Genomic DNA, 72089 nt, shown 5'->3' with positions numbered 1-72089 from the left:
ATATACCCAGAAGTGAAATTGTTGAATCACATGTAGTTCTATTTTTAACTTTTTGAGGACCCTCCATACTGTTTTCCATAGTGCCTGAACCAATTTACAATCCCACTAACAGTGAACAAGTGTTCCCTTTCTCCACATCCTCAACAATCTTCGTTATATCTTGTGTTTTTGATGACAGCCATTCTAACAGGTGTGAGGTGATATCTCATTGCGGTTTTGATTTGCATTTCCTTGGTGATTAGTGAAGTTGAGCACTTTTTCATGTACCTATTGGTCATTTGTATATCTTCTTTGGAAAAATGTCTACTCAAATTCTTTGCCCATTTCTTAATTGAATTATATTATTATATTTGATATTGAATTGTATGCGCTCCTTATATATTTTGGATATTAACCCCATAGGAGATACATACTTTGCAAATATTTTCTCCCATTCTGTAAGTTGACTTTTCATTTTGTTGATTATTTCTTTTGCTGTGCAGAACTTTTTAGTTTGATGTAGTTCCTATTTGTGGGTTTTCGCATTTGTTGCTTGTGCTTTGGGTGTCATATCCAAAAAATCATTGCCAAGACCAGCTTCAAGGGGATTTTCTCCTTAGGTTTTCTTCTGGGAGTTTTACAGTTTCAGGTCTTATATTTAAGTCTTTGATTCATTTTGAGTTAATTTTTGTGAGTGGTGTGAGATAGGGGTCCAGTTTTGTTTTTCTGCATCTGTTTATCCATTTGTTGAAGAGACTATCCTTTCCTCACTGGGTATTCTTTGCTCCCTTGTCAAACCTTAGTTGACTGTATATGTGGAAGTTTAATTTTGGGCTCTCTATTCTGTTCTATTGATCTATATTAGACAGAAGTTTAGAATCAAAGGTGAGTTCATCACTAATAACTTCATTAATATCATCATCACAATATCATCACTTCATAACTTCACTAATCATTAAGGAACGTTTTATAAAGAAAAGTTGGTGCCCTGGTAGCTATTGGCCAAAAAAATCAACGAATTACTTATGTTGCACCAGAAGACAAGTATAAAACAAGAAATTTCCCAGAGACTTCCTAGACTTCTTTTGGGGAAGGCAGAGGCCCATATGGAGAGAATAATGCCACCGACATGGGACACTAGCAAAGCAGGTGCAAAAGAAATGAGAAAATGTTTTTCTTGGGTGAAATAATTTGATACTTGATGTTTCAAAGAATTCTTTGAGGAAATTTTCATGGGAAACTCTGGAAGACTTCTGAATTTCCTTCAAACTGTTAATTTTATCATTGTTTTGTTTGGAATTATATACTGGTAGAGGTGGGCAACCATGACATTTTCAGTGCTTTGGGCACCTCAAGGTCTTAATCCAGCCTTGTGAGGACAGAGATGAATGACAGTAGAGAGGAGGTCATGAGCTTTCATGGACCTGTGGAAGAGAGGCTGGAGTTAGCAATCCCTGACCTGAGAAGTCCCAGATTTTTTCTGCTTCACTCTAAATTCACTCTTGCTGCATGACAACTACTGGTACCAGCCCCGCAAAGTCATTTCTTTTCAAAGAATTAACAGTTTGGGAATTCCTGGTAGGTGCTTGGATTGGTCTGTGTGGTTGAAAATCTGTCTTGGTTGGAATGCAGCAATAATCACCATTTTTACATGGCTTTTTCACCTGTTCACCAAATTTGCAGTCTTTCCTGCAATGTCCTTTTATAATCCAGCAAGATGTTCGGCCCCTGCAGACTGAAAAGAGAAAGAAAGGCAATTATCTCAAGATATTGATTCTCATTGTCATAATAATTAGAATGACCATATTTGTAATCTTCACAACAACCCCGTGGTCATTAAGGGAGATTACGTAAGCAAAGCAAGGTTTGATATATACCATATTTCTAAGCATCTTATCATCAATGCCAAAGGAACTTGCTAGCCAGCAGAAACTGAGGTTATTGGTAAGAAGTTGCATAATCGTGTGAGATCAGCTGAGCAGAATGGGCTAATTTAATTCTATCTCAGCTGAATTATCTGCATTTGTCATACCATGGGTTTAGAATCTCAACCTGAATTGGATTCACAAATGTCACAAAGATGATTGCTTTAAGAGGCAACAAGGAAAAATCATTGTTTCAGTTGGAGATCTCAGAAACACAGCTATAGTAGATTATCACTGGTTCTCACACTTGAGCATGCATCACAATCCCCTAGAGGAGCTGTTAAAACACAGATTGACGGGCCCCACCCCTGGGATTTCTGATTCAGTATACCTGCGACAGGGCTTGAAAATTTGCATTTCTAGAAAACTGTAAGACTTTGATGAAAGAAATTGAAGAAAAACAAATAAACGGAAAGATAGCTTGTGTTCAGAGACTAGAAGAGTTAATATTGTTAAAATGTCCATACTACCCAAAACCATCTATAGATTCAGTGCAATCCTTGTCAAAATGGTATTTCTCATAGAAATAGAAAAAAACCCCTTAAAATTCATATAGAACAACAAAAGACTCCGAATAGCCAAAGCAATCCTGAGAAAGAAGAACAAAGCTGGTGGCATCACACTTACTGATTTCAAACTATATTACAAAGCTATAGTAATCAAAACAGTATGATACCAGAATCAAAACAGAAACATAGACAAATGGAACAGAATTGAGAGTCCAGAAATAAATCCCTACATATATGGTCAACTACTATTTGACAAGGGAGCAAAGAATACTCAGTGGGGAAAGGCTGGGTCTCTTGAACAAATGGATAAACAGATGCAGAAAAACAAAATTTGACCTCTATCTTACACCACTCACAAAAATTAACTCAAAATGAATCAGAGACTTAAATATAAGACCTGAAACTGTAAAACTCCCAGAAGAAAACCTAAGGAAAAATCCCCTTGAAGTTGGTCTTGGCAATGGTTTTTTGGTTATGAAACCAAAAGCCAAGCAACAAAAGCAAAAACCCACAAATAGGACTACAGTAAACTAAAAAGCTTCTGCACAGCAAAAGAAACAATCAACAAAATGAAAAGTCAACCTACAGATTGGGAGAAAATATCATCAAATCATACATCTCATATGGGGTTAATATCCAAAATATATTAAGAACTCAATAAGAAAAATAGAAATAAACAACAAGAGACAAACAAAAAACAAAACAATAATCCAATTAAAAAATGGGCAAAGAAGCTGACTAGACATTTTCCCAAAGAAGACATACAAACGGTGAAGAGGTGTACAAGAAGGTGCTCAGCTTCCCCAATCATTACAGAAACGCAAATCGAAACAGCGAGGTATCACCTCACACCTGTTGGAATCGATACCATCAGAAAGGTAAGAGATAACAAGTGCTACAGAGGATGTGGAGAAAAGGGAATCCTTGTGCACTGCTGGAAGGAATGTAAATTGTCACAGCCACTAGGGAAGACAGTATACAAGGTCCCCCCAAAATTAAAAATAGAACTATCATTGGAACTTGGTCCAATACTTAACTAACAATGGCTGAAATTTGCTACTCTATATCACTTCAGTGATATTACATATCATTTTAAATGAAAAAAAGATGTCCATGAATGGGGCTGAATATTGAAAGCAAAGCATAGAAGAAGGACAAACTGAAGGAAATCTAGATAAAATTATGTAAAGAATAAATCTAGAAACTATAAGTAACAAACTTATGCTTGAGTTGTTAAAATACATTTTTAATTGAAGTGTAAGATGCTGCCAGAAATGTACACTAATTATAATGTGCAAATGGATGAATCATTGAGAAAACTGCACATATAACCAACACTAAAAGACCCCTTCAAGTCCTCTCACAGTCCTTAGTGTTCCTCTTCTCCTCCAAGGTAATCCCACATTGACTTCTAACACCATGTGGTAGGCTGACTGTAAAAAAGGCCCCAAATTTTCACGCCTTCTTGGATTCACACCTGTTGCTGTATAATTTATGATGCTCTCTCATTATGGTTGAGGGGGTGTACCCCACTATTCCACTTTGGGCATACCCATGTGATTTACTTGTGAGTAAATGTGATTTCTTATTTAGGTCAAAGTTTATTGAGCAATGTGTTTTTTAGTTTCCACATATATGAGGATTTTTTTTTTGCTGTTCTTTTATTATCAATTTCTAATTTTATTGATTATGTAGGAGAATATGATTTTTAGACATTATTTGGTTTAATGTAGCTTTCTTTGTGGTCTTGCATGTGCAGTATCTTTGTAAATTTTTGATACGTGCTCAAAAAAAATGCTTACTCTATGTTGGGCATAAAAATATTCTCATGTAAATATATATATCCAAATGTATATATCCTGCTTATTCAATACATTGTCAGATCTTCAGTGTGTTGTTGTTGTCAAGTGTTAAAATTGGGCTAAAAATCTCCAAATACTATTGTTGACTTAACCATTTTTCTCTGAAATATTGTCATTTGTTGTTTTTCAAATTTGGAAGCTGAAGTTGTAGGTTCTTGTATGTTCTTGTTGCTCAATTATTTCTTTTACCCATATATAGTCCATATTTTGGTCAATTATACATTTTGCCTTGAATTGTTCTTTGTCACATATTAAGATTGCTATTTCAACTTTCTTTCAGTTTATATTTGCCTAGTATGGCACTTCATTATTTTAACATTTCCATATCTTTTTACATCAAGCGTGTTTGTGTCTTTTAGACAACATGTCGTTTGATCTTTCTTTCTCATTTGATAGCCTAAGCCTTTACTTAGTGAGTTTAATCCTTTTACATTTATTGTAATTAAAATTACACTTGGAATTATTTCTGCTATATTATTTATATTTTCCATTTATTGTATATTTAATTTTTTAATTTACTATTTCCAATTAGATTAATCAAAGTCTTTTCAGCTGGTTTAAAATATATTCATTTTATTTTTATTCTTATGCTATTAGCAATGACATAAAGCTCATGTCCATGATAATGTACCTTTATTGATTTTTGAAGCTTTTCTATAATTATATCTTACTCTTTAACAAGGCAAGAATCTCAGCAGTGCTTCATATTCCTTGGCTTTCTCTCCATTGAGCTTTGACCATCTCCTCCATAATCATGTTATTTATCTAAAATTTATGAGAATTATGGGTTAAATTTTCTCTTTGTCTATCCCCCCTCTCTCTCTAGTCTAGTGTTTTTAAAACCAACTGAAAAATTGCAAATTAATTGATAATTCTTACCTCTTATATCACTTCCAACATTCTTCTGGATTTGTTTCTCTTTTTATCTGAGTTCTTCCTCCAACAGTGTTTTCAAAGTCTTTGTATGGCAAACATTCTCAGGCTTTCTATGCTTGAGTATTTAAATAGCAGTGTAAATGGATATAAGATTCTAAGTTCAGAGTTCTTTTCTTTCCCTATTTAAAGCATTTATTTTCCTTTCACATCAATGTTATAGTTAAGAAGTTGCCACAGCCGTGATTTCGCTTGGTTTATGTAAAGAATGTTCATTTGGTTTTCCTAAAGCTCTTTTGCCCTGCAAGGCAAGTGATTTCTTCTGGCTATGTCTGATCCAAAGGAGACATACAGAAAGTGCTCATGAAAAACAAAATCATAAACTTGTTCTACCTAGTAAGTAGACCACTAGGAACTTATTTTGAAATTTTTGTCCAAGTAAGTAAAAATATATGTGCAAAAAGTCAGTTGCAGTTTTATTTGTCTTATCAAAGACCTGTAAAGATCACCTTTTACCCTCAACAATGATTAAATTTACAAATTATGATCTATCCATATGATGGAATAGTATGTGACTTCTAGAAGCAATGAGGCCAACTTTTGTATGCTGACAAGGAAGATGTCTACCATATATTGTTGAATTAAAAAACACTTTAAGGAAATATAAGGGTACTTTCCTTTGGTTAATACATATTTATGAGCATTGTATGCATTTATATAGGCACATACATATTTATATGCACTTGTCTATCCATAGAAAAGAGGTTTCAAACATCAGACAGGTGAAGGGAGTGATACTTTGTCTAAAAATTATTCAGGCCTTCATAAACAGTAGTTTCAAAGCTCTGACCACTTGTCTGTGAAATTGTATTATAAGTCATTAACAAAATCACAGACTTTTGTAGTTGGAAAGGAATAGGAAAGACTGTGTTCTCTTTCACATGACTACTTTGCAGATATTTTCATCCCAGATGAGGAGAACAGGAACTTCATATGAAGGGATAATAGAACTTAATATTTAAGAAAGGTTTTAGGACTCATGACCTGATAGAGAACGGAAACATGGCTGAAGTCAGGCAGCTGCTCAGTTGGGTCCTGGGACATTGATTGGTACAAAGTATTAAAGGCAATTCTGAATGCTGAGGTTACACTTGAGTGTAAGAAGGACTTCTGGGAAGATACCCTGCCCTACTTCACGGCTCTAGGGTTCCTGGCCAGATACACATTCCCAATATGGGGCCTCAGATTTTTCTTGGGAGGAGCACATTCTGATAAGGTCAAGAAAGATTTCAGGCACCCCTGAAAATCCTGTCTGAATGGATAGAAAAATATGAAACCTTCCATGGGCAGTTCCCACCCTAGCTCTCTTTTCCTTCTTTCTTGGTTCTGGTTACCTGGCAACATCTGGAACAGGATCAAAAATACAGTAAGAGTCAGGAGCAAGAATTTCATGGTCTTTGAGAAGGATGTGGCAGATCCAGGAGTCCAGAACATTCTGTAATGGGGCTCTGGACTCAGCTTTTTATTTGCCTCCATGGGGCAGGGTTCAGGGGGTGGGTCATGGACAATGAAACAAAGAGAGGTATAAAGGCACATTGATCCTTTGGCCAGTGGCATTAATTGATTATTCACTACTCAGAGCCCTGTTCTACATACTTGGAGGGAATGCATAAGAATAGAAGAGAAGGTAGCAATATTGTGGAAGTATATAAAAAGAGGATCCACACACCAGGAAGTCTTTCTTGCCCCTTATCTCACCTCACTCATGGGAGTGTTGCAATCTCTCTGCTCATAGTCCCTCCTCCTCTATCCTAGCCCTCATCCCACTGCATTGGGACCAGTTGAAAACTCCTTGTGGTCAGAAACCATCTTTCTTTTTACTGTGTTTCCAGGGCCAGGGGCTTGAATTATGAGGGACTCAGAAAAGAACAGTTTAATGAAGTGAATAAACACATTTGTATACAATGCATAGCATTCTGGAGACTTACAATGAGGATCTTTGGAATCAAGTAGGTCAGATGTCCTTATTTATTTATTTATTATTTACATATTTATTTTTGGCAAGGAAGATTGGCCCTGAGCTAACATCTGTGCCAATCTTCCTCTATTTTTTATGTAGGACACCACCATAACATGGCTTGATGGGCAGTGCATAGGTCCACATCTGGGATCTGAACCCATGAACCCAGGCCACTGAAGTGGAGTGCTGTAACTTAACTACTATGCCACTGGGCTGGCCCCAGGAGAGTTGGGAACTCTTATAACAGGGCCTGATCTAATCAGAAATGCCCTATTCCCAGGGTAGGTGAAGTGTAATGGGGATACTGCTTCTGACATGAGCATCCTGGGAAAGAGCACAGTTAACTTCTGTGAAGATCTCAACACACAGAGCTGATTTTGAACCTAGCTGACACCGGATCCAGCTCAGTCTTGTCTCTCTTAGTCTTCATTTTTGCCCTATATTAGCCCTTGCAGGAATGAGTCATATAACCTTATGCCCACATGCTTGCTTGGCCACAGAAGTACTAATAAGTCTTCAGTGGAGTCACCTAATGTTCTTGTTCTGGATATTTCCAGGTGCTTTATTTCTTTTGGTCATTTTTTTTTGTGATTTATTTCTTGTCTTAATGGATTGTGGTCTGAAACTAGGGCCTGCTATTCTTTAATTTTGGGAAGGTAGTAATGATTTCTTTCTGCCAGTGAACCAAGTTCTTTGGTATGATCTGGGATAATGTCCCCTGTTAAATTAAGCTTTTTCACTCTCTTCATCAAATTCCAATATTTTACTTAATTTACACTTACATGAACTATGAAATACTTGGATAATTGTATTTAAATTTCCCAAGTGTGGTTAACAATTTAATCCAATTCTCATATAAGATTTTACATTGCAAATTAATTTTGTTGCCTTATTGTATGATGCATGAATTTTGACGACTGTCACAGCTTCTCTGTAGACTGTGACATTTACTTTTATATAATCTTTTACTTTGTCTTGCCCTTGAATTTCACTTTGACTTTTGTGTTAATGTAGAAATTGTGCTCTGGATGTGAATCTGATTCAGCATTTACAGCTCTTTCAATAGTCTATAAAAATTACTGTGCTGCACGTCAAACTTCCAGAATTACAGATGAGAAGTCTGTTAGATTGATTCTCTTTTCATTGTGGGTATCTTGCTTCTTTTGCCTGGGAGCTTCTGATATTGCCTTCCCATCCTGGCAATGTAGATTTTTTTTTTGTTGTTTTACCAGTTTATGTCTAGAATATATACTTTCTCTCATGGAAATGCCTGGGACTTGATGAATCCTTTCAATGTAAAAACTCACATTTTTCTTCAGTTTTGAGAAATTTCCTTCTATTATGTCCCTATCTATAACTTTTACATGTTCCCCATCTAATTCGTGAGCTCATTTTTTTGTGAGGTAGCATGAAAGCATTCTTTAACATACTTTTCCCTCTTGCAGTGTGTAGCAGAAGCATCATAAAAGCATGAGGAAATTTCAGGAAGCATTCCCCCACCTAATAATTTTCACGTCATTGTATTTTGTTTTGCATTGTGAAATATCTCTTCCATTTCATCAGATACACCATCAGTTCAGTTCTTCTTGTGGCCACCCTTTGTTTACTTCCTTTAATAGAATTTTAAACTGATCATATTGCTTTGAGTTCTAGAAGGTATTTTTTGTGCTCCATTTTTATTTCCTTGAAAGTCTTCATTATGTCAAAAAATTAAATTTTCATCTCATTCTTTTATTAGTTTCACTTCAAAGAGAATGTAGTAGGAGTAAACTCTTTTCGTCTGCACACCATGTGCCTTTGGGAAACGGCCTCCCTTGGCAGACCTGCTAATCACAGGACCATAACCTCATAACTGCTGGTCAGGGCACATGAGTCATAATGGGTTTCTTTCTGGGATCTCAATTCTGTTCCATTGGTGATGCCAGTATCATACTGTTTTGATTACTCTAGCTTCGTAACGTAGTTTGAAATCAGGAAGTGTGATGCCTCTAGCTTTGTTCTTCTTTCTCAGAATTGCTTTGGCTACTTAGGGTCTTTTGTGGTTCCATATGAGTTTCAGCATTGTTTTCCTATTTCTAAAAAAAAAAAACACCATTGGAATCTTGATAAGAATTGCATTGACTCTATAGATGGCTTTGGGTAGTATGCATATTTTAACAATATTAATTATTCCAATCCAGGAACACAAGATATCTTTCCATCTATTTGTGTCTTCTTCAATTTCTTTCGTCAATTTGTTATATTTTTCAGAGTAGAGATCTTTCACCTCTTTAGTTAAATCAGCTACTCTATGACTTTTGATTGGAGAATTTGATTCATTTACATTTAAGATAATTACTGATAGGTAAGGACTTAATAATAGTCTTAATTACTTTCTGGCTGTTTTGTAGTTCCCTTGTTCCTTTCTCCTTTTGCTGTCTTCCTTTGTGAATTGATGATTTTCTTTAGTGGTATGCTTTGATTTCTTACTCTTTATCTTTCACGTATCTACTGTAGATTTTTGCTTTGTGGTTACCATGAGGCTTACATAAAATATCTTATAGAAATAGTCTAGTATAAGCTGATATCTTAATGTCAACAGCATAGAAAAACTGTACCCTTTTGCTATGTTTTTGATGGAGGTCACAATTTGCATCTTTTTATATTTTGTACCCACTAACAAATTATTGTAGCTATAGCTATTTTTAACCCTTTTGTCCTTTAGCCTTTATATGAGAGTTAGGTGATTAATATACCATCATATTACAGTATTAGAATATTCTTACTTTGACTATATACTTATCTTTATCAGTGTGTTGTATATTTTCATGTCTTTATGTTACTAATGTCCTTTCATTTTTTCATAATTATAAATCTATTTTTTAGTATCCATATAAAATAAAATCAAACAATCCTAATTTTAAAGGCAAAATATGATCAATTCAACATGTAATCAATTTTTGAAAGTTCCCAATGAAATAGTTTATTCACATTTTCTCATGATGGCTTCAGAATTGAGTGTGCATCTTATACTCACAACACATTTCAATGTGGATGAGCCCAGCTCAGGTGCTCAATAGTCAACACGTAGCTAGTGGCCACCATATTGGACACCTCTCAGGTAAAATAGAGACCCTCTCACCACCTAACTGAAAAATCAAAAGATGAATCCCATCCTTCATTCCAACAAGCATTTTAAATATCAGAAGTTCAGGGGCATGACTCAGTTATATTTGTACTTATGTTATATCTTCATTACCTAGTAGTGATTGCAAATCACTATTTGTGTAAAGAAGTGTCCCAAGGACTAATATCCATGAAACTCATGGAAATTTCAATATCATGCATCATGTCCTTTTATTTTAGTTTGAAGAACTCCTTTCAGCTTTTCTTGTAAGATAGGTATAGTGGTGACGAACTATCTCAGCTTTTGTTTGTTTGGGAAAGTCTTTATTTCTTCTTCATTTCTGAAGGACAATTTTTCTGGGTAAAGTATTCTTGGCTGGCATTTTTTTCTTTCAGTATGTTAAATAAATCATTCCATCCTCTCCTGGCCTACAAGGTTTCTGCTGAGAAATCTGTTGATAGCCTCATAGGGGTTTCCTTTTGAGTAAGGAATTTTCTTTTCCTTGCTGCTTTTAAAATTCTCTCTGTCTTTGATTTTAGATAGTTTAATGTGTTTGGGAGAAGATCTTTTTGAGTTTAAAATTTTTGGGACTTACAATCTTTATGAAATTGAATGTCCCTGTCTCATTCAGATTTGGGAGGTTCTCAGCCATCATTTCTTTAAATAAGCTTTCTACTCTTTTCTCCTCAACTCCAATAGTCTGTTAGATGGTTTTTCTTAAGAGTATGTCTTGGTTCACGTAGCCTTTCTTCACTCTTTTCCATTGTTTTTTTCTTCATTCTCCTCTGACTAGACAATTTCAAATGATTTGTCTTATATTTCACAGATTTTTTTCCTCTGATCAAGTCTGCTGCTGATGTCCTCTATTGCATTTTTCATTTCATTCATTGTATTCATCTCCAGAATTTCTGTTTGGTTCTTTTTTAATTATTTCTATTTCTCTGTTAAACTTCTCATTTGTTCATGTATTGCTTTCTTGATTTTGTTGAATTGTCTTTCTGTGTCTTCTTGTAGCTCACCAGCTTTCCTTAAAATGACTATCTTGAATTCTTTATTGGGCAAATCACAGATCTCCATTTCTTTGGAGTTGGCTGCAAGAAAATTATTGTCTTCCTTTGGTGATATCATGTTTACTTGATTTTTCATGTTCCTTGAAGTTTTTTGAAGTAGGAGTTACTTCCTCCAGACTTCACTGACTGGCTTCAGGAGAGAAAGACATTCACCAGTCAGTCTGGCTAGGGACTTTTAGTATGGACGCACCCACTCTACTTCCCTTGTTCCCTCTTGAAGGGGAAGTCTTAGGACTGTGTGCCTTCTCTTGATCTCTCAGTGCCCAGCCAAGTGCTGAATGTCTCCTGTTTATCTTTCCTAGTACAGTTCCGTAAAGTATTCTAGGTCATGCGCCTTCACCAAATCCAACAGAGTTGAGCCAGCTGAGTGTGCTCGTGCATCATCTGCAGAGGCTTGCGCATGTCATCTGTAAGGGAACACATGTGATGCTGGCTACAGCAGAGGAGAGTGTGTGGAGTGCTGGTGGGGTGCATGGCTAGTTGGGTGTGTCTGCAGGTGATGTGTCATATAGGTTTCATGGGCAAGACCTCTTGGTGGAGTCCGTGAGGTTGTTAGAATCCACAACCCTTTGTTGAGTTCTGTACCCCAGTTGCTGTCAGTTCCTACCCATTTTCCTTGCTCTTAGCTGCCACCAGACTGGGGAGTTGTGCTGATCTCCTCAGTGGTCGGGGCAAAGCAGGAAAGAAGTGGGCCTCTTGGATGGTGTTTGCACAGCTGGGGAAGCTGGATGCTCATTGTGCTCTCAATTTCCCCAGTGGAGAAATCACAGGCCAAGGTGGTCTCTCTTGGCACAGAGCTATGCCGTCTTGGGGCAGGGTAATGCAGTAATTTGAAACTTTCTTGCCTTTTTCACTGTATTTATTCTCCTATTTTTTGTTCCAATTGCGTGAAGGACCTCTCTCCTGGACTCTTGGACTCCCTCAAAGACACTGTCATCCATGAGTGGTTGTCAAAATCAGTGTTTCTGTGGGAGAATGAGGGCTAAGAACTCCTATTCTGGCATCTTGCTGATATATCTAGATGATTTTCTAAATCTCTTTATCTTCTACTCTTTTCAGTTATCATTTTTCTATATAGTAAAACTTTCCCTCATCAACTTGGGCTATTTGGTTAACTTAAAATACCATTACAATTGAAAATGAGGAAAATGTATAATTACTTCTATCTATTTGCCAATTTTCAGAGTAAGGAGTTGGTCAGTACTCATTTCGAATGGTAATGTAATATTCAAATATTTTTCTGTTTTGATGATCAATCTGCAGTCATGAATTTTAGTTGATTCAATATCCTTTAAAATATTTATTTAAAAATTTACCTTAGAATAATTCACTTTTGGCATACAGTTCTATGAAAATTTTAAATTAAACTTTAATTTTAATTTAATCAAGTTTTAGATTTATAGACAAATTGAGAAGATAGTACAGATTTCTCATACACCCTACACCCAGGTTTTCTCTATTACTAAGATCTTACATTAATATGTTGCATTTGTTACAATTGTTAATTAACCAATGTTGATACATTATCATTAACAAAAGTCCATGCTTTATTTATATTTCCTCAGTTTTTACCAAATCTCCTTTTTGTGTTCCAAAATCCCATCCAGATACAACAATCCATTTAGTTGTCATGTCTGCCTCAGTGAGTTTTGGCCATGATAGTTTCTCAGACTTTCCTTGTTTTGATGACTTTGACAGTTTGAGAAGTACTGGTCCAGTGTTTTATAGAATGCTCTTCCAATGGAATTTGCCTGGTGTTTTTCTCATGGTTAGACTGGGCTTATGGGACTTGAGAGGAGGATCACAAAGGCAAAGGGGCATTCTCATCACATCATATTAAGAATTTATACTATTGACATGACTTATCCTTGCTAATGTTGTCTTCGATAACCTGGCTGAAGTAAATTTCATTACGTTTCTCCTCTGTAAAGTTACTCTTTTATTCCTTTTTCCATACTCTACTTTTTGGAAGGAAGCCACTATGTGCAGTCTACACTTAAGGAGTAGGGTGTTTGGCAGAGCATTTGTATAAATTATTTGGAATTCTCCTGCATGAGAGATTTTTCTCTTATTCTCCATTTATTAATTTATTTATATAAGTATAGACTCATGGGTATTTATTTCATACTTTCTTTGTAATTCAATACTTCTTTACTTTTTTGTAAATTATTCTAGGTTTGGACATTAGAAGCTCTTTTGGTTGTCTTCTGTGTCCCTTTGACATACCCCCATCAAAGTAACTATGTTTTTTGCATTTCCTTACATTCTGGCACTATAAGATGCTTCAAGCTCATCTTATATATTTCCTCCCCAAGTCCTAGAATCAACCATTTCTCCAAGGAGCCCTGGTTCTTTCTGTTGGGGAGTGGTATTAGAAACCAAAGTCTGGGTCCTAGGTGTTCCCATTGCTAAAGGTGTGCCATTGCTCCTAGACCTTCTCAGCTGAAAGAGCAAAAAAATATATGTATGTATATTAGCCCATCCGTACACACATATCCTTATGGGAAATAACTTTATTAACAAGATAACTGTGCTTACATGTAGTTCCTTTTGTCTTTAGTCTTTGAGAATCCATTCATTTCCAAGTTGTTTAGGCAAGACTTTATCTTTTCATGCCCTTTAGTGATGTTCTTTCACACATTTGTAATACAGCTTAGCTTCTTTTTTCATAGTCTGCATTCCATTCTTGGATCCCTTAATCTTTTAAACAATTTTTAAAAATTTGCATATACTTATTTGTATACTTGTCCTGTAAAATTCTATGGGTTTTGACAAATGCATATTGTCATGTATCCTCTTATAGTGTTGTACAGAATAGTCTCATCATCCTAAAAAATTCCCTGTGTTTCACCTATCCCACCCACCCCTCCTCCAAATCCTTGGCAACCATTGATCTTTTTACCATGTCTATAGCCTTTGCCTTTCCTAAAATGACATACAATTAGAGTCATACACTCTGTAGCCATTTCACACTGACTTTCACTTAGTAGTATGCATTTAAAGTTCGTCCATGTCTTTTCATGGATGATAGATCATTTCTTTAAATTGCCAAATAATATTCCATTCACTACTCAACCACAATTTGTCTATTTATTCACTTATTGAAGGAGATTTTGGTTGCTTCCAGGTGTGACAATTATGAATAAAGCTGCTGTAGACATTTTACATGCACATTTTTGTGTGGACATAATTTTCAAATCACTTGGGTAAATACCTAAGAGTGCAATTGCTGGATTGTATAGTAAGACTATGTTTATCTCTGTAAGTAATTGTCAAACTATTCTAAGGCGGCTGTATTCCCACCAGCAGTCAACAAGAGTGTCTGTTGCTCCACATCCTCATCAGCATTCGGTTTTGTCAATTTTTTGGATTTTAACCATTCAACCATATATATATAGAGGTATTTCATTATGATATTAATTCTCATTTCCCTAATGACTAATGATGTTCAATATCTTTCTATATGCTTATTTACTGCCCATATAACTTCTTTGGTGAAATATCTGTTGGAATCTTTTACTCATTTTTAAAAATTGAACTTTTCATTGTTGAGCTTTGAAAGTTCTTTATGAATGCTGGATACAAGTCATTTGTCAGATATATGGTTTGCAAATATTTCTCAGTCTCTGGCTTGTATTTTTATTCTCCTTTGCAGGGTTAAGGTTTTTAATTTTGATTGAGTACAATTTGTGAAAGTTTTCCTCTATGGATTATGGTTTTGTGTTGCATCTAAAAAATCTTTGCCTAACTCAAAGTCACAAAACTTTTCTTCTATGTTCACTCTCAGAGTTCTATAGTTTTATATTTATGTCTATGGTCCATCGTGAGTTCATTTTGATTGAGGTATGAAGTATGGATTAAGGTTCCTTTTTGTTTTTGCATGTAGACATCCAAGTGTTCCAGCAGTATTTGTTGAAAAGACTATTCTTTCTTCATTGAATTGCCCTTGCACCTTTTCCGAAAATGAATAATCCACATTTCCATGGGTCTATTTCTGGACTCTATTTTCTTCTATTGATATCTATGTGTTTTCTTTCGCCAGTACCACGCTGTCTTTGTTACTGTAGCTTTACATTAAGCCTTGAAATTATGTAGTCCAAGTCCTACAACTTCATTCTTCTTTTTCAAAATTAATTTGGTTATTCTATTTTCTTTTCCCTTCCATATAAATTTTAGAATAAATTTTTTGATACTTATAAAAAATTTTTCCTGAGGTTTTGATTGAGACTGTGCTGAAACTGTATGGATATCTTTATAATATTGAGTCTTCCAATCCACGTGCATAGTATGTCCCTTCATTTATTTGGGTTTTCACTTTTTTTGGTGTTATTGTCAACAGTACTCATTTTAAAAAATTGAATTTCAATTCTTCATTGTTAGTATATAGAAATAAATTGACTTTTGTATATTATTCTTGTAGATTTATTGGGATTTTTCTACGTAGACTGTTGTCTCCTCTGCAAATAGAGATGGTTTATTTCTTGAATCTAAGCTTTGCAAATTCCTAAATTGAATATGTATTTGTCCATTATTTCTGCAAATATTTTTTTCTGCACCAATATCTTTCTCTTCTCCTTCTTGGATTCCAACGACATAAATGATTGAATGTTACACCTTTACATACTGTCTTACAGGTTCCTGAGGCTCTGTTCATGTTTTCCAGTCTTACTTCTCTCTCTTTTTCAGACTGGATAATTTCTATTGATATACCTTTAAATTCATTTATTTCTTCCCTCTGTCCTTTCCATTCTCCTATTGATCTTAACTAGTGAATTCTTATTTAAGATACTGTGTTTTTCCATTTCCAAACTTCCTATTTTTTAAAACAGTTTTTATTTCTCTGCTGAGAACTTTTGTCTTTCTATTCGTTTCCAAAGTGTTTGCCTTTAATTCATGAAGCATGTTTATAATATCTGCCTTAAAGTATTTGCCTGAGAATTCCAACATCTAGGTAATCTAAGGTTGGCATCTACTGATTTTTTTCCCCTTGAGAATAAATCATATTTTCCTGGTTCTTTGTATGTTTGGTAATCTCGGGTTATATTGTAGGCATTTGAATATTATGTTGTGAGACTCTGGGTCCTATTAAAATTCCCCAGAGAATGTTGATCTTCTTTTGTTTTAACAGGCAATCAACTTGGTTAGGTTCAAAATGGTCATTCTATCTTACCTTCTGTGGGTGGCAGCTTCAATGTCAATTCCGTTTTCAAAGATTTTGCTGTCCTGCTTTGCATCTGTCCTGCACATGTGCCTTTCGTGTCTAGGAAATAGGTAGTGTTTTATACCATAATTTGATTTAAAAGCACATGTTATTCAGCTTTGGGCCTCTGTACATGTTCATCCTGCAGGTAAGCCTAGGACTTGTGCAAGTTCATATGCAATATTTATTTATCCTTTTGTCCTCTGCAAGATTTCCCCTTACATTATCTGGATCCCAAGAGTCCCTTCTGACAGTCTTTTTGGCTAGAGAGATAGGTTTCTATTGGAGTGTTAGCTATCCATACTAATACACAGTTATGTGCCACTTAGGCCTCCTTTGGGGCAAAATAGTGAGATTTCCTTCACAATTATTGAACCACAGGATACCCTTTTGTATGGTCTTTTGTCCAGAAAGGTGAGGTTTTTTTTTTTTTTTTTTTTTTTTTGTGAGGAAGATTAGCCCTGAGCTAACTACTGCCAGTCTTCCTCTTTTTGCTGAGGAAGACTGGCCCTGAGCTGACATCTGTGCCCATCTTCCTCTACTTTCTATGTGGGACGCCTACCACAGCATGGCGTGCCAAGCAGTGCCATGTCCTCACCCGGGATCCAGACTGGCGAACCCCGGGCTGCCAAGAAGTGGAATGTTCGAAGTTAACCGCTGTGCCACTGGGCCAGCCCCTAAAAGTGAGTTTTTAAAATCAGATTTTTAGATGCATGCACTTTGTTGCTATGGCTGCACTTCAGATTCACAACTGGGCTTGTCCTCAGGGATGGGCAGGAACAGAAAAAGACAAAAAAAGTAGAGATTCCTGATCCACATACACACATTCTCTGGCTCACAGGGACCCGTTTTTCTGGTCCTCTGGTCAGAAAGGGAGCTTCTCCCAAAGATTTTGCTGCCTGCACCTGCTGTCCAATTCTACACTGAGGCTGCCTTTAGGTCAAAGCTGGGAGATAAAAGGGGGAAAAATCCTTGAGAAAATCACTCCATTGTGAGTTATTCCTTAGATTTTGGTTCCCATCCCCAATCCACCTACTATTTTTAACTCTTCACTTTTCTCAGGTATTTGCTTGTTGTATTTAGCACAGTGTTATAAGTTTTAATTGAGGGAAGAGACAGGCTGTAGTGGACTTACTTCAGCTTGATTAGTACCTGAAGCCTCTATAACCTTGTTTGATGTTCAAATTGTTGTCACTTTGGCCAGTGGGTGCCTTTCAATCTGATTCCTGTGTCCTTTTGTTTGGATCCCATTAAATTTTGAAGGCTTCCATTGTAATATCTAAAAGGACAACTCTGTTTTATTAATGATATAAATACTATGAGTTTTCTTTTTTATACAGGAAAAAAATTATTGGCATTTCCCTATTTTCCTCAAGAATGGAGGAAACAAATAAAATGATTTTGCTGTTTCTTATTTCAACAAAGTTTTAAGAGACTTTAATCACTTTAATAAATTATTCCATGCAATAGATTGGCTAAACCTTGTGGAGAATTTGGAGCTGAGAATTATAAGCTGTCAAAAGAGAAGTAAGATTTATTTCCATCTGGATTTTAAAAACACTTCTAAAGAATCAGTTCTTTAAGAATCTATAAAGTCATCGGGAAATTTAAAAAAATAGTTGTGGTTCTTGCTGACTGTGGATTTATGGCTTTTGCCCCACATATGTTCATGGAATATAGGTAGAGTTTTATTTGAGAAGCTATCACCACCGTCTCAGAGGAGGGAGCCCTGTCTCTGCCCTCCTGTAATGAATGTTTGTAGGCTGGAGTGTTGATTAGTGTAGAAATTTATCTGCTTCCGGGCAAATAAGTTTTCTTATTTTGTGAGAATGTGCCTCTACTGTTCGGGAACAAGGATTGGAATACAGAAGATCCCAGAAACAAAACCCCTAACTTGAAATATTGTCTGTCCTCAGTATCAGGGAACTGCTGCCCCCCCGAGGTCAAGTTTTGATTCACAGGAAGCTTAAAGCAGCTTCATAAGTGTTTTCTTTTCTGAATATATGTTCCTTTTTCTTCTTTTTCCTTGACAAGTAAGGGATTGCTATACAATCTCCAGCTTGCCTAAGAATTTATAGTTTCTTCTTTTGTTTGTGAGATTTTTTCCCATGTGTGAGACCATGTGAGTTGAGGGACCTGGATGTGGAGAATCCAAGAGGATTCTGTAATCCTAGAGTCTGTCTCACTGATGCTTTCTGACGCTACGTAAGCACAGTACAGTTGCAGAAGCCACATGCCCTTGAATGTTGACATAGATGTGATAAGACTGAGAAAAGAAAGGAGTTTCCTTTAAAAGGTATCTCCACGTTAGATAAGTGAGGCCATCTAAGGAGGATATTGGAAAGAGTATAAATTTGAGGAATTGAGCCATCAATTAAACGTTGTAACATGTAAATACATTAAATGAGTTAAAGAAATTTGTTTTCAGAGGACTGAATCTTATAATGGTTTTCTACTTGAAAAGGTTCTTTGCAAGTGAAGAAATTAAAGCACTAATTGTTTACCATCTTTTAGTGAAAAAGAATATTATACTACTTCAGGAGTAAAATAAAAAAATATATAAATAAAAATGTATAAAGATCCTTGAGAAATTACGAAGTTCTTAAAAATTATCTAAGCAGTGTTCCTGTGTTCCAATGTAAATGTTTTCCCTTAATAATATTTTTGGATGAGAAAGGGGAAAATCTAATTTTAGTTAAAGATCTCAGTGTTCCCAGTGAGTACAATATGAGGAACAAAAGATATGCAAATTGACTTTAGGCTAATAATGAGTAACCACCAAAAGACATTATAAACCTTCTGTAAAGTTTTTAACATCACATGGTTGAAACAGAGATTGCACAGTTACATCCAGTTCCCATCCGTACGCCCAAGCAAGGGAAACATTTTTATTTTCGGATGAAGTTTTATTTATTTATTTATTTATTTTATTTATTCTCCCTGACTTTGCCTCAGTGGGAAATAAAAATACAAACATGGTATTTTCCGTTTATCCAAGACATTTATTTGTTTATTTTACAAAATGGTTATATATAAATGCCTAAATTCCTTGTACTTTATAGATCAGATACATTTTTATTAATTATAATAATTTTTAAAGGTATGAAATGTCAACCTAGGTCTTCAATTAAATAAGCCATAACTTAAACTTATAGTGTTTATAAATTGAGTTCTTGTAAACTTCAGATAATATTCCACCTTTGGGGATTGATAGCGTTACCCAGCCCTAAGGCACTGGTGACCTGAAAGTGGGTCCTTTGGCCCGGAGCCGCTTGCGCCAATAGAATGAGAGCAGGTTCGGAATAGCAGAGCAGAAATTTTATTCCTTGATTAACGAATGGAGGAAGCAGAGCTCATGCTCTAAAACACCTCTTGGAAGGAAAGGTGAGCAGGGTTCTTATGGGACGCAAAGCGGGAGGGCTCTCGGCATCATTGCTCAGGGCGGGGGGAATTTGGGGCATGCGCAGATCTTCCCTTCTTGCACGTGGCGCCTTTTGCACACGTTTCCTTTTGCTCGTGGCACCCCGTCACCATCTTGGACCTTTGTGGTTTGCGCTGGTTCTGGAGTTTGGTCATCTGGAAACGTTCTGCTTTGGTTTCTATAAGCGTGCACGACTTAAAGCGTTAGACGTGGAAAATGTTTTAGGGGCGTCTCTGGGTGACAATAGTTTCACTGCTTTACGTCTGGGTACAGTTTTAAGTTGTCCTTGTTTCTTTGTCAGATTGTTTTTAGAAATCGTGATTTCATTGCCCTTTAAAGTTAAAGGAAATATATTTTCTGAATTCTGTCATTGAATTAGGAAAGATCTTTGGAACCATTCAATATTATGGCAATTGGGTAGAAATCTTTGTTTATGTGGATGCTTTAAAAGAATTAAAATTTGGAGAGACGGAGAAAATAAAGTCTGTAGTTACCACATAGTTCTCACTTTTAAAACTTATGTGTTCTTATTGGTATAAATTAATTTGTTCCTCCAACCACTCAAGTTCAAGTAGTCAGACCAATCAAAGTATTATATACACTGTCTTAAAATATGATAGATAAGACATTTTATGTTCTAAACATTGAAGCTTACAGTGTCATTTAATCATTGCTTAAGTATATACTATATGTATACACATAACTACATATTGAGATATAGTAAAACTAATGGAAAAATAATTGATTAGATAGAGGAGAAAGAACTAGTCGATCAGAGAAAAGAAAGTTGAATTCAAAATACGTAGTCTGTTGTCATTATTACCGAGCAAGGGCTCACCATCCCATGTGCAGAAAGAGCCAATTATTACAGCATCAGCCTTTGGGAAAGGAAAAATAGCTTTATCTGTGAGATCGATCTGCAAGGAGACAGAAGGCCTATGTCTCAGATCTGTCTCCCTGATTCAGGACTTGGGGTGAAATTTAAGAGGTTAGGGAAAACAGGCTGGAAAACCGGCTGGCACGTGGAAAAGCTGGTGGGGCAGGTTTTGTTTAGAGGGCGTTAAGTATTTATGGTAAGGTTTCAGACATTCATGGCAAGGTTTTAAACATTCATGGTAGAGTTTTCATCATTTATGGTAAGGTAAAGAAGGGGGTTTAACACCAGATCTTCCTGGACGACAAACCCCTCACCTCTGATGAGAGTGGGACTTTCAAGTTTTGGCCGTGTCCCGGTCCTTCGATTCCCTGGGGAGGAGAATGTCTGGTTCTGTGATCATTCAGGTTGAGATTTCCTCTTCTGTGCGTGCTCTGGCTATGTGACTTTGCAAATTTTCTGAAAAACAATTCTTAGTCACTCTGTTGATAAGAGATAGGGTCTGTTCAAACTGGTCCTGGTGGGCCCATGGTTACAATTATGAGTTAGCAAACATTTCTTTGCTTTTTGTGTATTTTGTACAGGTGGCAGTTCTTTCTCCTTTCATTGTGTGCTTCCTTGTATCTTAAAATAGCATTGACTCTCATTATACATTTAGGATTTTTTTATGACTTAGTTGTAAAAATAAGAAGGTTTCTCTCACTTCTAGAGTTGCTAAAATTTCCAGTGATCCTTCTCTTAACATCTACAGCAGTGATTATAAAATATCGTGGCTGCAGTTATTCACACAGGCGAGACTGCGGCCTTCTCCTGATCTCGTGCACCTATGCTTTCATGTTCAACTGACAAACCTCCTATAACACGGCTCGCAGATATCGCCCTTGCCCAAGATCGGGACTCACATTTAGACCCTCAGAGACTGATAGGCATTTTTGTATGCAGATCAGCTTTGGTGTTCACAGGTAACTGCTTGTTCGCACCAAAGATTTACTCTCTCTTTACTTATTTAATCCGTAGCATGGTACATACAGAGAAAGAAAGAACATTTTAGCACTAAGTAGCCTTGATTAGTATGCTTTAGATTCTTTCAGAATTGCTCAACAGTATTAGGAAAGTGGCTTATTTTCACGGTGTTCAGGTAAAGAAAGCAGCTCATACTTACATTTAAAGGCTTATTTTAAATATTCAGATAGATTTTCATACACGTGCTGTGCGGTCCAGATAAATATAAACATATTTTATTGGACCAAAGTCTCTTTATTAGAACAGCATTCTTTTTTCCCCCTATTTATTTATTTATTTATTTGCGGCGTAATTGACATGTAACATCACCTTGGGTTGAGCAGCTTCCTTCCATAGGGGGCAAGTCTTAGAGAGCCTCATTTGTGAGCTGTCAGCAACCAGCACTCCTGGCAGCTAGGAGAATGACGGCTTCCGTCCTGATGGGAATTCTAGGTGGTGCACACTATGAGATGTATCATTTTAGACCTTTTTGGACACCTCTTGATGTTGAGCAGTTAAATCTAGTGGACGTTCTGAAAAAACTGTGGGTAACCAGAGTGGTCAAGACTTGTGCTGCCCAGAGACTGGAAGAAGACTAAGGGCAGATGTTGATTCTCAAAGATTAGACTCCATTTTCTCTTTAAATGCATGCAGTGATTTATTGAGTCATCATGGTTGGCTGGACTGAGGAGGTGTCAGTCTTGCTGATGAGGTGGCTTTGAAGCCCCAGTTTACAAATCCTCACCCAAAATGGATGTCCTGAAGGATGGCTGAGGCTTGACATTTATTCATCTCTTGTACAAATTTACCTGTAAATGAGAGATAAGCAGAGACCCTTATCATCTGATTAAGAGACAGTTAAGAAGTTTTCAGAAAAGTTGGAGTGTGTAAAAGGAAAAGCGGAAGAGGAAAAGAGACATGTGTAGGTCCCTGAGGCAGAAGATCTGGTAAAAGGAAAGCATATATACAAGGTTTCTGAGTATTTGGAGACATAAGAAAAAGAAAGTAAAAAAAACCCCAACGCTTACTCAGCTTGCGTTTTCTTGACTTTAAAATGTACATGATAATAATGGTGCTGGAAGGAACGGTTTATATTTAGCAGTGATACTTATGGAAGGTTGCATAATTTGCAGCCTTAACTAATAAATAACAAGTGTTCTCACATGGATATTAAAGAATGGTGCCATCTAGAAAAAGAAATCTGGAAAAAAAGGAGCTAAGGCTTCTTCTGCAAATTCAAGTCTAAGGTAAGGTGTTGCTTAATGGCAACAGAGAGGGACTTGTGGATGTAAGCCATTAAACGCTCCACATTCTATTTGTGAACAACTCTTTTGTCTGTCTGTAAGTTTTAAACTGGCTTCTCGCTCCCCCTCTTAGTAATCATCAAGATTCCGCCACTCGTCCTCAAAAGTGTAAACTCTACTCACTGTCGTGAAACAAGTTTCAACAAGAAGAAAATGTTCCCTCCTCCCATGCAGTCTGCTGGGAAAGCAGATAATTTCAATTTGATAAAACTATTCTTCTGAAGATGAATGCTAACAAAGGAGTTTTGTAACGACCCCGCCCCCGCCCCGCCCCGCCCCGCACTTGAAAGTTTGTTGCCATGTTCTGTGAAATTAACCTCGACCTCCATGAAGCCTGTAATTCCAATTGCTTGTCATATTTATTATATCTTATCTTTCCTTAAAGATAAAGAGTCAGAAGGAGGTCACTGGATCTTCCAACTCCTCTCTAAAATGAAACAAACAAGTTAAATGACCCACAGGTTTTTTTAATCTAAACCAAAAGTTGTATATATTTAAATTAGAAATGGCTGTTCAGAAAATATTGATTCAACAGTATCATTTTATAAATCTCTCTTCTATTGGCCTCCACTATACCCTGTCTCTGTGAAGAAAATGTACTTTATTTAGGATTGTAGTTCAATCTGCATTCTCATTCTAGTTCTCGGAAGCTGACCACCTTGGGAAAGTTAACATCCCTCTTTGAACTTCCATTTTCTTATCTGTATTTGTAACGACTGCACATGTGGTTGTTTCCAGCAGAGCCTGACACAAAATAGTTGCTTGAAAAATATTTATTACTTTCTCACCTTCCTCTTTCCCTCTTTTCCTCTTTCTTCAGGTTTCATTCCCACCTCTCTGCCTTCTTTGTTCCTACAGTGCCCAGCACAAGCCTGAAGGCATGAGAAGTGCTCCATAACTCTTTCCTGACAGAAGGGCAAAGCCAGTTTATTATTTAAAATTGTTCTTTTCTTAAAACAATATTTTTATTATTATTTGTGTCTCACACAAAAGGATGAATGGTTTTAATTTGCCTGTTTGCCTTACTAGGAGGGAGAGCCCAGTTTAGTTATGGGTGCTGACCAATATCCTACTCTCTCCGACGATGTCAAGCTAGAATAGATGTTAAATGTTGTCTGTCTGTTTGTCAGCTTCAGATAAATTCCCTTTCTGTGCTTCACTGACTGAAAACTAGCCTGCTTCAGAAGCTGATATTGTCAGAGTTCAGCCCTGCTGCAAAAACGATTTTCCACCCTTCGTGAATCAGCCACGTACTTCTCCTGGGACCCTGCAGTCATGGGGTTTCATATCCTGATCTTGGTCATGGAAAAGTTCCATGGAACTCAAATAGTATAGACCTCTCTCACTGCTACTGCGGTCCTGGTCTCGTTTTAGGATACTAGTCTTGTGTTAGGATGGCCAGCAACTGAAGCCTGATTTCAGATATCTTGGTGAATTTGCCCCCATGTTAGCATCTCTTCCTGTCTCTTTCTTGCCAAGATAGATTTAAGAGATTGTGTTGCTGCAGTGGTGGAATGGTAGAAGGTTTGGGCATGTGATACACATACACTGATATGTATGTCACTTATTATGCTATTGCCTCTTGTCTCTCAGCTTCAAAGCCAACCTTCTATACTTGGTTTGTAATGCGGAAGCTAACACTCTGCAAACCAGTTCTCCTTTGCCTGTCGCTTCATTAAGCTCTGCCCACAGGGGATACTCGAGGGACACTGCAGGTCTGGAGGAGGAAGAAAGACTGGCTCCATCTATTTGTGTCCTAAAGGCTTCCTGTCTGTTTCCTGTCACCATCAGCATTACCTTGGCCTTGCTTCTTCACCCCAACATTGGCAGGGCCTTCTTTTAGCAGTGGCAGCACCCAGTTAGCAATTTTTCAACATTTCCAACATTGTGCCTGATGGAGATACCAGCTGTAGCTGAGTAGAGCTCTTTCCTCAGAGGTCTGAGTTTCAGCTGTTCAGGTCCCTTCCTCCAAGTTTCTCTGTTTTAATAATTCCAACCTCGTCTCTTGTTACCCTGGCCCTAGGAGTGGAAGCAGATTCCTGCAGTTGTTATCTCTGGGATAATTTTGTGTTCTCTTTTAATTTTTTCAATTCTTAAACGCCTAGTTAGCAATTCTTTATATTAAATTTAATATTATTAATTAATAGTCAATTAATTATTATGTATTATATTTATATGTACTATATAATTAATGTAAATAATTAACTATTAATTAATAATTAATAAATTAGTTAATATTAACACTAATATTACTTTTAAGTATTAAATTCCCTCTGTTAAAGTAACTGGTAGGACTCTGATTGATACACTATGCAATTAAGTGAAGGGTTAGGGGCAAGAAACTCAGTCTCTGTGTCAACATTTTTGTCCATATTTTCTTGTTGGAGCTTTCTTAGTTTCCTTTGGTGGTGTCCTGTTTACCTGATTCTTCATGATCTTTCTTTCCTTGCATTGGTTTCTGTGCATTTGAGGATGTTGTCTACTCTTCCAGGTCATCCAGGTTTTCTGCGGGGAAAGACATTTACCAGTCAGCTCAGCTTGTGGTACCAGATATGTCAGCTGGTGGTGTCCCCGGGCAGGTGGGGCTTCCTAGCAGGATCTCCAGTTGGGTGCTGTGATGGGGACGGTGTGGGATTCCACGGGCTGGGCTCTGTGGCTGGGCAGGCTTGCTATATGGGATAATATGAATATAATAGAAATAAAAAGAGAAAAAGATGAATCTACAATTGAGGTGGGAGATTTAAAAACACCCTCTCAGTAACTGATAGATATTATAAACAATGAAATTAGTAAGCACTAATTAATATAGAATCCTGCATCCAAATAATACTAATTACCTTCAGATATAGACAGAAGATTTATAAAATATCACCACATCCTTAGTGATATGGAAAGTCTCAACACATTTCAAGGGATTAATACCATACGAGTCTCCGTCTTCTGATTATGTTGTAGGCATGAGTTAGGGGTAATTTTATTTGCTTATTGATCTATACAACTATTTGGAGGACTCTGGAGATCCAAATTTAGGGGGCTAAGAAAAATCTAGAAACCTCACAAACCTTTGAAATATAAATCTTTTAGTTTTACGAACTGAAATTACTGGCAGCAATAGCACCCTGTTAGCAATAAGCCCAAATGCCTAGATTTTGGTCTCCAAGTCAACTTCTCATTAAAAGGAATCTGGACTTTTTAGAGAAATGGCTGAATCTTGGTCTGGTGGTGGGAACCTACAAGGTGAGCATAGAACATTTTTCTTGTGCAGAAATCATGGAAACTTTAAAAAAGTAAGGGGTCATTGTGGCATTATTTGCAATAGCCGAGACATGAAAACAACCTAAGTGTCCATCAGTGGATGAATGGATAAAGAAAATGTGGTATATAGATACAATGGAATATTATTAAGCTATAAAAAAGAAGTAAGTCCTGCCATTTGCAACAACATGGATGCACCTTGAAGGCATTATGCTAAGTGAGATAAGTCAGACAGAGAAAGACAAGTACTGTATAATCTCGCTTACATATGGAGTCTAAAAAGGCCATCTCAGAAACAGAGAGCAGACTGGTGGTTGCCAGAGGCAGGGAGTCGGGGGTTGGGGAAGGTGGTCAAAATGTACAAACGTCCAGTTAAAAGATAAATAAGTTCTGGGAATATAATATACAACATATCATGGTGACTCTAGTTAACGATACTGTGTAGTATAGTTGAAAGTCATTAAGAGAATACATCTTAAAAGTTCTCATCACAAGAAAAAAAATTGTAACTATGTGAGATGATGGATGTTAGCTAAATTTACTGTGGTAATCATTTTGGAGTAAATATATATCAAATCGTTATGTTGTACACCTTAAACTAATACACTGTTATATGTCAATTATATCTCAATAAAACTGGGGGGGGGGACGGGAAAATGCATAGCTCTAGATTGCCAAACCAGGTTTTTTTTCACCCTGCGACCAAAACTTTTCCCACTAGTACGTGTTCAAAAGTTGAGGGCTATGTGCGTGAATAGAGAAATAATGTCTTTACTATCACTAATCTCTAATTGAAATTTAAGCATTTTCCTGACTTATGAATGTGGACAACAAATTCATTAGTATTAACTATTCCTCTAAATTTATCACCAATAGAAATAAAAGTATTTTTATATCATGTTAAAGATGTTGCATATATCTTGAGGTATCATTTATGCTCACCACTATTCTGAAATTATACTAATTATCAAACTTGCTGCTTGAATTTATTTGAGACACTAATAAATATTTATAGTTTTATTTCCATATAAAAAAAAGTAATGGGGTTGTGTAAAAAGACACTGGATCCAGCTGGACGAAATTTCTACTTGCTCAAGTTATGATAATTTGAGCATCAAAAACAAAGCCAAACATAATGGACTGAAATACACTGAACCAATGAAAATACATGATTGCCTAATGATGTCCACAGATGGGAAAACCAGAAAAACTCACATGTCACCATTTGAGACAGTCACTAAGCAAGCTTCTTACTTTGAAAACTGGTAACTAATTTGAATGAATTAAATATTTACCCTGCCTCTCCAGCAGGAGCTGTATTGCTAGTAACCAAAACTCTAATTGATGAGGGAAAGTTCTATTTTACTGAGTTGTATGTTGCACCTCCTAAAAAGTTTATGAACTCAGGCAAGGACTATAATTTGTGTTAAACCATCAAGTGTATTTTTGACATGGAACCAGACATTTGTATGGGCGAAAGTGGCACCACATAGATAACTTTGAATATAAAAGGGGAAAGCTAGCACTGTTCCATAAAAAGATCAGACAATCACCACTTTAATTCCATTGCGAATCTGAACATTAAGTGACATCCAGATAGTAAGTGACTCCTGATGCGTTGCAATATAAAGAACACAGCTTCACCTCTGATGCATTTTGGCCAAAAATATTAACTTGTATCAATAAAACCATTAGAACTAATCTCCTATTTACCTGATATGTTGGTGTGCAAGCTATAAAAAGCAGACAAGCAGAAGGTGAGAGACCGTAAGAGCAACTGGCCCAATGTCTTCAATAAGTCATTGTGTGACAAAATGGGGACGGTGCTAGATGGAAAGAGATTAAAGGAATATAAAAATCTCATACAGTGGTGTGGGCATGCCAGCTTTACAGAACATTTTGCTCTGTGATGAGCAAATATTCACAGTAAATTTGGACAATACTTCAAAGGAAAACAATCCGTCAAGAGTAGCGCTGGAAGAAATGCAAAGTCAAGTGGACTGACCAAGCATGAAGACGTTGACATGGTGCTGAGAGGCCTCTCCTCCCACCACGTCCCATGCTCGTAAAGTCTTAGCATTGAGTTCTCGTTTGTTTTCCTCAGAAAAGGCCTTGTTCGTGCTCTTTTGCCCCAGCATAATTATGAATAATGCTCTCCTTTATTCTCGAATGTGTCCTGTTTGCATTAATTATGGATGAATTATATGGTCACCTCAGGTCTTTCAAACTTTGAGGGAACAGTTAATTCCTGTCTTAGACAAGTTGTTCCAGAAAGTAGAGGAAATGTGAAAGCTGCCCAGATGATTTTGGGAGGTTAGTATTAACTGATTTCAAAAACAGATAAGAACAATAAACAACAGAAAACAATAGGACAATATCTCCTCTATATGTATGGGCCAAAATTCCAAATAAAATGGTAGATAACTGAATTTAATAAAGTATTAAAAATATACTATGATCAATTAGGATAGATCTAAAAATATGTGGATGATATAATATCAGAAAATCTAATGATGTAATTCTGTACCTTAATAGATAAAAAGAGGATTATAGAATTACCTTACATGAACCAGAGAAAGTATTTTATGAACTTCAAAAACCAATTATGGCAGAATATCTTAAGAAATTAGGAAGAGAACTTACTAAATGTGCTAAGGATTAAATGCCAAACTCTTAGGGCCAATGTTTATTTATTCAAGGAATTTTAGCTACATTCCCTTTAAAATTGGAAGGAAAACAAGGATTCCCACCAATATTGCAAATCTTTATTGTAACAGTGGAGGGCCTGGCCCACGCTATTAGGAAAAATAAGAAATGAGAGCAAGGACTGAAAAGGTGGAGATATCATTGTCATTACTTGCAGATGATACATTCATTTACCTGGAAAAACTGATAGAATCAATCAAAGGGTAAACTAATAGAATTCAAAAGAGAGTCCAATAGGTTTGCTGGATATAAGATCAATAGCATTTCTCCCTGCTACCGTGATCAAGTGGAAAAGACAATGTAAAATAAGATGTAATTTTCATTAGCAGCAAAATCTGTAATGTCTCTAGACTTTGTTTTGATCATATATATATATGACTTCTCTGGAGAAAACTTTAAAGGCTAATAAAGGACAGAAAAGATAAGACATTTGTGCTCCTGGATAAGATGATACAAAACGTTCACCTCCCCAAATAATGTGTGAATTCAGTACATTCCTAATACAAATTCCAGTTAGTTTTTCTGGGCAAACTCAGTAAATTTTCCCTAAGATTTGTATGGAAAAGTAAAGATTCATGATTGGCTAAGTCAAATTTGAGAAAGAAGAGGAAAGATAGAGTCTCGCCTTATGAATATTGTCCCACAAACACACACATTTTATACATATACATGTATTTATACATATGTGTATATATATATATATATGTATATTCTCCTCTTTGCTTTGTTTCACAAGTATTATCAAGATCTGTACCAAAGTGTGTGATACTACAAATATTTAACAATAATTACAGTAATATGAATTAATATGTGAATCAATATATAGATCAAATATTTTAAATATGTTCCCTTTTATTCTCTAAATAAACTATATAATATTCAGCAAGTTACTATGTAACATAATAGGAAGCCCAATCTTCTCATCTAATCATTCTAATAATTTGCAAATCATTTGTTAATTTTTATAACTTGTTGATGTTCTCTTCTATCTCATGTGGCTTCTAGCTCATGTGGATAAATGTTACTTTGGTTTGAGCCATGGCTTAGAATAAGAAAGTGCGTCCAACTCTTCCCAAAAGGCCCCTTTTAAAATGATGCTTGGTGCTTTCTTGCAGTCTGTGGATCTGTGGATATATGGGGGCTGTGCATGAGTGCCTGTGCAGGCGCCAGCATTGGTACAGGGAAGGCTGGTAGTCAGCTGGCACACATCAATTTGGGAAAAGTTAATTTTTACCAAAATTAATGAGCCATGGTTTAGAATAAGAAAGTGTCTCCAACTCTTCTCGAAAGGCCCCTTTTAAAATGAGCTTGGTGCTTTCTTGTAGTCTGTTGGTAGCTGAGTGTGTGCACTGCTGGTCTCTAGATACACTCACTTGCTACAGGGCACGGACTTCAGAGCCTGTACAAGACCCCTGACAATACCATCATTGCCCATATTGCACGATCAGCACTCTCCTCTATTGCTCCCAGAAACTAGAATCTTCTTGGAGCAGCTGGGAAAGCTACTCATGCCCATACTGCTGTGTTCACCACTCCAGTACTCCCAGTAACTGCTGGATGCCCTCCGACTTCCATATCTGTGCCTTCTCTGTTACTAATTTCTGCTGATTCCACTGTGTGAAGCCATATTGTAACATGATATCTCAATAGTTAGAGAATTTCTTTTCATCAATTTGTACTGAAATATCTTCATATTTTAACAACTGATGTGGCCAAATTGACGTGTGCCAGCTGACTACCAGCCCTCCTTGTACCAATGCTGGCACCTGCACAGGCACTCATGCATAGCCCCCATATGTCCACAGATCCACAGTAACCCAGATACTGCAATGTGCATTTCACCGGTATCGCACACATTATACATAGAGAAGAAGCACAAATGTGTTTCATTCATACACATGCAAGGACTACTTATACCAGTTACCCATGGATCTGCATGTCTACGTAGACTCTTTCCCTTGAGGATATCTCAAGACACAGCTCCTCTTGCAAAGGTAGCACTCAATTACTCTTGGTCATTGGTATTATTATTTTCCTCGGGTTGGGTTTTCAGAAAAGTAAGAAAACAAAAACTATCATTATTGTTTGCTGCACCATCTTTATGTGTTAGGAACTTTACTAATATTGCATCGTTGATCATCAAACCTTTAAAAGTAGATGTCATTATTCACTCATCTCATATGAAACCGCATCTCTGAGAGAAGCAGCTGTGTGGCCAAAGTCCCGCAACCGTTAAACAGCAGGACCAAGGTACACGTTCCACTCCGATGCTCCCAAAGCCTGTGCTCTTCTTCCCCTGGTGTTGGGACTTGGTATGGGCAATGCTGAAAATCCAAATTCATTAATCTGGTGTTCAAAGTCCTCCTTCCAACTACTTGCAAAGTCCTCAATCCATACTTCCAACTACTTACTAACCTATATTAGCGCTCGGGTTATATCTGGCCTTATATCTGCTGCTGGGGGCACAGAGATGTCAAGCGCCCAAACTAGGAAATGGGTCAAATGCAAAGTGAACATGCAGTATCACCTCTTCATTGCAGTTTCTGCAGTTCTCCTTTAATGGGGAAAGTGAGCTTGCTTCAGCAAAAGTGAGGTACCAGAAAGGGAGAGAATAATGTTTCCCTTTGTCTTTACACAAGGATGGATAGTAAATGCCTCAGTGCCAGGGATCCTGTACTTCTATTTACTGTTGGACAGGTCTCCAAAGTATCCCTGACCTGCACCTTCCTTAGCAGCTGGCCTGCTGGTCAACCCCAGGAATGAGTCGCAAACGTTGGCCATACTTCTCTGCTCTGGTGTCACAGTCTCACTGTGTCCTCCACCTAGCCTCAACCAGGGAGAGGTCTGAAATCTGCTATCAGTGTCCTGCTCCCTCTGCAGCTCCTCTCAGCTAGCAGGGGGAGAAAAGAGAGATGCCAGGTGGTTCCCCATAGAGTGAAACCTACATCTATTGTCTTTTTTTTTAATAAGACAATTTTTAAAAATTACTTTTATTTGTAAGATTAAGTATCCTCATTGATAACCCAGAAAGAGTCCTTGCCAACTCTTTGCACACACACACACACACACACACACACACACGGTGGTTAAATATGATTCCTCAATTTTCAGTGACAAGGTAGGAGAAAAGAACATGTTCAAGCTGCAGCTGAATTCCTCTGTCCTCTTTTTCAAAAAATCTTATTTTGCTACCAAGCCACTCATCAAACCATAAGGAAAGACAATTTTTCAAAAAGCCAACAAAACCCAGAAACAGGATCTAGGTATCAAGCCAAAATTATCCCCTCAAACAGTACTGTTATAAAAAAGGAGGGGAAGCCAAATCCCCATAGCTCATTAGAGAAGACCCTTAAAAAGAATTCAGAAAGCCAGGACTGGAACTACAGTGGTGTGGACAGGTTCAAAAAGCAGATAATTAAAGAAAGTTCAACTTGTTCAGCTTGGGAATGTGTTAGACTTTCTCTTATTCCAGCAGAGGAAATAAAAATATGAGCTGCTAGAGTTAACATTAAAATTGTCCTCACCAACAGAAAGTAGGGCGAGGGTAAAGGGACAGAACGTAGAGCAAAGCATTGCAAAAGCAAGTCATTTTGAATCTAGCTCTACTGCCCAGGAAAGTTGATTACGGCTGAAATTCTTCTGAGCCAGTATCATTAAACTCTAGACTTGGCTCAAAACCAGTGAACTATGCCCCACTTATAAATATTAAGTGACCCACAGTGCTTGTGGTATTAAAAACGCTTAAAAAATTATCTATAAATTTCTCTTCTGATAAGCAGTAGATCAAAATGACATTGGGCCATCCGGTTATAGAGTGGAGGGTTCCTTAAAGAGAACTAACTTAGCAGAAATTTGGGTTGGAAGGAATGTGACATGGAGTAAATGAGATCAGGTTCTTCGTACAATTTTAATAAGGCTTCTACCTACCCAAGTTGTAAGAAGTAGTACTGAGGGGCGTCCCACAGAATGTCTCAGAGGGATGCTTATCAGAGATAAAAGGGTCTATAAGTTTAACTCTTGACCCCTTTCCTTTCCTAAAGCTTGAGGAAGAAAAATAATTAAGTTTTAATTATTCAGAGCTTTGGGCTCATTGTAATATTTAATATTCTCTATTTTTCATATTCTGAGCCTTTGGCTTATAATTTTCTCAATTATGTTACATTGAAAAATGTGTGAATGTGCCTTAATCAATAGTACCACATGAAAATATAAATCTTGTTCTTTCGTATCTTCTACATAGGGAGAGTGAATGAATGGTATCCAAAATATCCTGCAAAGTTACTTTGTGTACTCGACAAAAGATTAGGGCAAACCATTCCACTTCCATATCTTGAGCAGTAGGAGTTAGTCTTCAATCTCATCTTCCCAGATATCTCCGTGAATATCCACAGCATGGAACAACCGGGTAAAACACAGGGAAGCAGGATCAGTGAAATGCTTATAAGCGTTTGCTCTAGAGAGAGACCCCAATCTAGCAGAAATATTGTATACAGTCAGTACATGCCATCTTGTTACATCTAACTTCTCTATGGGAGTCCCACAACATGGGCAGCTCTTTGAGTTCTTTTATAGCCACTCCTTACTTTCCATCTCTTCAAGTGCATTCTGAATTACCCTCTTACTATACCTCTGTACCCAGAGTCTTTATTGGCCACCTCTGCTTGTAGGAGCTCATTTCATCAGTCATTTCATGAGAGAAATTAATACCCTCTTACCATACCTCTGTGCCCAAAGTCTTTTATTGGCCTCATCTACTTGTAGGAACTCATTTCATAACTCGTTTCATAAGAGAAATTAATAAATTTCTCTGCAGTTACCTTAAATGGAGACTGCTCATGGTAGGTAAATCTGCGCAATGTATAGAAGGCAAAATTGCAGCTGGAGTAGATGCCCACGCTGCGGTCAGCCTCCCATATCACAGGCAGTTGGCAGCATGGGTGTGGGGGCATCTGCCATCAGGTCCAAGGTGGACTGGAGAGGAAGGTGGTCATCACAGGCAAGTAACTCTGCTTCCACTAGGTCTTTGACCTGACCAGGAGCGACCACCGAGGGGCACTTGGGTTCTGGGCAGTTGAGGCGTTGAACCTGGCCATCTCTGGTCTGGATTTCAAAGTAGTCCTTCAGACAGGCTTTGTAGTACACATGCTTGCGCTCCAAGAAGTACATGCGTTCACTATCCAGCTTCTCACAGAAACAGATATTGCATAGGAACAATTTACTATTAAAGCGTTTTATCTGCTGAGTTTGATCAAAGTCTAAGGTTTCCTGGCTCAGACTCAGCAATGATGCCACATCTGGCATGGCTCTTTCATCCTCAACCTCCTCTTGGCCTGCACCAGATCTAGCGGCTCCTCCAAAATCTAGCTCTGTGTTGGGAGAGGCTTGAACTGTCCTCTCCTTTTTTCCTAAGAGCCCGTCTTGAGCTCAAAAGGAGAGACAATATGCAAGAATGCTAGGATCTTTTCCTTAAGAAGCTGCATCCAGGCAAACAGGAGCTTGCTGGCATGGTGTTCTTCCCACAGGTTGTCTAAGGGCTTGCAGGAGCAAATAGACAGAAAAACAGGTCAGGTCAGATCATACAGTAGAAACAGAGTAGAGTGGTGGTTGCCAGGGGCTGAGGCTACGGTATGCGTGGGGAGAGGAGGGTTGGACAGATGACTGTCAAAGGGTACAAACTCCCAGTTATAAGATAAATAAGTTCTGGGGATCTAGTGTACAGCTTGGTGATTATTGCAATACTGTATCGTATACTTGAAAATTGCTAAGAGAGTAGATCTTTGATGTTATCACCACAAGAAAGAAATGGTAACCGTGTGGCATGATGGAAGCATTAGCTAACACTGCAGTGTGATCATTTCACGACATGTAAGTGCATCAAATCAGCACATTGTACGTCTCAAACTTATACAGTGCTACACATCAATTATATCTCAATAAAGCCAGAAAAAGGTCATTAGGACTACTTAGGATATTTTCTTCCTTTTTTAGAAAAATGATTTAAATAGATGCTCAAACATGTAAAATTCTGCAAAAGAAAAAAAGAAAATGAAGGTAAAAGAAAAGACACATTTACAGTAGAATCAAAAACATCTAATAGCTAGGAATAAATCCAAAGAAAGACAAGATTTCTATGTTTAAAACTAATAAAGAATATTATGGAGGTGAATTAAAGAAGAGCTAAACAAATGGAGGCCTATATCTTCTACATGATGTCAGTACTCCAAATTGATCTGTGGATTCAGTGTTATCACAATCAAAATCCCACGTGCTTTTTTTTTTGTAAAAATTGACAAGCTTATTCAAAAATTTATAGACATAAATGGGCAAAGAACAGTCAAGATAATCTTGAAGAACAAAGTTGTAGGATCTAAATTCCTGTATATTAAAATTTATCACAAAGCCATAGTAATTAGAAAAGTGTGATATTGAGGGAAAGATAAGTAAACTAAGGCAACAAAATGGAAAGTCCAGAAATAGACCTAGTCAGAAATGGTTGTTTGATTTATGAGAAAAGTGGCACAGCAGAGTAAAGGAGAAAGGATAGTATTTTCAATAAAAGGTGCTTTATTAATTGGATATCCATATAGAAAAAAAAAGAAACTTGGCCGATCCCTCACACCGCCCACTAAAGTCAATTCTATGTGGATTGTAGATCTTAATAAGATGATAGAACAGTAGAGTTTCTGGAAGGAACATAGGAGAATATGTTTAAGACCTTAGCAAAAGTAAAGATTTCTTAAATAGGACACAGAATATGCTAACTATAACGGAAAAGAGATAAACTGGGCCTCATTAAAACTAGGAACATGTGTTGAACAAAAGATAGCATTACGATAAAGAAAAGAAAAGTCATAGAATTGTAGAAGCTGTTTTTAAAAGATATAACCAACAGAGGTATTGTATCTAGACTATATAAAGAATTCTTACAAATCATTAAGAAAAATTCAGACACACACCACAAGAGAAAAGAAAGCCAAAGTCTTGAACAGATATATCACAAAATAGAATAGCCAAATGACCAATAATCATAAGAAAAAGCTCCCAATTGCACTGGTTATTAAGGAAATGCAAATTAAGCCACAATGAGCTACCATTACACATACACATTGGAATGGCTAAAATTAATAAAGACTGACAATATCAAATATCGGTGGGGATGCACTAAAATGGTATAACCACTTTGGAAACTATTTGACTATAGGTGCAAAAGGGCATCACATGCACATCTGTGACCTACCAATTTCTCCAACAGAAATGCCTACGTGTGTGCAAAAAGACATGAACAAGAATATTCATAGTAGTAGCATTCGTAATGAGAAAATATCTGATGCCTACCACAAGACGAACCTTACAAACATAATGGTGAGTGAAAGAGCCAAACACAAAACCATACTTACGCATGATTCTGTTTATGTAAAGTTCAAAAATGGTTAGAACCAATTAGGATAACTTTTCTGTGATAGAATTAAATTTAGGAGCATGATTAACTTTGGTGAGGGGTATGTGGATATTGATGGGGTAGGAAGAAAATCAGGGCTTCTAAGTTGCAAAAAATATCCTATTTCTTGACCTAAGTGATGGTTATACAGGTGGGTTCACCTTGGGATAATTCCTGTGCTGTACACTTTTGATTTGCCCACTTACTGAATGTAGTTTATATACTTTGATAAGATAGGTTATTGAAAAACTTGTGAGCAAATATGAATGAATGTTAGGTACATAAAACAGTAATATTAATATCATATGGTCTCAAGCCATAAATATGTGACAAAAGCAAGATATAATTTGGGAAAGGAATTTATGGGTTAAATTGTTTTAAAGCTCTTAGTTTGTCCAAGAAGTAGTAAACTTACTAATTTATATAATACTTGAATAAATTAAAGCTTTATATTTTAAATTCTAATGATACAACTAAGAAAATAATGAACGACTTTTTATTGACAGTCTAAAAGATGGGTAAATGGAATAATAAAAATACTTAAGCTAAAATGTGGTTGACTTTTAGTAAACAGCAGATATCCAACTTGCACCAGTAGTTACACTGAATTTACTCTCACATTCTGTTTTTCATAATTTCTTATCAAGTTTGCTTTGGTGTTCTACTCTTTATAGTTCTCTGTCAGTACCCCCTATGGGTGCCCCTGACGGTGTATGTAGCACATAAGATGAGTCACATCCTTCAGCATGTCCCAGTAAGTTTAGATTATGTTCAGTTTCCCACAGTCATTCCCCCTTTTGATACTGTTTTGTAGTAGCAGATTCTCCATACAACTCGCGTTGTGGTATTGATTTCCCTGTGAGCTGTTACTAATATGCTATATATCCAACAAGCCCAAAGAAGTATGCCTAATAAAGCTGTGATTAATATTAAGATGATTTAAAAAGGTTGAAAGAATATGGTTTTAGGTGAATAGGCTTTGAAAATATCATATTAGTGATGTATAATTAAAGCAGATTAGATTGATTAGTTATGCATGAGTTCTCCTTTATCATATAACAGCTTTACAAATTGTTGATTAGTTTTAGTAGCTTGTTTTTCTAAATGCTTTACAATTCTAGAGTTATTCATCAGCTCTCCTTTTAGCTTAACCCAACTGATACCTAATGCATAATCAACATATGGGGCTTGGTAGTTTAAAGCTTTGTGTAGAGATGTCACTTGCACAGACCAAGGTATATCTTGTGAATATCCATCAATTATGCAAGTTACATTATTCTTACAAGTTAAACCACTGCCTAGTCATGTGCCGCATAACAACATTTCAGTCAATGATGGATCGCGTATATGATGGTGGTCCCATAAGATTAGTACTAGATAGCCTAGACGTGTAGTAGGCTATACGATCTAGGTTTGTGTAAGTGCACTCCATGATGTTTGTACAGTGACAAAATTGCCTAACGATGCATTTCTCAGAACATATCCCTGTTGTTAAGTGATGCATGACTGTAGTCATATCTTCCCAAGTAATGTTTCCAATATAAGACTCATTGATTATTGATTACTGATTATTAAAGTTCAATTATGAGGTGCTCGTTGGAGGGTACATACAGAACTATTAAATTGTAAGGAAGTAGGCTCAGTTTGTTCCAAATCTTGGGGACAAATATATCCAATCTGCCCTTTCTGACATCTGTCAATATCGCTAGTAACATTTGAGTTATAGTACCTGTCTGTATGCCTGCGTCCTTGAATGACAGGCTCCCATCTAACACATTTGTTCCATATTAGCATAGAAGAAAACTTACATCCTTAGTCAAATTAGTTATATTGGTTCCTTTTTCAGTAGTTTCAATCTGCAAATACCAATTTTCAGCTTTCATATCTATGAAATGCTCAACCTTTTTACACTATCTTTTAATCTCTCCATAAATAGTACCACACTCAATACCTAATTGTTCTTATAAGTAGGTACAATTCTGTAATTCAGTTCTAGTAAGTAAAGCCTGTAATTGTTGAATAGCTCATTGTTCAGTTATACAGCTGAGGACCTGTGACAATTCTTTAGCTTTATTTTGTTGCAACAGGATTTCATTTCAAGCCGTCCAATTCCAAATTCTTCCTCAATTTCACTCCAACTTTGCTCTTACTGCTAAATCCTGTATTAGACTATTATTCCATCCTGTTTGTCTCTTAATTACAGGTTTCTGCATTTGTTGCAAGGTATTAAGTTTTTTGTCAGAATTTCTGTATCATAAGAGTTTGAAATTCTGGTGCTGGTCCTGATTTTTCCAAACTCAATAAAATGTTTCTTTCAGTTCGATCATGGCCCTTGATCCCTTTGTAAATATTTTCCAAAATGGTAAAGTCTATTGTATACAAGTAAAATTGACTCATATTAGAAGCAGTAGTATTAAGAGATACAGTTCATTGAATTCTCCTAGAGGCCTTAAATATGGAAACTGAAGATTGTTAAATTATAAACAAAGTAAACTCATTTTTATGGGAAGGTATATTTTGGACATTTTGGAGAAACCACTCCCATCACTTGGGCTCACATATTTTTTCCTTATCTGTGTATCCATCTTTAGTTTTGTTAAACTAGATCTCAATGGCTATAAAAGATAATGAGCAGTTAGAATCTCGTGGAATATAATTTGAGTATAATTGTATTCAGCTTGATGAATTAACAATTCCTTCGAATTAACAATTCTTTCCAGTTGGTATATTCAGTAACACAATGGGAGGTGATATAAGATTGTGTTGTTTAATATTTGGGTAATACTGACTTCAGTCTGTGGGAAGATTTGAAATTTTCCATTTCCTTTCATTTAAACCATCCAATCAGTGGGTCTGAAGTGTTGTGGACAAATAAAAGGATTTCTTAAGCCTTTACCCCACATTCAGGACAAAATTCCATGATATTGAGATACTTATTTTTAAAATAAGGAGGAATAAAACTGTAAGCTACATGTTTAATTGGTGCGAAATAAAATATTAAAATTATAATGGTCAGAGAACATACAATTGAGAAAGAAAAGTCTCTTCAATAAACGGTATTGGGAAAACTGAACAGCCATGTGCAAAAGACCACTATCTTACACCATACACAAAAATTAACTCAAAATGGATTAAAAACTTGAGTGTAAGACCTGAAACCATAAAACACATAGAATAAAACAGGTGGTAAGCTCCTTGGCATTGGTCTTAGCAATGTTTTTATGGATTTGACTCCAAAGGCAAGGGAAACAAAAGCAAAAATAAACAAATGGTACTACGTCAAACTAAAAAGCTTCTACTGGGGCCAGCCGTGTGGTGCGGCAGTTAAGTTCCCACGTTCCACTTTGGCAGCCTGGGGTCCGCTGGTTTGGATCTCAAGTGTGGACCTATACACCGCTTGTCAAGCCATGCTGTGGCAGGCATCCCACATATAATGTAGAGGAGATGGGCATGGATGTTAGCTCAGGGCCAGTCTTCCTCAGCAAAAAAAGAGGATTGGCAGCAGATGTTAGCTCAGGGCTAATCTCCCTCCTCCCCCATCAAAAAAGCTTATACACAGTGAAGAAAACCATCATGAAAACAAAAAGTCAACCTATTGAATGGGAAAAGATATTTGCATATCATACATTCAATAAGGAGTTAATATCCAAAATATATAAAGAACTCATACAATTCAAAACAAAAAAATGAGCAATCTGATTAAAAAATAGGCAGAGGATCTGAATAGACATTTCTCCAAAGAGGACATACAGATGGACAGCAGGAACATGAAAAGATGTTCAGCCTTCATAATTATTAGGGAAATGCATCAAAACCACAGTGAGATATCATCTCACATCTGTTAGAAAGGCTATTATCAAAAATACAAGAAATAACAAGTGTTGGACAGGATGTGGAGAAAAAGGAACTCTCATATACTGCTGGTGGGAATGTAAATTGGTGCAGCCACAGTATGGAGATTCCTCAAAAAGTTAAGAATACAACTTCCATATGATCCAGCTATTCCACTTCTAGGTATTAATCCAAAGAAAATGAAAACACTAATTCAAAAAGATATATGCACCCCTATGTTCACTGCAGCACTATTTACAATAGCCAAGATATGCAAACACCCTAAGTGTCCATCGACAGATGAATGAATAAAGGAGATGTGGTGTATATACACAATGAAATACTACTCAGCCATAAAAAAGAATGAAATCCTGCTGTTTGCAACAACATGGATGACCTTGAGGATATTATGATAAGCAAAATAATTCAGATGGAGAAAAACAAATATCATGCAATTTCATTCGTATGTGAAATATTAAAAAAACCCAAAACAAATGAGAAAACAAAACAGAAACAAATTCATAGATACTATAGAGAACAAGTTGGTGGTTACCAGAGGGGAAGGGGACTAGGGGGTGGGTGAAATGGATAAAGGAAGTCAATCATATGGTGAAGGATGGAAACTAGACTTTTGTTGGTGATCACATTGTAGAGTATACAGATGTCAAACTATAAAGTTGTACAGGTGAAACTTACACAATGTTAAAAACCAATGTCACCTCAATTAAAAAAAATCATAATGGTCAGGATAACTAAAATGAAAGTAACAAGAGCCTGTCTCTTTTGCCCTTAGTCCATTAGAGATTCTTTTTTTCTTCATTGTGCATATTATTGTAAGTTAGAGTCTGGAGAATATAACATTAAGGTCCTTAATGGGAGTGACAACCCGTTCGGGCATAGATGCTGGTCTCACATGTGAAGCGTGTATCCAGCTGTGTTGCCTGTTCACTTTGGTGGTAGTGTGAGTTATCAACAACACCTGTAGGGTCCTCCTCAGCATGATGACAATCCACCCTGCCATTAGAACACTTTGATAAAGACGTTGTCTTCTTATCTGTATTGATGACACACTTTCTCAGGGGGATTCTTCCATCATCTGGCCACACGATGGTGTCATGAGCCTAAGGAAACAAGCAAACCCTTTCTATCTGATCTTGAGTGTTTTCCATTGTATTAAGTAATGAACTAGGCTTAACCCCTAAATTCCCAGAGCTTCCAAACATTAACTCAAAGGGAGAAATATGCTTGCTAAAAGGTGTTAACCTTAATTTTCATAGAACCAAGGTAAAGCTGTTGTAAGCCAGTGGCTTGATATAATTTAGCCAAAGAATCTTTAGAGTAGGGTTCATTCATTCCACTTGTCCAGAAAACTGGGGATAATAAAGAGTATGATAAATTATTGGTATTTGTAAGGTTTTATAGATCCCCTGATTTACCATAGAAACAAAGTGACTCCCTCTATTGGATTCTAGATGTTTAGGAATTCCAAAGATTGGGATGATATAGTTCAGTAAGACTTTGATCACCATTTGAGCACCTGCTGTAGCGATGGGAACACTACTGGACATCCAGACAACATGCATACCATTACTAAATAGTATTTCTTACCCTCTGATGGCAGAAGCTCTTCACTGTTCATTTGCCACCACATCCTAGGTAATCTGGGCTTCAGGGGGCTTCCTTGACGTAACTTAGGTGTTCCCTGTAAAGAAATTTTCTGAGAAACAGCACATGTGTGTATTATTTACTGAATTATTTGGTCTTTATACGGCAGTGGTATAATTCCAAGATTTTCAGTAATTCATTTTGTTTGAATGATATTGCTGGTTATAAGGCATTCAAAGGCATGTGGGTATACAATTGGGGTACAGAAATAATACCATTGGGTGAACCCCATATTCCTATGGTGTTCTTCTCAGCTCCCCTTGATTTCCAACTTTCCAATTTTGGGGCAGATGCGTATTTCTGAAACTGTAATAGGCATCCCTGGATAGAAGCAATAGAACTTCAATTTCCACAGTTCAAGTCTTGGTAGACATTTTTGTGCAAACTCATTTCCTTTAGGCATTTTATCTTGTTGTCCGGTGTGAGTTCTATAATGAATTACATAAATCTGTTTGGGAAATTGCAATGACTCCAATAAATCGACAGTTAGTTTATACGTGATATTTTAGTTCTCCCTGATGTTAGAAAGCCTCTATTCTTCCAAATTTGGTCTGTAGCATGCAGGCCCCACAAACATATTTACTGTCAGTATAGATATTCACTTTAAGACTGGCGGCTAATTTAAAAGCTCTCGTAATAGCTATGAGTGTCGCTGCTTGGCTGTTTTTATGTTTATGAGACCATAAGCCTCTAAAATCTCATGAGGACTGACTGTTGCATAATATGCTTTTATCTTTCTCTGTGCGTTTCTCATACCTGATCCACTGGTGAACTATATTGTCAGCATCATGAATAGAAATATCAGATACAGCAGGTTTTTCCATTGGTGTTAGGTTGGAATTGAGTAGGTATTGCCAAATGGTTTTCTGTTGTTAGGTCACCCTGTTCGCAGTCCTTTGGCCAAGTACAGGCTTTTCTTGGATGTTTTTTGGTCTGTGCCTGCAGGAGGTTCTGGGTTGGAAAATTCTGTAGCACCCTGTCTGGAATACACAGGAGGCAATAAGGAAGGCTGAGGAACTCACAGCTGTTTTGTTCCTCAAGTCCTTTGGTCTCTAGGCGTTCTTTCTTTTTCCACCTTATAGAATCTTTATACACGTGTTTGCTGTTATATGCAGGGATTTTTAATTGTAGGGAGAACCAGAGAAAAATGGGGCTCCATGTTGGTGGAAGCAGAAGTGTTATCAGTTGTATATTTTAAAATTTCCACTTGGTGCTTTCCTTGATTTCTTTCTTTATTGATTTACAATCTCATTCTGTTGTGGTCTAATGATTTAGATCCTTTTATGTTTATTGAGACTTGTTTTAAGACCCAGCATATGGTCTATCCTGGTGAATGCTCCATGTGTGTTTGCAAGGAATATGTATTCTGCTGCTGTTGGGTAGAATTTTCTGTAAAAGTCAGTTTGGTTGATTGTTTTGTTCAAGGGTTTTATATCCTTACTGGTTATCTATCTGTCTACTTGTTCTATCCATTACTGAGAAAGGAGTCTTGAAATCTCCAGTCTAAAAGTTAATTTGGTTGTTGGTCCTTTCAGTCTTGTTTAGGCTTTATCTGTTTTGGATTCCCGCCATTAGTTTAATATACATTATGATCATTATTTATTACTATTCTGAGTCTTTTATCACTATAAAATGTCACTCTTTGTCTGTAATAATATTCCTCGTCTTAGAGTCTATTTTGTCTTACTGACACAACCACTCTAATTCTTTCATGTTACTGTTTGCAGAGTCTATCTTTTCTATCTATTTCCTTTCAGTCTACTTGTCTTTGAATTTAAAAAATGCCTCATTAAAAAGTGTGTATATTTGAAACTTGCTAAGAGGGTAGATCTTAAAAATTCTCATCACAAGAAAATAATTATGTGTGGTGATAGAAGTTAACGAAATTTATTGTGGTAATCCTTTCACAGTATATACACATCAAATCATTATTTTGTACACCTAATACTAATACAATGTTGTATGTCAATTATATCTCAGTTAAAAACAAATGTATCTCTTGTAGGCAACCTGTAGTTGGATTTTGCTTTGTTTTTGTTTTGCAGGGGAAGATTCACCCTAAGCTAACATCTACTGCCAGTCTTCCTCCTTTTTTATTCCTCCCCTCACCCCAAAGCTCCAGCACATAGTTGTGTATGGTTGTGAGTTCTTCTGGTTCTTTTATGTGAGCTGCCACCACAGCATGGCTACTGATAGACGAGTGGTCTAGTTCTGTGCCTGGGAACTGAACCTGGGCCACTGAAGTGGAGCATGCCAGACTCCAACTAGGCCATCAGGGTTGGCTCTGGATTTTGTATTTTAAATCTAATATGACGATCTCTGCTTTTTGACTGATGTATTTAATTTATTTACATTTAATGTTTTTAATCATGTTGTTGGCTTTAGGTTAGCCATTTTGCTATTTTGTTTTCTACTTGTTCCATTTCTTTTTTATTCCTCTGGTCCTTCTTTGCTGTCTTCTTTCATGTTAACCAAGTACTTTTTTTGTATACTATTGTAGTTTATCTATTGACTTTCTAAACTTTATTTCTTTGACTCCTTTGGGGTAGTTGTTCTAGGGGTAACAATATGTATCTTTAACTTATCACAATCTACTTCAGGTTAATACTGCCTTGCTTCCTATAAAATATGGAAATTTTGCACCATTATGGTGTCATTTTCCCCACTTCTTTGTGCTTTCATTGTTTTATGTTCATATATTTCAGCTTATTGTAACATACATTTGTTTATTGTATATAAGAATGTGTATATATCTTTTGTATTTACCCACATTTTTACCATTCTTTGTGTTCATTTTTCATTCCAGTTTATCCAAATTATCATCTGATGCTATTTCTCTTCAGTCTGGGCTTCTTTCAGCATTAATCTACTAGCAATGAATTTTCTCAATTTTTTGTATTCTTGGAAATGTTTTATTTCACTTTTACTTTTGGAACATATTTAAAACTCATGAATTTTTTTTTCTGGAATTTTCCATTTGATGTTTGACTTCAGGTAGCTGAAACCATGGAAAGTGAAACTGTGGATAAGAGGGGACTACTGTATTTGCTTGTAATAGGAAGGCTTGTACAATTCCATCTGCCTTCGGGAGGGCTAGTCCAGTTCCATTTGCCTTGTCATGGCAAGATGTGGAAATCCTATCCTAGACTTTTGAAAAGAGCCTTTTCACACATTTCTAGACTTCCATTCAAGAGACTGGACCTTACCCATCCATCTTCCACGTGATTCACTGGAGTAAAAAGTCAGTGTGGCCTCCTCTAAAAATTCTCTCATTCCATTTCTCAAGGGATAAGCACTGAATTTCTCAGACTGGATTTATTGTCTGGAACAGTGATAAGTGTCCGTCATAAGTCTCTCTTGAACAGTGATGTGTAGCATAGGAAGTCACATCATCTCTTCAAACTTTCTTATCCTCATCTGTGAAGTGGAAGATACTATGTAACTTCACAGAGTTGCAAGTGCTAATATCTATACCGTAGTACTTAGTACAGAAACTGACACATGGTAGATTGCTGGTAAGTATGAACCGCCATTATTTTTGTCTCATTTCTTTTCCTCCCTTCCTCCGTTTATACTTTCCCTTCATTTTTCTTCCTCATCTTTTCTTTTGTTGTCATCATCTTCTTTTTTTTTAGTCCATGATGCCTAGTACAGGATTGGACATACAGTAAGTAATACTGACAGAGGGGGACATTCTACTGTCAGGAGGATAAAGACAAATGTTTAAAAAAGTATTCTTTATTTCTTGTAATTATGTATTAGTTTTCTCATTGCTTCCTTGCTTGCTTGAGTCATTCATTCATTCAAATTTGTCTTGCAAAAAAGGCCAACTGGCTCTAATTTGCCTTTGCTTCTCACTGGGAAGGAAGGCCTGCCTTGACATGGGTGCTGTTGGCAAATCTCTGACACTTACACAGAGTGCCCAACTGAGATACGTGATACATGTTAGCCTTCTGCCTGGCTGACCTCAGGTATGTCTCATCCCTTTTAGTTCACTGCACACAACCCTGGCCCATTTCCAAAACTAATAAAGGCAGGGCACTGCTCTGCCTCAGTGATCTTTGTTCAGTCCCCTGCAACACAACCCTCCATTCTCTCGGGAAATGTCAGTCATGAAGTCCTATTTAATGACCATTTCCATCCTTCTGATGCTGGTTCATAAGACTCCAGGTAATTCAGGCCTCTCTCAAAGGTTCTGGGGTCTTGCATGTGGTATTGGTATCTTGGTGATCTCTGAGATGACTCCTACTCACATATAGTAGGCACTACCTAAACCCTTTTTCTCATCTCAGATAGGTTGTGAATGTTACTCCAAAGGTCCATCTCATGTCAAGATCTCCCTTGGTTCTGCTCTGCCAAGACAAATTTAAGAGGTTGTTGCCCCTGCGGAGTGGAGTGTTGAAGCATGAAGTGTTTTAGATACTGCTGTCATTGGGATGGCAGCTCGATTTATGGGTTAACTGTGAGAGATTGGGTCCTCCTTTAGGAGGGATAAAGGGCAGTTTGGAGTTTGGAGAGCGAGTTGTGTTGGGGATGATATATGACCTTAGAGACAGAGTAATATTGGAAAAATGAGCTGGGATGAGGAGGGGTTGAGCAATTCTATCTGTAGACTTAGGCTGGACTATTGTTTTGGTGTAGTCTGGAGAGGGAATGGTATTCTTTGTTGAGTGGGGCTGGGGGTGGAGTTGGGTAGAACTGGGAGTTAGAGTAGAGTGAAATAGTTGTGCTTTGTTTTGGATTGATGTGAATTGGGGTTGGGTGGCTTGGCTAGTGTTAAGTTTGTGTTAAGTTTTATAATTGAGCCTTAGGTGGTTACCAGAAAGCATAGAGCTGGGACATGGAGTTAGGTGTTTGGTTCAAGCTAGGTTAAGTGTCTTATTCAAGCAGGGCATATGTGCGGTTTATCTGGGCAGGGGTTGGCTTAGCCTGGGTTTAGGGGTGATTGAGCTTGGATAAGACAGTCAAATTCATCAGAGCAGAGCTGTGGATGTTGAAATGGGGAGAATGAATGCTGGATGAAAGATATCCAGTAGTGTTTTCAAATTCTTAAAAAACTTTCTTGAGTGTGATTTACAGGGACACGGAAGAACAATTACCATAATTGTAGGCAGTGAGGATAAATGAAATCAGGAAGCTTGAATGTCCTTAAGTGTTTCCTGTCAAACCTTGGCAGGAGAAACATGGGAGTAGTTTCAACTCAGATCTGTAGAAAACCAAGGTTGTTTCTCCTTTCGTGGGACTGAGTTCAGTCACCGTGTCTAGTGTTTTCTCCTCCTCCCCTTTCTCCTCCTCTCCCTTTTCTCCTCCCCCTTCTCCTTCCCTTCCCCAGCTTCTTCCTACTTCGCATTCTCTTACCCCCTGTTTCTCATCCTTTGCCATCCTCTTTACTCGAGAGACACTTTTCTCATGTACAGTAAAGCACAGTTGCCACGTTGGAGTAGTGGTCAAAACCACAAGTGGGTTTGCAAAAAGAACAACAAAAAAGGAAGACAGCACTCTATGCTTCAAAAGTTGTACCTGGTGTTCCTTCCTTCATAATCATTTAATACTTTCACCTGGCAAAATTTATGGGCAGGAACTGTTCTGGACAACCTTTTCTGGGACAAAGTCATTTTTTCCTTTTATCACCCCAAATATATATATGTATATGAAATGAAACTGCTTGAAAGCCAAGACTGTTTTTTAAATCTATGTATTCCTGGTCTTGAGCTGAGTGCTTTGCACAGAGTAGGTTTTAGTAAATATTTATTGAGTGAATGAGTATGTAAATGACTTATGCCTAGTAAATATATACAGATAGGGACAACCTTAGAAGTTGGATGGGGAAGAATCATGTTTGGGGTGCACAGGTGGCAGAGAACTCATGTATCACTGGTTTTTGCTCTGGATGGAGCTGTTAGAAAGAATCTAGAGAGTATGGTTTTTTTAAATTATGATATTTTAATTTACTCTTAAAACAAGTCATGTGTGGGAAAATGAGCTGGGCAATGTCTATGGGTGATTGTGAGAAGGTCAGGCCGGGTTGTGGCTCTCACTTCAAGCAGGAGCCCATCAGTATTTTCTGGGAAACTCTTGCAAAGCACCCTTGCTCTAGCCTCTCCCAAGACCTATGGGATCAGACTCTCTAGAGACTTGATGTGAGTATACTTAAAAATTCCCTGCGTCATTATAAACTATGACACACCATATTAACCTTCTCCTTCACAAACACAGTTGAGATTTCCTGATCTGGTGCACTGTTCCATTCCCATTTCTCACATGGGGAGACTAGGTCCAGAGGGTCAGAGGCTACGCTGCGATTCAAAAGCTGGACTCCTCTGACTTCAATTTGAGGGTGGAGGGATCATCAAAGGTGACGTTAACTTGAATGTGGGTGGCACAGTTTGTCATGACAGGGGGAAACATAGCGTTATAACAGCAACAGGACTGAGAAACTCTACAAATGTCTTTGACAAGCCTTCTGTTTGTTTGTTTATTTCACCACTGTTAGCAGAATCCTTCAGGATTCTTGACCTGCTTTCCATGTAGAGAGAGTAAGGAAAAACCAGCTTGCCTGATCCTCATTCTTGGTATCTATGTTCTTATCCACCCTCTGGTGACTACAAAGAAGAGACCTTGGGTGCCCCAGTTTCCATCCAGTGTGTTTGGGAGAAAAGGAAAGCCCTCCAGCTCAGATGTTAGCCAGAAGAATGTGGGTGTCACTCTGGGGAACCCCTCTGCAGGACTCCTCCTCTTATAAGTAGGATGGTGCCAAAAGAGAGACAAGTTTCAGGATGAGGATGAGGATTAATGTAGTAAACACATTATCATGATAGAGAAGCATGGACAAAGGGTGCCATTTTTAACCTCCTTCCTCTGGTTCATCAGCAGTCTGGCTGATGTGGCAGCAATTGACTACCTTCTCTGTACTGGAGTGCCAATTTCCAGGGCAGTTCGTATGTACACCGACACCAAAAAGCTATGGGATATCTGCCACTGAGGCATTTTCTTTTCTCCTTTCTTTCCAGTTACCTTCTCTGACTTCACCTAAACTTGGAAAATTTTGCTTTCTCTTGTGAAAAATTTAGCAAAGGTTCTTTTTTTCCATGCAGGAAATAACATCAAGCTTGCTTTGTCCAATTTTTATTAATGTGAGTGGGCATTAGAGACCCCAGCATGCTTAGCACTGAGTACATGGCCTGGCATAGAATGAGTGCTCCTAAATGGATGTAGAATGAGGGGATAGGTGGATGGTTGGAAAGGTCCTTGAATGCTAAGCCATGAATTTTGGACTATCTATTGAAAGATGTAGAAGGCCCTATGCCTGCAGATATCATGCAGGAAGATGCCAGCCTCTCCTAGAAATCCTATCATATAGAGAGGCAGTGTGACACAGAGAGGAAAGAGCATGGACTTAATATTATGTAGATCAGAAATTGAATCCTATTCTTGAATCCTGTCCTTGGTCAAGGACAAGCTATGGAATGTGAACAGAGCAAGGTCTCTCTTTGAGCCTCAGTGTCTTCATCTAAAAAGTGGAGATAACAGCAGGCTTTTATGTATATGATAGACGCTGGACATATGGTAGTGATTGTTAGTATTATTTTCTTTCTAATGGCTCCTTTGTCTCTAAGAGTTCCAATACGTAACTAATACTATTGATGACTAATATTTATAGAATGCTGACTAAGTGTCAGGAACTTTTTCACTGGGATATTTTCAGCTGAAAAGGCTGTATACACATGCCCATATCTGGATGACTGATACATAGCTATCAATATTCACAAATAGGATTTAGCCATATGTGGAAGGTGTGGTACAGATTTGTACAGTGAGCACATGTGTATACGCTCAATTTATGTGTGACTGTGGACCTGTGAATAAAATCCCTTGTGCGTGTGGGCCTCTGTGTGTGCGCCAGTGTGCTGCCCATGTGTGTACATACATACTCACGTATGCCCATGTATGCCCATGTATGTACTTGTGCTGCCCATGTGTATACAGTATCTGTTCCTGTGGGGCCGAAGTACAGAGAGAGGCATATGTGGTACATGTTTGCTTAAATGTTTCAAAATATGTAGGCATACAGGGCCGCAAATACGTGTGTCCTGCTTCAGAGGAGATCCTGGCTGTCTCTAATGAGAGCTGTGTGTGAGGAGCAGGCATCTGTGGGCATTTGGGAACATGTCCAGTAGATGCTCACAGGGGCGCCCTTGAAGTCCTGGACCCTCAGGAAAAGACTTTCGTAGCAACAACACTGCCTAATCTTTAATTACTTCTTAGTATGTGGCAGATACTTTTCTGAGCATTCTGTATGTGTGAATTTAGTCATCACAAAAACACTAAGAAGTTGGCTATATTGTTATGCCCATTGTGACGACAACACAGTGGAAGGCTAGAGGACTGAAGTAACTTACTTAAGGATGAAGAGCTATAATGGCAGAGCCCAGATTTGAACTGAAGTGGTTTTGACTCCAGATCCCGTGCTTTGAATATTCTTAGGTCCTGTTATCTTTAAATCATGCCCCCCCCACCCCACTTGTATTATCACTGCTGCATAGAAACTAAACATGGCTATGTTTTTCCCAGGTGGCCTGTTCAAATCCAACTATGGCAAGAGCCAAGAGCCTTGGAATCCATGCCAGCTTTACCAAGGCATGTGCAGAAACACCTGCAGAAAACAGGAAATTCAATACTTTACCTGCCTAAATGAACAAAAGTGCTGCCTGAAATTTCCTGCAAAAACAGCCAGTTCTAACCACGCGAAGGAGGATTACAACTCTGCCTCCAACTAGTCAGTTACAAACACTTCAAGCTACCCTGAAACTTGAATATCACCAACCTTACTCTCTCCTGGAGTAATTCCTCCCCATTCTGGAACACCTTCTCCATAAAAATACATTCCCTCTCATGTGTGTGTCTTTCATCTATGACCAGTCATCACCGGACAGGGGAAGGTTAGGCTGGGAGCTGGGGAGCCACAGAGTATAGGAAAGGACACTCACCAAAAAAGCAAATAAGGGTGCAAGGGCAGCTCAGTAGATGTTGAGGGTACCAAGGAAGGGAGGAGATCACATTTCTGCTCAGCTTTGGTACCACAAAGAGGGTTGTGATACATTCTGGAGGCCGCAGAGGGAAGGTGACAACTGGATTGAGTCTGGATGATCCAGGCAACATGTAGAGGAGATCACTGAGTCCTCCGAGTAAACATTGTAGGATCGGGACAGAGACAATAGGGTTGCCTTTGATGTCCAGAGAACTATGCTGGTCTGTTTGTACGATGTGGTGTCCTCAGAAAGAACCAGAACCAGACAGATGGATGGATGGAATTGAGTGTAGGAATTTTTGGATAAATTAGGACAAAATTTTCTAAGCAGTAGAGCTTTTGGAAAGTGGAATATACGGGCTTGTCCCTGGGCATTCTTCCAGTTTTGAGGCTGGAGGACCATTTCTGGATGCAGGACAGAGGTGATGGTGGTTATGGTGTTAGAGAGGGATTTGGAACAGAAGTTGGACATTGTACTTGATAACCTTTAACATCCTTTCCTTCCTGAGTATTGAGGAATATTGCTTTCTCACTCCAAACTTAGCTCCAACTAATATTTGACATACAATGGAATTTTTGTTGTGTTACGTATACTCCTCTTCTTTGGCTAATGTCTCATCGCTCCTCCTCTTTGGATCCCAAATTCTAGAACTAGTGTTCCCAACTAAGTTCTCTAAGTTCCAGATTCCTAATTTCATCTCACCTAAGAGAAATATGGCTTTTGTGCTTATCATTTCAGTGAAATGGTCCTGGATTTGCTCACAAATGCCTTCCTTGTTGAAAAACTTGAGCATTCTTTGAGTTTTACCATTTACTTTCCTTCTAGCTACCATTTCACTGCGCTGCTCTCAGTCTTTCCTTGAAACCCTTGTTTGCCTTGGCTTCTGGTCTCTGGATCTTCTTGGTCATTTTGGGTGTTTCTTCTTCTGCCATCTGCCCCAAGGTGTTTCTTTGTCACCTTCCCTATTTTGTCTTTCTCTCTTTTTCACTAGAGACACATTACCTGCATTTTTCGTTATTAGACAAATGAAATCCCAGCCCAAACCAATGGATGAAAGGCCATGCACTAAATGACCAATTTATGCAGCTAGATTTTAATTTTTATGGGACTCAGAAATCTGACGGGAAAATTTAACGATGTTTGTATCTTTGAGACTCACTGACATTCAGATATGTTTGTCAGACAGGGGATAGATAGGGGCTTGGAAGAAGCCAGGTTTAAAGGAAGGGCGCAGAAACTTTGTGGCATAAGTAGCATGGTCAGACACAAATTTTAGTATCTGAAAGAAATTGTTGGTCCTGGGTTCAGCATTGTAATTGGAATATAATATTTCTAGACTTTTTACTTCAGCAGTACTTGTAGATGGAAAATGGTTGTATGGCTGTAGAATTCTGGATTTAAAGCACAGATTTCCATTTCTCTGGTTTCTCCATGTCTTAGAGAAGGAAACATGAATATGGAGTCAGGAGGATTTGTTCTCTGTTCCCCATTACTGCTCAGAAGCTATGTGATCTTGGGAAAGTTCTGTATTTATATATTCAACCCAGACAACATCTCAGTTCCAGACTCACATATTGAGTTACGTATTTATGTCTTCTTGGATTTCTCAGCCATCTAGGACTCAAAATATCCTAAACTGAATCCCAAATCTGTTTGCCTGGCTTTTCCTTTGTCTTCCCTTTTCAGTCACTGACATCTACAATTTGTTCTGTTGCCCAGTTCAGAAACTTGGGAGTCATTCTTGACCTCCCCAATTCATCTTGAGTCACCACGTCCAAACCAATAAAATGTGTTTTACATCCAACTCTCAAAATGATCTCAATTTAATGATGAAATTAGCCTTTACATAATCAAAAGTAGAGGATTCACTGTTCTTAAAGTGAAAAATCTTAACTACTTAAGAAACCATTAATGTTTTATTCGCTTGAATGTACATTTTGACTCCTTTAGAGGGACCTTCTATGTCATAGTCCCCTTTGCTCCTCTCAACAACTAATGTGATTTTTTTTTTTTCCAATGTGCATTTGTCTATCTTTATTTTGATTGTTAATAGTACTCCCATCAAGTAATGTCATCAAAATTTGCTATTTTATTAGACCCACTTCATTCTCCACAGCATAGCATCAGTTTCTCTCATTTTTCCTTCTTGAGTTTCACTTTCTCCACTGCTCATCAACACAAATCTTATAGGGATTTTTAGGTAAATTAAGTTATAAAAGAAAGCCTGTAATTTTGATGTGTTAAGCAGCAAGGATGAAGCGATTCCCCGTTTCTGGCTGATGGACATTCTCTTCCTTCCTTCCTGAAAAACAGTTCTAATAAATGGTATACACTTATTTTAAATAGTTGAGTCTGGTCATGCTTGTGCCACAATTTGGCATAGTGTGTAAGATCCTAAGAAGAGTGGAGGTGGAGTACAGGATGTGGACTCAATTCACACATGGCCTGACTTTCAGATCCTCCTTCATATTCCCTTCTGTGGCCTGGAGAGTCCACGACTCCATCCTTGAGCTCAGAAATGCTTTGTCTTTCAGGTAGGGACTATAAACTGTGTTTGACTGTAGTTTTTGCCAGTCTGTTAACCCTTACTGCCTATACCTGAGAAAAATCAAGTCTGTTGTTGTTTAGACTCCATTCTGTGAGGTCCTCAGTCAAATGATCAAGGAGAAATTCCCGTCTTGTTTAGCTAATTTTAAATGACAATAGTATCACTTAGTATAATCGGAATTGGTGACCAGAGATTACCTCCAAACTAGTGGGTTTTTTTCTGCTTTATTCTGAGTGCAGGATGTTCCAAAATATCTAAGAGAGAGATTTGGAAATCTCCAATTTTGGTCAGAAAGTAGTCATGATATTCGTGGAAAAAAGAGGCTTACTAAAAGAGATCAAAATTCTAAATTCTCGAGACAGCCCTGATGACCTAGAGGTTAAAGTTCGGTGCTCTCGTCACTTCGGTGGCCAGGGTTCGGTTCCGGGTCTCAGAATCACACCACTCATCTGTCAGTAGCCATGCCGTCTGTGATGGCAGCTCTTGGAGAAGAAACAGAAGGACTTACAACTAGAATATACATCCATGCTCTGGGGCTTTGGGAAGGAAAAAATAAAAAGAGGAAGATTGGCAACAGATGTTAGCTCAGGGTGAATTTTTCCCACGGGGAAAAATACTCTAAGTCCTCTCCTTTACAGATATGTATATGAGAGGTTGAAAAACATCATTAATGAACCTCAAAGCGGGAAAAAAAAGACCCTTAATAGCCTTTTCAGATACACACAAACAACAACAACAAAAAAAACCACCCAAGTCCCCAAAACATTTGTACTTGTTTTCAGACTTAAAAACCAACCTATTACCAGAGTTTCTACGTGGCTCCAGATTTTCTGCAACAAGATTCCAGAAACTCTATTAAATTGCCTCGATATAAGATTAAGCCCCCAAAGCATTCTTATAACTTCTTAGTTCTTTAAAGGAATATACCCTAGAAATAATGGTAAGTAGATGTTGTTCCTTTAGATTAAATACACCAAAGACCTTTCACTAGGTTTACTGTAGTTTATGGAAATTAACTCTCCTGCTGTCCAAAACATAATAGATCAAGAGAGAGAACTCTCTGCTCAGAGTTTGTTTAGGATTATAAAGGGTGAAGGAGGAAAGGAATTGATCATATATTAACGTCAAAACTGAATCTAGAAGGAGGCATCGAATAGATGCTAGTACTAAATACGTGTAACGAGCAATTCCGTGTCAACATCCAAAGTAATCTCTATTTCATAGAGAAAAGGGTTTATTTCGTTCAAAGACAAAACGAAACGTCACCCCAAACAAAAGCATTTTGGAGCATTACACATGTGTTATAAGTTTTTTGAAATAAAATTATGTTCAGAAGATATTCTATCAAAAAATTGTTAAGAAAAATTATTCAATATTTGGAAATAAGTGAAAAAGTGCTGGAAATAACCTAACAGATCCTCCTGGGATTATAATTCCATTAGGGGTGTGTATTTTTGAACAACTTCCCATTGACTAGGCTATTTTAAAACTTTGTACCGGTAGAGGTTAACTTACAGAAAACTGATGTCATTGCAAAAATTGTTTTTTTGAGAGTCATGCGAACCGTTCCCATACATAACAATCAAAGGGACAAGATGCAGTTGACGCAACTGGATGCACTTGATTTTCTGTTTGGTGGGAAATGTTACAGTTTCTTGCCCTTTAGGATATTAGATAGGTTTAGATCTATTTGCAAATTTATTTCAGAGTTCTTTTGACTGATTATATTCATCGTTATTCCTGTGAACTAATCTTAACATCTAACTGGTTTCTTCATTTTTATGAGTTGAATGAAATCATTGACATTTGCTCATTTTATATTTGCATGTATCATGTTTTTAACTTTACAAGTTTATATTATGCTTTATACTTTCTCATAATAAAGGCACGTATGATGAAAGTATGAAATGTGTGGAATTTTTGTTTGTGGTTTGGAGTTTTTTTGCAAGAAACACAGAGGAATAGCAAATGTCTTAGTATGACACAAAATTGTATAAAGTAAACTGTTTTTAGACTAATAATACATTTTTTCTAGTAGAGTTGTAAAATCATAAAGAAAAATTTAATTTTGGCCTGATATAACCAAGCTACAGATCAATAATTGACACGGTATTTGGGCCTCAGATAAGCGTCTCCCCACTGAATGGGACCACTCTGTTGTTAATGTAGTCAAGTTTACCAGTCTTCTATTTAATGGTGGCATTTTATGTGTTTTTCAAAAGAAATTCTTTCCTACAACAAGGTCAGAATGATATTAATCTAAGTTTTAAAAATATTTTAGTTTGCTTGTTTGTCTTTGTAGCTCCAGATGTTCCCAGAGGGTCTGTAACGCAGATGGTATTCAGTAAATATTTGTGGATAAATGAAAGAAATTAACAATTTTCAGCTTTGCTTTCATCACCTACAATTTCTTTTCTTTGCTGAGGAAGATGTTGCTGAGCTAACATCCACGCCAAGTTTCCACTATTTTTGTGTGTGTGGGACACCACCACAGCACAGCCGGTCAGTGGAGTAGGTGCGTGTGGAGTGGAGTGGAGATTCAAGCCTGCAAACCCTGGCTGCCGAGGCAGAGCATGTGGAACTTCAACCACCCCACCATGGGGCCAGGCCCTCATCACCTACAATTCTTAAAAAATTTACTTCTCTTACTAAATTTTTTATCTGGGGCATATCATGAGGCAGGAATGTAATTGCATTTTCCCGATAGGTTTGACCGAGCTTTACAGCTCCACTAATTGACTAGTCTCTCTTTTTCCCACTGATTTCTCACCTATGTCCTTCATATATCAATATTCCTTATACACATGGTCTATTTCTGGGGTCCCTATTTTGCTCCATTGCTCCATTATGTTGATCCCTGCATCAATGTTTCTCTATCTTAACGGCCACAGTCATATAAATAGTTATAATACATGGTGGGTTAAGTCACCATCCTGATTATTTCTCTTCAGAAGTTTCCTGGCAATTCTTGACTTTTTATCCTCTATATAGTTTTTATTCACTTTTTAAAAATTTTATAAAAATATACTGGGCTTTTGGTTGGCATTACATTGACTCTGTTGGGATTTTGATTGATGTTACATCAAATTAGCAGACCAATTTGGGAAGAAGTAATATCTTTACAAAATTATGCCCTAATATTCTTGATCGTGGACTATTTATCCATTTATTTAGGATCTTTTAATGACTCCCAGTGGAATCCCATCTCAAGATTTGGCTTCTAGGTTTTCCGAGTTTAATAAAGAGAAGAGCATGTAAGGCCTTTAATTGCCAAGGCTGGAAGTGAGTTACACTAACATAAATGACTATAAATACTAATATAAGTGACTTAAGTCGTTTCTCTCCTCATACCAGTGATTAGACTTGCACTGCCAAGAAACCACAAGACTTTACTGAAAATTCTTTGACTTTCTGAGAATTAGAACAACTTAGAGTCAACCCACCTGGAGCAGGAGGCAGGCTTTAAAGGCAGTGCCACCTCAAAGGGAGGTATGCTCCCTAGCTTTAGATTTGGCCAGGAAGAACACTGGATGAGGTGAAGCCTTCCAAAATGTGGAACCAGGGTCCATAGAGAACAATGACAACAAAGATTTTTTCCCAGAGAACCTGCACCTCTTAAATAAAATTTCCCCATTCTCACGGTCGTGGCATCTGCCATGCCTGAGCTACTTAGATTCAGAATTTGGTATGCCATGGACCACTGAATTCTGTGTGTCTTCTAGTCTTCTCTTTTTTTGTAGTCTTTGTTGTAGTTGTCTTGTCATCATTTTAAATAGAGTGTGTGTATCAGTGGAAGGAACAGAGATCTTGTCTTTTGGTTTATAGGTCACTGGAGTAAGAGGAAGTCATTGTGAGGAGATGGACTAAGAAAAAGTAATTGTGAAGACTGATTGCCTCGAGATCCTGGATTTTTGAGCTGGAGGTGGTGACTGGAGAAGACTGGCTTGTCCCACCTGGGGAGGGGCAATTTTCCACACATGGGAGGAAGAGTGAAATGCAAATTTTGTAGACTGAGGCAAAAATGGCTAGATAAACTTAAATTCCATTTTTCCTTCCTGGGTTCCTAGGAAGAATACACGTTCCAGCGTTCCTTACGGTTAGTTAGCTAGGGGCCACGTCACTAGTTCTTCCAATGGAATATGGACGAAAATAAGATATGCCACTTTAAGACCTTCCTCCTGAAAGCTCTTGTGACTCATTAGCTTTCCCAAAGCCATTATTGTGCAACTGGAAGTAAAGTACTTAAGGATGGCACAGCCACAAAATGGGAAGGATCAAGACACCTGAGTCACCACCTGGAATCACCATCCTGAGTCTTCCAGGAAAGTCAGCTGACCAGCAATGGAGTATGATGTGAGCAAGAAAAGAACTTTTATTTTCTTGAACCAATGAGATTTTGGAGTTTTTTTGTTTTTTGTTTTTTTTTGTGGCAACTAGTATTAATTATCCTAATCCATGTACTTTAAATGACCCTTGGAGGAGATTCTAGGCATCCCAGTGAAGGACACAGAAATCCTATCTTATCACCTGGTTGACTCTAGATTCCTGGTGTTCCATTTCCATTTATAAGAATGTTCACATGAATGTGTTAGATCACTTTAATTTACAATTTCTTGTAGGAGTTATCTGTTGGATGAGAGGATGCACAGAGGCTGGCTGGTGGATTTTCCTGGGAGATAATAGGGTTGTTTAGAGCAAACTATGACCTCCCTTGCTAGAAAATTTTCCCTTTTTCACATGTTATTTTCTTTTATTAACCAAATTTTCAGTATTTTCTGCAGCTTTCATAACTGTTTTAGCTGGTTTTCTGTCTCTACAGCCTGAAAAGTGAAAGGAAAACCACAGTGATTTCAAGTTATCAATGATTCAATCATCCTAATAAATTTAATAATAAATGTGAAAAAGGAACTGTAAACTTACTAACAACTCTGGGCAGTAAATATGATTATGTATGTAAGACATCTAGTACAAGGCTTGGTATATACCTATTTCCTTGTATCTCGGACACATATTTTCTTGCACATTTTAATACTTGTGAAATTTGCATGTATTCTACCATCAATTTTTTTTAACTTTTTATTAAGATTATGATAGTTTACAACCTTGTGAAATTTCAGTTGTACATTATTGTTAGTCATGTTGCAGGTGCACCACTTCTCCCTTTGAGCCCTCCCCCCACCCCACCTTTCCCCTGGTAACCACCAATCAGTTCTCTTTGTCTATATGTTAACTTCCACCTATGAGCGGAGTCATACAGAGTTCATCTTTCTCTATCTGGCTTATTTCACTTACCATAATACCCTCAAGGTCCATCCATGTTGTTGTCAATGGGATGATTTTATCCTTTTTTATGGTTGAGTAGTATTCCATTGTATATATATATATATATATATATATATATATATATACCATATCTTCTTTATCTAATCATCAGTTGATAGGCACTTAGGTTGCTTCCATGTCTTGGCTATTGTAAATAATGCTGCGATGAACATAGGGGTGCATGGGTCTCTTTGAATTGCTGATTTCAAATTCGTTGCATAGATACCCAGTAGTGGGATGGCTGAGTCATAAGGTATTTCTGGTTTTAATTTTTTGAGAAATCTGCATACTGTTTTCCATAGTGGCTGCAACAGTTTGCATTCCCACTCTACCATCAATTTTAATAGGACCTTGTTTATTACCTCACATTGGAACAAGTTGTAAGTTACATGCTTAATGAAGTTAAAAAATATAACCAACACTACGGTATTTTAATAAGCCTTGAAATTGTATTGTGAATCTTGAAATTGTTAAAGTGGTCAAGGTCACCTATAGAGGTTCTAAATAGCAGTTTGGGAATATGATCCTATACATAATTGCCAGGAAATAAAACTTTCTACTTTAATCTTTTAATGATGTCTTATATACTTTTTAAATGATAAAAGGATATCCAAGAATGAGATTGTTCCAAAAGATATAATTTTTTGCAGGCACACAGAAAATACAAGGCATCATAGTTAAGCTGATGGATAACTGAGTAAAAATTAAGCTGTAAGTCACATTCCTGAGTATATTACATTTCGTTACATTATTTTTGGCATGTAACTGAGCCAAGTTAAATGGATCTATTTTTATATGCCTCTCTAGATCCCCTTGACCTCAGCTACTTCTCAGGCCTTTGGCCATTTGCTCACAGGACAGCCCAGATCACCACTGCCGTGACCTCAACTACATTCACCAGCTGGAATAAGGATTGGGCTCCTGCATGATGCCTGCATCATGCCAGCGTGGTGGGAACTGCAGCAGCTTCAGTACATAAGCCTGATCTGAGCAAATCCATCGGGCCTCTGACTGCTTTCACCATTTCTGGAGAAGTGCCACCATTTCTGGAGAGGGGCTGTTTGATAAAACTTGGAAGAGTAGAGGAGTTAATGCCCTTGAGGCAAATTTTGCCCAAGGAGAGAAGAAGCCAGCAGTTATGTTCTTCTCTCCTTATCTCCCTGATAAACTGTTCTGATTGGTGAAGCAACCGATTATGTTTTCTCCTGAAGCTATGGAAAGCTTGGTAATGCATCTTTCCTAGTGTCCATCTCTGCCCTGGGTTTATCATCCCAAATGAAGCGTTAGCACACGAGCTTTGCCTTAGACTCTGCTTTCTGGGGCAGTGGTTTTCAAATTTGTTAGAGCCCAGATTGCTGGGCCCATTTGCAGAATTTCTGGTTCAGTAGGTCTGGGATAGAGCCCAAGAATTGGTATCGCTAACAAGTTCCTAGGTAATGCTGATGCTACTGGTTCACCAGTCAAATTTTAAGAACCAGTGTTCATGGGAATCCAGGGTAAGACGATTAATATCAGTAGTGGTCCTGGAAAACAGTTTTGGATTGTATTTGAAGTTGGATGTTCCACCTGTCTGAAAGGAATAAGGATCCTGTTGTTAGTGATAAACAGGGTGGGAAATAACCCCTGGTGGGTAGCGGCATCACTATTACTAAAACTTCCCCCTGTTTAAATGGGATGAAAAGTGGGTGGACAATAATGCATTGCAAGGAGCTGGCCCCATGGCCCAGTGGTTAAGTTTGCATGCTCTGCTTCAGTGGCCCATGGTTTCGCCAGTTTGGATCCTTGGTGTGGACCTAGCACCACTCATCAAGCCACGCTGAGGCAGTATCCCACAAGCAGAACTACAGGGATCTACAACTAGAATACACAACTATGTACTGGGGGGCTTTGTGGAGAAGAAGAAGAAGAAAAATAGATTTGCATCAGATGTTAACTCAGGGCCAATCTTTAAAAATAATAATAACAATAATGCATTACAAGATAAAGTGGCTGCTACTCCAGCCTAGCATGAGGCAATGATAATTAAAAGGATTGTGGTGTGGAGTTGCTAATAGAAATGATAGTTTTGAAAAGAGAAAATGATAGGCTCAAGGCAACTAATGACCAAGCTAAGACATGTTCTGAAAGCCAGAAGACTTCTCTGGCAGATGTAAGGGAGACCCTTCTGCAGCTACAGACATTGTGCTGAGATTAAGGTTTAGGATCTAATTATAAAGCTGGAAGGGTGGAAAGGAGACTAAATGTACAGGCTCCATGGGCATCTTATGTCAAAGCCAAGACCTTGATAGGGAAAATGCTGGACCCTCTGATCTGGGATGGGACACTTGGAGGGAAGAGTCTGAGAATTCTAAAGCCCCAGGTTCCTCTAAACTATGTATTCTAGTCAGTAGAAGCAGATGATGGCAGGGCTTTTGTCCAGAATCCTAAAAGGTTGCATGGTGATTAACCTATTGGGGCCCATCAAAGCCTCCAAAAGTATTCCCATCTGCCACTGATACTTCAAGCACCATTGTATCTGATGGATCAGATGGCCCACATGGCAGAGCAGCTTGCACAATAGCCTAGACACGTTACAGAGCATTATCCTATTCTGGGCTCCCCTCAAAACTAAGCCTCTTTGTGAGTCTTCAGTAAATGAGCCAAAGCAACACACCAAAATAAGGAATTTCTTGCCTCCAAAATCCACAGAGACACACTAGGCATTGTGCTTCTTTCTTGGTTGCAGGAGAGACAAGAGGCAACAACTTATCCTTCACCTTAGAAGGGACTTTTGGGTATGCCCCACACCATTGGGCCCCTAGAAATTTCACTGAGGTAGAAGAGCTTTGAATTGTGCTTGGATTTATTTCCCACTCTCTGACACACAAATGTCTTACCAATAAGTCTAGAGCAGTTGCTACTTCTTGCTCAGCAAGTCCAATCAGCATGATTGTATCAATTACGTATTATACAATCATGTATGATTGTGCCAATCATGTTACATCAATGTAACACATTAGTGTGATATCTTCTGGAAGGGAAAGGTAAGAATAAAGGGGCAACAAAGTCAGCAGAATGAGGGAAATAATAAAAATCAGAACAGAAATAAATGAAATAGAGACTTTAAAAAAGTAGAAAGGACTAATGAAACTAAGAGCTGATTCTTTGAGAAGACAAACAAAATTGACAAACTCTTAGCCAGACTAGCCTAGAAAAAAAGAAGTTTCAAATAAATAAAATTAGAAATGAAAAAGGAGAAATTACAACAGATATCAGAAATACAAAGGACTGTAAGAGAATATTATGAAAAACTATATGCCCACAAATTGGATAACCTACAAGAAATGGATAAATTCTTAGACTCATACAACCTCCCAAAATTGAATCAAGAAGAAATAGAGAATCTGAGTAGACCAATCGCAAGTAAGGAGATTGAAACAGTAATTAAAAACCTCTCCAAAACCAAAAGTCCAGGACCAGATGGCGTCTCTGGAGAATTCTAGCAAACATTCAAAGAAGATTTAATACCTATCCTTCTCAAACTATTCTGAAAAATTGAAGAAGATAGGATGCTCCCTAACTCATTCTATCAGGACAACATTACCTGATACCAAAACCAGCAAGGACAACACAAAGAAGGAAAATTACAGGCCAATATTGTTGATGAACATAGTTGCAAAAATCTTCAACAAAATATTGGTAAACTGAATACAACAATGCATTAAAAGGACCATACCCCATGATCAAGTAGGATTTATTCCAGGGATGCAGGGGTGGTTCAACACCCACAAATCAATCAATGTGATACAACAGATTAACAAAATGAGGAATAAGAATCACATGATCATCTCAATAGATGCTGAATAAACATTTGACAAGATCCAACATCCATTTATGATAAAAGCTCTCAATAAAACGGATATAGAAGGAAAGTACCTCAAAATAATAAAGGTCATATATGACAAACCTACAGCCAACATCATACTTAATGATGAAAAACTGAAAGCCATCCCTGTGAGAATAGGAACAAGACAAGGGTGCCCATTCTTGCCACTCTTATTCAACGTAGTACTGGAAATTTTGGCCAGAGCAATTGGGCAAGAAAAAGAAATAAAAGGAATCCAAATTGGAAAGGAAGAAGTGAAACTCTCACTGTTTGCAGATGACATGATTCTATATACAGGAAACCCTAAAGAGTCCATCAGAAAACTATTAGAAATAATCAACTAGATATTCTATGCTTATGGGTCAGAAGAACAAACATAGTTAAAATGTCCACACTACCTAAAGCAATCTACAGATTCATTGCAATTCCAATCATAATCCCAATGACATTCTTCACAGAAATAGAACAAAGAATCCTAATATTTATATGGAACAACAAAAGACCCCGAATAGCCAAAGCAATCCAGAGAAAAAAGAACAAAGCTGGAGGTATCACAGTCTCTGACTTCAAAATATACTACAAAGCTAGGGTAATAAGAACAGCACAGTACTGGCACAAAACCAGTCACACAGATCAATGTGTACTTGCAGAATCAAAAGCCCAGAAATAAAACCACATATCTGCAGATAGCTAATCCTCGACAAAGGAGCCAAGGCCATACAATTGAGAAAGGAAAATCTGTTCAATAAATGGTGTTGGGAAAACTGAACAGCCGCATGCAAAAGAATGAAAGTAGACCATTACCTTTCACTACACACAAAAAATTAACTCAAAATGGATTAAAGACTTGAAGGTAAGACGTGAAACCATAAAACTTCTAGAAGAAAATATAGGCAGTATACTCTTTGACATCAGTCTTAGAAAGATCTTTTCCAATACCATTTCTACTCAGGCAAAGGAAACAAAAGAAAAAATAAACAAATGGGACTTCATCAGACTAAAGTGCTTCTGCAAGGCAATGGAAATGATGAGCAAAATGAAAAGATAACCCACCAATTGGGAGAAAATATTTGCAAATCATATATCTGACAAGGGGTTAATTTCCAAAATATGTAAAGAACTCATAAAACTCAACAACAAAAAAAACAACCTGATCAAAAAACAGGCAAAGGAAATGAACAGATGTTTTTCCAAAGAAAATATTCAGATGGCCAACAGGCACATGAAAAAATGCTCATCATCACTAATCATCAGGGAAATGCAAATCAAGACTACAATGAGATATCACCTCACACTTGTTAGAATGACTATAATCACCAAGGTAAAAAACAACAAATCTTGGAGAGGATGTGAAGAAAGGAGAACCCTCATACACTGCTGGAGGGAACCCAAACCAGTGCAGCCACTATGGAAAACAGCATGGATATTTCTCAAAAAATTAAAAATAGAAATACCATATGAGTCAGCCATCCCACTACTGGGTACTTATCCAAACAACTTAAAATCAATGATCCGAAGAGGCTTATGCATCCCTACGTTTATTGCAGCATTATTCACAGTAGCCAAGAAGTGGAAACAACCCAAGTGCCCATCAATGGATGATTGGATAAAGAAGATGTGGTATATATATACAATGGAATTCTATTGCGTCATAAAAAAGGTGAAATCTACCCATTTGCAACACCGTGGATGGACCTTGAGGGTATGACGTTAAGCAGAGTAAACCAGACAGAGAAAGACAAATACTGCATGATTTCACTTATATATGGAAGATAAACAAACACATGGACAAAGAGAACAGATTAGTGGTTACCAGAGGGGAAGAGGGTTTAGGGGTAGGCACAAGGGGTAAAGGGGCACATATATATAGTGACTGACAAATAATAACGTACAACTGAAATTTCACAATGTTATAAACTATCATGACCTCAATAAAATAAAAAAAATACTAAACAGAAGAAGTCCTCTACCAAAGAGATTGAAATTATAAAAGAGACCCAGACAAAAGTTCTGGAGCTGAAAAATTCAATGAATGAGACAGAGAATGCAATAGAGAGCATGGGCATTAGGGCAGACAATATGGAACAAAGAAAAAATGACTTGGAGGATAAGAATATGCAAATAATACAGTTAAAAGAGGATTGGGAACTAAGATTTTTAAAAGTTGAAAAGCCTACAAGAGCTATTGGAATTGTTGAAAGTGAAGGAGAAATAAAAGCTTTCCCACACAAACAAAAGCTGAGGGAGTTCACCACCACTAGACTTGCCTTGCAACAAATGCTGAAAGGAGTTCTTCAAGCTGAACTGAAAAGACATGAATAATGGACATCAAGACATCTAAAAGTACACACATGCTGGAAAAGTGAAGAATAGACACTCAAAATTAGAAAACTGTAACTCTGTATTAAAATGGTGTATTAACTACTTAACTATAATATAAAGGTTAAGGGAAAAGCGTATTAAAATAACTATAGTTACTATAATTTGTTAATGAATACACAACACAAAAAGAGGGAAATTGTGACATCAACAATATAAAAGGGGGGCCGGCCCTGTGGCTGATTGGTTAAGTTTGTGCACTCCACTTTGGCAATCCAGGGTTTCACTGGTTCGGATCCTGGGCAAGGACATGGCACCACTCATCAAGCCATGCTGAGGTGGCGTCCCACATGCCACAACTAGAAGGATCCACAACTAGAATATACAACTATGTATTGGGGGGCTTTGGGGAGAAGAAGGAAAAATAATAAGAAAAATAAAATCTTTTAAAAAATATAAAAGGAGAAGTAAAAGAGTGGAGTCTTTATAGGCAAACAAAGATAAGTTGCTATCAGCATAAAATGGACAGTTTTATCTATGAGATGTTTTGTGTAAGCGTCATGGTAACCACAAAGCAAAAATCTAGAGTAGCTTCTTGAAACATAAAAAAGAGAGGGAGGGGACAGAGCATACCACCACGGAAAACAACCAGTTTTCAAAGTAGGCAGAAGTAGAGAGGAAAAGAAACAATGGAAATAGAAAACAAAACAAAAAAACCCAAAAACCAGAAAGCAATCAATAGACGGCAGTAGTAAGTCCTTGCATATCAATAATGACTCTAAATGTAAGTTCACCAATCAAAAGGTACATAGTGGTTAAATGGATGAGAAAACAAGACCCAACTATATGTTGCCTACAAGAGACTCACTTCAGCTCTAAAGACTCAAAGTGAACAGATGGAAGAAGATATGCCATGCAGGTAGAAATCAAAAGAAAGTGAAAATAGCTATATTTATATCGGACAAAATAAGACTTTAAGCCAAAAATAGTATCAAGAGACAAAAAGATCATTATGTAATGATAAAGGGGTCAATACATCAAGAAGATAGAACTATTGTAAATATATATGCACCCAACATTGGAGCACCTAAATATATTAAGCAAATTCTAACAGATCTGAAGAGAAAAATAGACAATATAATAGTAAGGGACTTCAATACCCTACTATCAGCAAGGGACAGATCATCCAGACAGAAAATCAACAAGGAAATATTGGACTTGAAGCATACTTTAGACCAAATGGATTCAACAAACATACGTAGAACTTTGCATCCAACAACAGCAGAATGCACATTCTTTGTAAGTGCACGTGGAACATTCTCCAGGAGAGATCATATAATAGGACATAAAACAAGTGTTAGCAATTTCAAGAAGATTGAAACCATACCAACTGTCTTTTCTGACCATAATGGTATGAAACCAGAAATCAAAAACAAGAATAAATCTGGAAAAACTACAAACATGTGGAAACTAAACAACACACGTCTGAACAACCAAAGGATCAAAGAAGAAATCACAAGAGAAATTTTTAAAAGTCTTGAAACAAATGAAATGGAAACACAAATCCTATGGAATGCTGGAAAAACGGTTCTGGAAGGAAAGTTTATAGTAATAAATGCATACATTAAGAAGTGAGAAAGATCTCAAATGAACAACCTAACTTTACACTTCAAGGAACCAGAAAAACAAGAACAAACTAAGCATAAAGTTAGTAAAAGGAAGAAAATATTAAACATCAGAGCAGAGATAAATGAAATAGAGGCCACAGAAACAACAGACAGGATTAACGAAACCAAGAGCTGGTTTTTCCAAAAACAAAAACAAAAAAGAAAAATTTTTAGCTAGACTAACAAAGAAAAAAAAGAGCCAAGACTCAAATAAATAAAACTATAAATGAAAGCAGAGATATTACAAGTGATACTACAGAAATACATAGGATCATAAAAGACAACTATGAACAATTATATGCCAACAAATTAGATAACCTAGAAGAAATGGATAAATTCCTACAAACACACAACCTACCAAGACTGAATCAGGAAGAAACAGAAAATCTGCATAGAGAAATAATGAATAAAGAGGTTGACTCAATAATCAGAAACCTCCCAACAGAAAAAAACAGACAGCCATACTGGCAAATTCTACCAAACACTTAAAGAAGAATTAATGCCAATCATTCTCAAGCTTCTAAAAAATTGAAGAGGAGACAACACTTCCAAACTCATTTTACAAGGCCAGCATTACCCTGATAGCAAAACCAGGTAAGGACACCACAAGAAAGGAAAACTATAGACCAATATCTCTGATGAATATAGAGGCAAAACTTCTCAACAAAATACTAGCAAACTGAATTCAGCAGCACATTAAAAGAATCATTCACCATAATCAAGTGGGATTTATCTCTGGGATTCAAGGGTGGTTCAATATATGCAAATCAATAAATGTAATACATCACATTAATAGAATGAAAGATAAAAATCACATGATCATTGCAATAGATGCAGAAAAAGCATTTGACAAAATACAACATCCTTTCATGAGAAAAAACTCTCAACAGACTGGTTATTAAAAAAACCATATCTCAACATAATAAATGCCATATACAACAAACCCAGGGAGAACATATTCGATGGTGAAAAACTGAAGGCTTTCCTTCCAAGATCAGGAACAAAAAAGGGATGCCCACTCTCACAACTCTTATTTAGTATAGAACTGGAAGTTCTAGCCAGAGAAATTAGATAAGACAAGGAATAAAAATCATCCAAATCAGAAAGGAAGAAGTAAAATTGTTGTTATTTGCAGATGATATTAGTTTGTATATAGAAATTTCCAAAGATTCAGCCAAAAAAGGTTGGAATTAATAAAAAAATAAGGTAAAGTTCCAGGATATAAAAATCAACATACAGAAATCAGTTGCATTTCTATACACTAATAGTGAAACATCTGAAAAAGAAATAAAGAAAATTATCTTATTCACAATAGCACCAAAACAATAAAATATCTAGGAATAAATTTAACCAAAGAAGTAAAATATCTGTACAATGAAAACTACAAGTCTTTGATGAAAGAAATCAAAGAAGATATAAACAAATGGAAAGATATCCCGTGCTCATGGATTGGAAGAATTAATATCGCTAAAATGTCCATACTACCCAAAACCATCTATAGATTCAATGCAATCCCTATCAAAATGCCAGTGGCATTCTTCACAGAAATAGAAAAAACAATCCTAAAATTTGTATCGCACCACGAAAGATCCCAAATAGCCAAAGCAATTCTGAGAAGGAAGAACAGTCCAGAGGCATCACACATCCTGATTTCCAACTATACTGCAAAGCTATAGCAATCAAAATAGTATGGTACTGGCATAAAAGTAGACACATAGACCAATGGAACAGAATCAAGAGCCCAGAATTAAAACTCTGCATATACAGTCAACTAATATTTGACAAGGGAGCCAAGAACACCCATTGGGGAAAGGATAGTCTCTCAACAAATGGTGTTGGGAAAGCTGGATAAACACATGCAGAAGAATGAAATTCCACCCCTATCTTACACCACTCACAAAAATTAACTCAAAATGGATCAAAGACCTAAACATAAGACCTAATGCCATGAAACTCCTAGAAGAAAACATAGAGAAGAACCTCCTCGAATTAGTCATGGCAATGATTTTTGGATATAACACCAAAAGCACAAACAAAAGCAAAAATTAACAAGTGGGACTACATCAAACTTAAAAGCTTCTACACAGCAAAAGAAACAATCGACAAAATGAAAAGACAGCCTACAGAATGGGAGAGAATTTTTGCAAACCATATATCAGATAAAGAGTTAATATCCAAAATATATAAAGAACACATGCAACTCAATGGCAAGAAAATTGATCTAATTAAAAAATAGAAGAATAAATTAGACACTTTCCCAAAGAAGATTTTAAAATGAAAAGATGCTTGACAACATTAATCATCAGAGAAATTCAAATCAAAACCACAATGAGATGTCACCTCACACCTTTTCAAATGGTTATCATCAAGAGGACAAGACCTAACAAGTGTGAAGACGTGGAGAAAAGGGAACTCTGCGCACTGTTGGCGGGAATGTGAACTGGTCCAGCCCTTATGGAAAACAGTATGGCAGTTCCTCAAAAAGTTAAAAATAGAGCTACCATATGATCCAACAATTCCACTTCTGGGTATACCTCTGAAGAAAATGAAAATAAATTATCAAAGAGATGTCTGCACCCCCATGTTCATTGCAGCATTATTCACAATAGCCAAGATACAGAAACAACCTAAGTGTCCATCAGGGGATGAATGGATAAAGTAGATGTGGTATATACATGCAATGGACTATTTTTCAGCCATAAAAAAGAAGGAAATCCTGCCTTTTGTGACAACATAGACGGACCTTGAGGGCTTTATACTAAGGGAAACAATTCAGACAGAGCAAGACAAATACTATATGTTCTCACTTATATGTGAAATCTAAAATCATTGAACTCAAAGAAAGAGAGAGTAGAATGGTGGTTGCCAGGGAGTTGGAGGTGGGAGAAATGGGAAGATGTCGATCAAAGGATATAAACTTCCAGCTCTAAGATGAATAAATAAGTTCTGGGAGACTAATGTACAACATGGTGACTATAATTAACAATACTGTATTATATACTTGAAAGGTGTTAATAAAGTAGTTCTTAAATGTTATCATCACACAAAAAAAGTAATTACGTGAGAAGAGGGACAAAATCTTTTCATAATGTGTACATGTATCAAATCGTCACGTTGTGTACCTTAAACTTACACGTGTTATATGTCATTAATATCTCAATAAGACTAGGGGAAAAAAGATTTTGATTTTAACAATTCTTTTTATATTAGACATTGTACTGACCATTAGTTTAGTCATTTAGCATTTAAAAAATCCTTTGTGGTACACTCATTATAAGTTATGGGATATATCTCACACATATATCTGGGTCACAGATATATCACAATATCATATTTATATTTATACATTATATTTTTTATATATAACATGTAACAAGGAAAAAGAGGTTGTCCTTCTCCTTGAGGAACTCAGTCTACTGGGTGAGATGCCTGGTAAACTGAAAGTAACAAATTGAGAGAAAGCCAGGGAAGGCTTCCAGGAGTGTGGGTCCTTTCCATAGCATCATACTTTGATGATGTTTGTGCCTTCTCTTCTCTTTTTTTGCATTCCCTTGCAGTTCCTGTATTGGGGTTTGTAACACTGTATACTCAGTGTCACTGGCAAATAGACTGGTGTTATGAATGGATAGAATTTATAACTCTCTGGTACATTGATGACAATGCATCTTCCTGTCTCCACGCCAGACCAATACCAGACATAGTGTTATTGGCTCCTGGATCCACTGCCCTCTCCTTCTTAGGGACAACAGAATTCCGGCTCTTGGTCATGCTCCATGTAGTTCTGCTCCAGGTAAGCCCATCTAGTCAGAACTCACAGGACAGAAAAAGGGAAACTTGAATGAGATCCCATCCATGGAAGCTCCGGCAGTTATCTGTCCAAAGCCTGCCATGCTTCACTTCTTTCCAGTCTGTGCCAGCACTTGAGTAAAGAATGCTGTAGCCTGACCTCCAGAATTTCCTGAATGCTAAGTCCTGTTATACCTTCAGATGAGGCCTGTTTTTCTTATCTACTAGGATGTGGTAAACAAATTAGAAAATATCTACAGAACTCTCATGTGGCGGAGAGAACACACTTTTCTGTACCCTTCCAGCCATGGCAGTCTCAGATTTTTGTGATAATTTTTTTAATCAAGAACCTGCGCAAAGTCATGCTCAGAATTCTTAAATTACTGATTATTAGAGCCTGAGCAGTCTTCCAGAAATGTGCCATCCTCTTTTCCCAGTCAGTGATTCTTTCCAGAATATATTCTCCTCACATTAACTCCTATAAGTAGTATGTAGTTGATCTTCATTATTTGTGGATTCTGTATTTGGGAATTCACCTCCTTGCTAAATTTACTTGTGATCTCAAAACCAGTACTCATGGCACTTTCATGGTCATTCTTGGACGTGTACAGAACAGTGAAGAATTTGAGTCACTGGACGCACATGTTCCAAGTTGAGGTTAAACAAGACAACACTCTAACTTCTTGTTTCAGTCCTCATACTGTAAATTGCCCTTTTCACAGCATAATTACTGCCACACTTTTCACATTTTTGTGCTTTTTATTGGTGATTATTATTCTAAATGGTTCACAAACATAGTACTGAAGTTCTTTCTAGTATTCCTAAGTGCAAGAAGGCTGTGATGTGCCTTACAGGTAAAATAAATGTTGGATAAATTTTGTTCAGACATGAGATATAATGCTGTTGGCTATGACTTCAATATTAATGAATCAACAATGTATATCAAACAAGGTGTTCTTAACAGAAGCATAACAAAACAAAGTTATGTATTGATCAGTTGACAAAAATGTGGTGATCAGAAGCTTGAAGTAACCTAATCCTATATTTCCCCTAGGAGCTGCTTCAGTATTTGCTAATTCAGTGTTTGTGGTGACTTTTAGAACATAACTACCACAAATGAGAATCAACTGTGTTTAGACTATATTTTTTACAAAAAAAGGTGAAATATACCACAAATGTTGTTCATCAAGTTGAATTTTTAATTTAATGTATGGAAGATATCCTTCCCTGAGAAATATGTGTATTTTCTTTATTATTTATAACGGCTGGATATTATACCATTGTAGGAATAAACCAAAACTGCTATTTCATAGCCCAAGTTACCAGCTATTTGATTCATTTTCAAATTTTCAGTATCACCTAAACTCAGCAAAGAACATTCCTATACATGTATCTTTGTATGTTGGGACAAATTTCCTTGTAGGAATGTTTCCTAGAATTCCAATTGCTAGATAAAATAGTAAATACATAAATGCACAACTGTTTCTTTTCATATCTTCCTTTTCTCCATGCC

At 37.3% G+C, this 72089-nt stretch overlaps 1 protein-coding gene, 1 long non-coding RNA gene and 1 pseudogene across 3 annotated transcripts; 1 reads left to right on the top strand and 2 right to left on the bottom strand.

Moving 5' to 3' along the window:
- Positions 1–19446: 19446 nt before the first annotated feature.
- LOC139078046 (uncharacterized) lies at positions 19447–28823 on the bottom strand. 2 transcript variants are annotated; one of them, XR_011530762.1, is made up of 4 exons: positions 28114–28823; positions 25567–25650; positions 20789–22650; positions 19447–20296 (listed from the first exon to the last, which is right to left on the bottom strand). It is a non-coding gene; the product is annotated as an uncharacterized lncRNA (long non-coding RNA). The 2 variants fall into 2 exon arrangements; XR_011530761.1 differs by lacking the exon at positions 28114–28823 and having other exon boundaries at positions 25567–25907.
- A 2105-nt stretch (positions 28824–30928) lies between these two features.
- On the bottom strand, positions 30929–34707 carry LOC139078043 (E3 ubiquitin-protein ligase RNF14 pseudogene; annotated as a pseudogene).
- An 11346-nt stretch (positions 34708–46053) lies between these two features.
- Positions 46054–50933, top strand: DEFB116 (defensin beta 116). Its single transcript, XM_070587995.1, has 2 exons — positions 46054–46210; positions 50612–50933. The coding sequence occupies exons 1-2, from the start codon at positions 46144–46146 to the stop codon at positions 50815–50817; spliced, it is 273 nt and encodes a 90-aa protein (XP_070444096.1). The 5' UTR covers positions 46054–46143; the 3' UTR covers positions 50818–50933.
- Positions 50934–72089: the final 21156 nt, after the last annotated feature.

The sequence above is a fragment of the Equus przewalskii genome, chromosome 21 (assembly GCF_037783145.1).
Source record: "Equus przewalskii isolate Varuska chromosome 21, EquPr2, whole genome shotgun sequence".
Classification (NCBI taxonomy): Eukaryota; Metazoa; Chordata; class Mammalia; order Perissodactyla; family Equidae; genus Equus; species Equus przewalskii.
This window is presented reverse-complemented; position numbering and strand designations above follow the sequence as displayed.

Coding starts and splice junctions, on each gene's coding strand:
- DEFB116 (XM_070587995.1), top strand. CDS start 46,144: ATGTCAGTCATGAAGTCCTATTTAATGACCATTTCCATCCTTCTGATG. Junction 46,211..50,611: donor GCTGGTTCATAAGACTCCAG/GTAATTCAGGCC, acceptor TGTTTTTCCCAG/GTGGCCTGTTCAAATCCAAC.